Raw genomic sequence first — 67935 nt, 5'->3', positions numbered from 1 at the left:
AGAGGCAGCAACCGGTGGAATCCAAGGATGTTCCCCCGCCCACCGGCCGCCTCTGGCTTTTTCTCCTGAGCCCGCCACCTGCCTGCCTCCGCATCCTTCCGTGTCACCTGTGCGGGGGCCTGGATGATGGCAGGTTGTGCAGCAGGGGTAGCGCCTCCCACACCGCCCTCAGGGAAGAGGAAGACAAGTACCAGGTGATCTCACTCACACGTGGAATCGCGTGAACAAAACACACTGATGCACAAAGTAGATCCAGAGACACGGAAGCATGGAACAGACTGATGAATCTCACAGGGACAGCGGGCGTTTGAAAAGCAGTTAGGCCCGGCCGGCTCAGTGGTTGAGCATCGACCTGTGAACCAGAAGGTCAGGGTTCGATTCCCGTCACGGGCACATGCCCGGGTTGCCGGCTCGATCCCCAGTAAGGAGCATGCAGGAGGCAGCTGATCCATGATTCTCTCTCCTCATGGATGTTTCTCTCTCTCCCTCTCCCTTCCTCTCTGCAATCAATAAAAATATATTTGTTAAAAATTAGAAAAGAAAAAAAAAGGCAGTTAGGATCACAGGCACACGAACTTCCGGTCTCCCCGTAGCTGTAAGGGGAGGCAGAGAGAGCTATGGTCGCCTCAGGCACCTTCCCTCCGCCCCCCCGCCCCCCCCGCGCCCCCGTCCAGGCTGCGGTGGGAGAACTCAGATGAGACTTAAAGCCCAGGGACCCTTAGAAGCAGGGATTTCCATCCTTTCCAACCACTCCCTGCCACTTTATCCGGCCGCTAAGAGGCCCACCGTGTGGGTGCTCCTTCTCACTTCACCTGCATAAATATCTCAGAGCCGGGCCATCGCCAGCAGCCAGCCCTTCCAACCCCCTCCCCGAGGAATGCGGCCAGGGAGGAGGCCGATCACGCAGGAACTTGTGGGAAAACGGGGAAGGGAATGAAGCTGCAGCATCCTCCTTATCTTTCCGAGCACGTGGCCTTCTCATTGCCATGCTCCCTGCTGGTCGGCTGAGTGACTGGCTGGTGAAAAACCAACAAAGCACTACACCTTCTCAAAGATAACAAAGCATCACATGTTGATGCCCTTCGCTTCCATCGGGAACCGAAGGAGATGCCACCATGGTCTCCATGGAAACAGGCTCCACTCCTTTCCGGGGCCCAGAAACAACCCTGTCCCTGTGAGATTGGGGAGTCCAGGTTGGATGGGCGCCCTGGGCACGCTCAGCAGTGAGCCCCATGCAGCCCTGCCCACTGAGCCTTCCTGCCGACGACCATCTCCTCCCTCCTACATGCCTACTCTGGGGCCATTTCTCCTCCTCGTCTGTCTTCTTACCCCACTGACCTGCTCCAGGGAGAATTCTTCATAAACATAAAGTGCAGAGGGAGAGGGGATGGAAGGACATAGATAGGACCCCAGGCCAGAAAAATCTGAGTTCAACCCGCATCCGGCAGATATCTTTTTTATTTTAAGAGCAGCGAAGGGAGAGGGAGAGAGAAACATCCATCGCCTGCCTCCTGCATGCCCCCCACCAGGGATCGCGGCTGCAACCTGCACCTAGACGACGCCCAACCCACTGAGCCACACCAGCCAGGGCCCGGCAGCGACATCTGTCCGTGGCTTGGATGGCTGAGCTCCTCAGGGTCTCCATTTGCTCCTTCCACACCCACTCCTGCCTTCCAAGCCAAGCCACCAGGTTGGTCCTCGCTGTCACCTTGTCCATCCAGATGCCTCCCCGTCTGCCTCCCTCCCAACCTGTCTCACCAGACACATCCCGACGCGAGCACGGACTGCGCCGTCCTGGGCACGTGGAACGCCTGTAGGCTGACCAGGGAGTAGCAGGAGGCGATATTCAGGGATATGGGTGGAGCCTTTAGGTGGGAAGGAAGTTGCAGCTCCACGCGTGACCAGAGCTCGAGTCAGCAAACACAGACGGGTGGCCTGCGTATGGTGATGCGGTCCCTTCCCTACGAGAATCAGATTTCCTTACTCCGCCTCCTCCCCCGCCCCTGCCAGTCTCTCTCCTTAATCGAACCAGCAACCCTTCCATGGGCAGGACCGTGCCCAACCAACTGAGCCATGCGGCCCAGGGCTGCATTCCGTGTTTTAACTGTGCTGTTTAGCCTTATCAATATTTCCAAGTATCAATAGCGCACCTAGAATCATCTCTAATAATGAAGGCGTGATATGCTAATTAGACTGAACAGCCGAACGACCTTCAGGACGTCCTTCCGGACGACCTTCAGATGAAGGCGGGGCTTCAAGGGCCAAGCCTCTTGCATGAATTTCGTGCATCAGGCCTCTAATCCAAGGTATAATGAGCATGGTCTGTGTCCGGGGAACTTATAATTGTGCGTAACTGATATTAATCCCGATGGAATTTAATAACAACAGTTAGATTGTGCTCACACGGATCCGTTCCCTCTCATTTTCACGTCCGGGCCTGAGCGAGCAGCCTCTGTTATCTCCACTTCTCAGATGGAGAACTGGGAGCACAGATACGCCAGGATCTGCCCAAGGTCAGAGTCAGGAGTGGAGGAGGGAAAGACAAGCATAACAATTTGCATTTGTGAATTCCTTTCCCTGCAGAGAAACCCACTACCTCCCCCCACAAACACAAAATCAGATCCATAGCCAGGGCCAAGCCCGCATGACCCAGCCCCAGCCCCCATCGGATCCACAGTGACAGCCCCTGCAAAGCACAGATCTGTCTGGGTGGGGTGTGGCCATGTCCGCACGACCTCCATGTCTGCAGACCGTTAGGGCGTCTCTCTTCTCAGATCTTTTCATGATGTCTTGTGAAATGAATAAAGGAAGTGGTAAAGCAGCATGGCATCATTTCATTGGAGTAAAGAGAGTATATATTTAGCCCGGCCAGTGTGGTTCTATGGTTGAGCGTCCACCTGGTCAGGGCACATACCCAGGTTGTGGGCTTGATCCCCAGTGGGGGGCGTGCAGGAGGCAGCCGATCCATGGTTCTCTCTCTCATCCTTGATGTTTTTCTCTCTCTCTATCCCTCTCCCTTCCTCTCTGAAATCAATTTAAAAAAAGAAAGCCCAGCCCTGACTGGTTTGGCTCAGTGGATAGAGCATCGGCCTGCGGGTTGAAGGGTCCCGGGTTCGATTCTGGTCAAGGGCATGTACCTTGGCTATGGGCACATCCCCAGTGGGGGGTGTGCAGGAGGCGGCTGATCGATGTTTCTAGCTCTCTGTCCCTCTCCCTGCCTCTCTATAAAAAATCAATAAAATATATATTTAAAAAAACAAATCTTTTAAAAGAGTACATAGTTATATTCTACATATGTCTGTGCAGAGAAATGTGTGAAATAGTACAGACAAAACTGGTAAGAGTGGGAGTGGTGATGGGTGGAATGGGAAATGAGTTTTCTTTTTTTAATTTCTTTTTTCTTTTTCATTTCAGAGCGAGGACGTACGTCCAAGGGCAATTCAAGACCCGGCGTTGGCATGGGCAGGGTGTCGGAGGAGGCTGTCTCCTCTTCCCTCACTTGCACAATAAAGACCTTCCCACCGCATATCCCAAGGGTGAGAAATAAATCACACATAATAGGAAACGAAGAGGAATCTCCACGGAGCGGCCCCCATCAATCAGAAAGGCCTCCGGGAGGCCATGATGGCATGGACTCCTACGGGCGGGCCGTTTCTCTAAGCACATTTTCTTTTCATGAGTTTGTATTATTCAGTAGCTTTCGGTTTGATCAGTGCGCCGCCGTCTGTCATGGTTGGGCAGGGTTGTCTCCAGGGGAGCCGGCGGGCTCTCCCCTCGCTGCCGAAACCGGGAGAGGACGTGGACGGCACATGGTAGGGGCCCAAGGAAGCAGGCGCTCTAAGGAGTTGGTACAAAGGCAGTTTCATGAACTTCCCATGAGCCCGGATGACATGTAGCAACTTACAGAACAGAAACGTCATGCCTAGCTATACAAGCACCTTTTTGTTGTTGTTAATCCTCACCCAGGGATGTTTTTCCACTGATTTTTTGAGAGAGTGGGGAGGGAAAGGGTGTGGGGAGAGAGAGAGAGAGAGAGAGAGAGAGAGGGAGAGAGAGAGAGAGAGAGAAGAACATCGATGTGAGAGAGACACATTGATTGGTTGTCTTCTGCGCACGCCCTAAGGGCAGGGATCAAACCCCAACCACCGAGCCACCCCAGCCAGGGCTGCAGTCACTCATCTTATTGATGCTGAAATGGTCTCACTTTGGGTCCATGAAGACCTCTTCAGGTTGGCTCTTCGGTCCTTCCGACGCCTTTCTGGTAGCATTGAATGGCTTCCTTTCTTGCTGGGAGGACCAGCGTTCCAGGCTTACTGGTGCCCCGGGCCTGGGAGCGAACATTTCTTTAACAAGTCCTGGTTCCTTTCAGTGGCGAGTGGCACTTGGAGAATAAAATTTAGGCCGTGGGGTTGCTTCGGCTACTGGACGGGCCATTGTCTTCGAGGCATTTTTGGTGGATGGAGCTAAGACATAGGTTATGTTTTGTGGGGGATACGATACATCATGAGTTAATATTGGTATTTCCCGTTCGAATTCAGGACACCTGGGTTTTTACATGACCTCACCAATTTGACACTTGTATTTCTTCCCAACCATGCCAACCCAACCATCTCCATTCTCAACTCCACCGGCATAACCACTTTTCCTAGGATAACACACACAAAAGTCTCCAAACAACAACATCAGTGCTATCACCGACAATACAATGACCGGTCACAGGCTCATGGCGTGGGGGTTCTCTTGTTCGGACGGATGGTTTGGTTCCGGTTGGTTTGTATCCCCAGGTTACATCCCCCACGAGAAACATACAGTCCAATGATTGTGTTTTAAGTTCCTTTTCAGAACCATGTCCCACCTAGGAACAGGTTCATTGCTTCTCAATGTCCAGGGATAGCTTGTTAAATTCATGTAGCTTTGTTTTAGAATTCTCCGTAACATTCACATTATTCCAAAGTTAAGCATACAAAATGAGGTATGTTCAAAGAGGTCTAAATTGTTTTGTTTTTTTTTAAATTGTTATTGATTTCAGAGAGGAAGAAAGATGGAGAGAGAGATAGAAATATCAATGATGAGAGAGAATCACTGATTGGCTGCCTCCTGCACGCCCCACACTGGGAATCCAGCCCACAGCCCGGGCATGTGCCCTTGACCGGGAATTGAACCCTGACCTCCTGGTTCACAGGTCAATGCTCAACCACTGAGCCATACCGGCCAGGCAACACTGTAATCTCTCACACAGGAGGTGGGTTCCTCCCTGACATTTTCTTTCCTCAATGCCTGTCCCCTCTGCAAAGAGTCACTTTGCGGCACTGTGAGATGTCCCCGATTGCCGAAGATCATAAAATAAGCCAGGAAGACATGTCCCCTCTGTCCTCATCTCCCTTAGCGTCGCTATTTAACATGAAAGTCCAGTGTCCTGGCTCCCAGGTCCCCGTGCACAGCCTGCTCCGTGGGGGCCTTGCATGGGCCTGTCTGTCAGCTGATGTGTCTTTGTCCCCGAGGACACCTCCTATGTGATCCCTTTATCTGCAGCTCAAAGACCTCTCTCGTTGCTCCAAGCACTGCTGGCGGTTGGTGGGTTTGGACAGAAGGTAGGAAGATTCGACTCCTGACATCAAGAGGGAACTTCATAGAGGCTTCTGGGCCTGAATTCTTGAATTCTTGCTGAGATGGGGCTTTGAGGAACCCCGATGAAGAGATCAACCCCGCTCTCTCTGCTCCCACTGAGCTCTTCAATCAGCACTGAGGCACTTTGGCCAATGAGCAACCCGGTACGGATCTCCACAAGGGAAAACCGTGTCCCCAGAGGGCTCCCTGAGAGGGAGAGGAGAGCGTCATGAAAAAGGCCAGGTCAGGCCAGCCGGTGTGGCTCAGTGGTTGAGCATCAACCTATGAACCATGAGGTCACGGTTCGATTCCTGGTTGGGGCACATGCCTGGGTTGTGGGCTCCATCCCCAGCGTGGGGCGTGCATTGATGAGTCCCTCTCATCTTTGATGTTCCTCTCTCTCTCTCTCTCTCTCTCTCTCTCTCTCTCTCTCTCTCCTCCCACTCTGAAATCAGTACAAATATATTTGAAATAAAAAAGGAAAAAGGCCAGATCACGGCAGAGGCAGAGGGTCCATCTCACCAGCATTTGTAGCTGCTGTAGTGCTGGCCACCAAAGCGGGGTTCCCTTCGGCGGTGACCCTAGCTGCCTCCCTTCCGGGCGCCTCTCGCTCCCATGCCTGCACCTGTCCCTGGTAGAGGCCTGCAGCCCCCCGATCCTGGGGCGCACCTTCCCTACGCGGTCGAGGCTGCCTGCCAAGGGGGAGCAACCCTTGTACCCAGGACCTCTCGCCTCCTGCGCACACCCTCCTCGCCCCTCTGGTTTCCTCCCAGGCCTGCAGGCCCGCTGCTCTCTCACTGGCCCTTGTCTCCTCTTCTTAGTCTGTTCGCCAGTCCACGGCACGAGGATATCCCCACTGGGATCCTCTGTGGGTGTTCCTCCGAGAATGGTCCCGAGACACCTGCATCCGAATCACCCCAGGGCACCTGTTAAAAATGCAAACGATGAAGGCTTGGCAGGCATGGCTCAGGGGTTGAGCGTCCACCTATGAACCAGGAGGTCACGGCTCCATTCCGGTCAAGGGCACATGCTGGGGTTGCAGGCTTGATCCCCAGGGGGAGGCATGTAGGAGGCAGCCGATCAATGATTCTCTCTCATCATGGATGTTCCTCTCTCCCTCTCCCTCTCCCTTCCTCTCTGAAATCAATAAAAATATTTCGTAAATAAATAAAAATGACTGTCAGATTACATGAACGTGAGGCACCTGTAGAGCGAGGGAAACAGTTAAAAACCTGGAAACTCTTCGTTCTGTGGCCTCCATGTCCCTTTAAGACTCCTCTCGACTTGAAAGGATTCTAAGCTGGGAATCTGGGGGTAAGGCCATCGCCACAGGTGTGGCTCCTCCAAGAATCATGATTTGGGGTGTCGGTCGGGCACCGTCTTCAAAGCAGTGGTCTCGGCCTTAAATCAGCTTCTTGGTTGAAGGTCAAGTGAACTGTGTCAGGTCTGAGTAGGTCCCTCTGTGTGACTCCCACGCACGTCCGTGGACCTTCACAGTCCTACATGCCTGTCTCACTCCCACTGGGAGGGAAGTGCTCCCGGCACGCGGCACTGGCTAAATGTTAGTCCCTTCTCCCGCCCTCACCGCCACCCCCTCTGCTTTGGAAGTTTCACTTGGTTTCACACCCAAATGCCATCTCTGTTCTGTGACATTCCACCAGCAAACACCCCCTGCTGGGTGCCTTCAGGTCCCCCCCAAACCACTGCCCTTTGTGGAGAACATTTGAGGTCCAGGACATTTGCAGTTTACACATTGCAGAAGCCTCACCCCCCACTGGGCAGACTCCAGGGAGGCCAGGGGGAGGCAGGGTGCGGAGATCGCTCACGCACAGTCCTCCGTTTCTCACGGAAATACCACCCCTCTAGCACCTGGCCCTCACACAGCACTAAGGACCAGGGAGGGTCCTGTGACCATGTGGGTCGAGCTCCCGGCGCCTTTCCGAGCTGGGTCAGTGATGTTCTTTTCCACTCAGAAGCTCAGGCAGTGAGAGGAACACACAGGAGTTAATGGACTTGCTTAAGCCAGCGCCATAGGTTAGTAGAGGAGATGGGTGAGTGAGGCGCCCAGTGGCTGAGGTTGCCGGCTGTCTGCTTGGGCCTGTTTTTATTATTATTATTATTATTATTATTATTATTATCATTGGTTCCCTTCCTGTGTGTTTGCTGACCACAATGATACCTTTCTATACAATGTGTGCATGGCCCAGCCGGTGTGGCTCAGTGGTTGAGTGTCCACCTACGAACCAGGAGGTCACTGTTCGATTCCCAGTCAGGGCACAGGCCCGGGTTGTGGGCTCCATCCCCAGTAGGGAGCGTGCAGGAGGCAGTTGATCCATGATTCTCTCTCATCATGGATGTTTCTCTCCCTTCCTCCCTCTCCCCGCCGCTCTGAAATCAATAAAAATACATTTTTAAAAAAATTAGCCTGCTACCTCTGGGCAAACGTTTCATTAACCCACCAATTCCTCGAAGGCCTTGGCAGGGCCTTACACAACCGGACCCGCTGGCCTGATGTCCCCCACCCTGCTTTCGCGTGACACAGGAACACTTCCTCCCACACCTTTCCACGAGGGATGACTGGTCACTTTCTAGGTCCAGTTGGGGTGTGTGTGTGTGTGTGTGTGTGCGTGTGCGTGCGCTTGTGCGTGTGCATGTGTGTGCGTGCACACTCGAATCCATTCCAGAGGAACTGGACGAACCAGGTGCTGTCCTGTGTGCACCTGGCCCTGGGATTCAGCCAGGTGGGCTCACTGAGGCGCATTCACGGCCATCTTCTCAGATGTGAGTGACAGTGGGGCTGGCGTGGAAAACGGGGAGCCCTACGTGCATTCAGAGAAGCTCCTGCGAGCCGAGAGACCCAGTTTCCCTCCTGGAGCCGTTCATTAACGAGCCCGCCTCTCCCCCGATCCCTCACTCCCATGATTACGTCTCTCGCTTGTCATGCTGTGCGGTTCCCCGACTGACAGCGCACATGCCGATTGGAGAGGGCGCCTGTGCCCCGGGATGCTAACACCTGCTCCTGCGGAGACGCGCCCTTTGCCGGGAAGCGTATCCCAGCCCGGAGCGCGAGGAGCAGCTGTCTGGAGAGGTGCCAGCGAGGGACCCGCCGGCGCTGACATTCCTTGCAGCCGATGGAGATGAGTGTGGTGCGCACTTGGCAGGCCAAGTGGTTGTGAAATGAGAAGGCCCGAAGCATCGTAGGGAAATGGAGAGGCCCCTACCCAGCTCGGCCGACGGCCTGCTCCCCTCCATCCCGCTGATGGATGCTAGAGGCTTGTCACTGTATCAACAGCTCTTTGCAAACAAGGCTCCTGGCTCGAGCGCTGTGGCCAAAAGGGATGCGCTGTTTTCTCATCGCGCCTTTTCTCTTTGCGGCACCACAACCGCTAAGGTAAATGTCTCCTTCCCCCCCCCCCCCCCCCCCCCCCCGTGAAGGAACAAAATAGAGTTGAGCCCTAGCTGGTATGGCTCAGTGGATAGGGCGTCAGCCTGCGGACGGAAGGGTCCCCAGTTGCCGGCTCGATCCCCAATGTGGGGCGTGCAGGAGGCAGCCGATCCATGATTCTCTCTCTTCATGGATGGTCCCATCTCTCTCTCCCTCTCTGAAATCAATTTTAAAAATATTTTTGCCGAAACCGGATTGGCTCAGTGGATAGAGAGTCAGCCTGTGGACTGAAAGGTCCCAGGTTCGATTCCGGTCAAGGGCATGTACCTGGGTGGCAGGCACATCCCCAGTAGATGTGCCGGAGGCAGCTGATCGATGTTTCTCTCTCATCGATGTTTCTAGCTCTCTATCTCTCTCCCTTCCTCTCTGTAAAAAAATCAATAAAATATATTTTAAAAAAATATGTATTTTAAAAAAATAAGAGTTGAAAACTATTCTTTCCTGAGGAAGGTTTGGAGTTCCAGCAGCGATGGCGGTGAGGAAGCCGGGCCGGCCCTGCTCGGGTGCGGGCGGGCACACGGCAGGGAGGACACGGGGTGCGCACCCTCGTTCCTCCTTCCCTTCCTCTCGGGGCGCAGGTAAAGGCATCTGATTTGAGCTCCCCGTTCAAAGCAGCCCTGGGCCCTGAGTGTGGCCCTGCAGTGCCACCATCAGGGCACCTGGGGGACTGCTCCGTGCTTGTCTGTGCCCCAGGGACATTCCAAAAGCTGGGGAGAGGGGTCCCGGCCAGACTCCCGCCTTCCTGAACTCCTGGCAGAGGAAACACTCACAGGATCTCAGGAGGCGTCTGAGAGCAGTGGCCCTCCTGTCTGAGCACGGGACCCGAGAGCTAAACCAAAGAGACGACCTGGATTCCAGCTCTGTCCACACCTGTGTCCTTGAAAAGGTCGCCTGCTGCTCCAATGCACCATCCCCACAGCATAACCAACGGACATAGACAACTGGTGGTGAGGGCACGTGCTGGGGGGTGGGAGCGGCCGGGGAGAGGTCCATGGGGGGGAAAGGAGACTTTATGTAATACTTTGAACAACAGAGAATTTAAATTAAAAAACAGATTAAGAATAAAATGAAGAAAAAAAGCACAAATACATTTTTATTGATTTCAGAGAGGAAGGGAGAGGGAGAGAGATAGAAACATCAATGATGAGAGAGAATCATGGATCGGCTGCCTCCTGCAGGCCCCCTCACTGGGGATCAAGCCCAGAAGCCCATTTTCCTGACCCAGCATCGAACCCTGACCTCAAGGTCGATGCTTGTCCACTGAGCCACGCTGGCCGGTGAGGCAGAGATATTTTTTGTTAAATATATGTTATTGATTTTTTACAGAGAGGAAGGGAGAGGGATAGTTAGAAACATCGATGAGAGAGAAACATCGATCAGCTGCCTCCTGCGCACTCCGTACTGGGGATGTGCCCGCAACCAAGGCACATGCCCTTGACCGGAATCGAACCCGGGACCCTTCAGTCCGCAGGCCGACGCTCTATCCACTGAGCCAAACCAGCTAGGGCAGAGGCAGAGATATTTTAATAGGACTTTAATTACAAGTTCTACACAGTTCTTGGTGGGGAGAAGGGACCGAGCGAGGCAAGAACCACACCTGGAATGGCGACGAGAGGCTGGGCAATTGTTTACTGAGTCCGCCCAGTTCTAAGGCGTGTTTTCAGGACGCTATTGCAGTACTTACTGCATGAAAAGGTATGTGTGAAAAACATGGCTGTCAAATACAATGCACATATTAAATAATCCACGTATTTCCCACTGGACATCGAAGCCTTTCATTCGCCAGGTCTTCCTGCTACCGCCTCTCCCCGCGTGTCCTTAGACGGCGCACCACCCCTCGCCGCGTGTCCTTAGACGGCACACCGCCCCTCGCCGCGTGTCCTTAGACGGCGCACCGCCTCTCGCCGCGTGTTCCTTAGACGGCGCACCGCCTCTCCCCGCGTGTCCTTAGACGGCGCACCGCCTCTCCCCGCGTGTTCCTTAGACGGCGCACCGCCCCTCGCCGCGTGTCCTTAGACGGCGCACCGCCCCTCACCGCGTGTCCTTAGACAGTGCACCGCCTCTCGCCGCGTGTTCCTTAGACGGCGCACCGCCTCTCCCCGCGTGTTCCTTAGACGGCGCACCGCCTCTCCCCGCGTGTCCTTAGACGGTGCACCGCCCCTCGCCGCGTGTCCTTAGACGGTGCACCGCCTCTCCCTGCGTGTCCTTAGACGGCGTACCGCCTCTCGCCCTCGTGCTTCGCCCGGTGGTACTTGACGTAGTCGTTGTGCAGCTCCTTGAAGACATCCCGCACTCCCGGCGGCAGCGAGGCGCGCAGGAACTGCACGTCGGGCTCGATGCAGAGGTCCAGGATGAGGTAGATGCCCTCCTGCAGGTGGCCCTTCACGGCCGGGTACAAGGTGACCTGGGAAAGGACACACCCCGTGAGCGAAGGCAGGCCCGGCGAGGAATTCCCACGTCTGCCTCCAACTTGAGAAAGACGCTCCTTGTAAAACACCGTTTTGCACACAGCTGACATAGCTGCACAAGCCCATCTCGAAAGTTTATCGTTTGGGGAAACAGAAGCCAACTCAAGTGCACAAAAGCCTGGAATGAAGCGTCACAGGGGGCAGCTGCAAGTAAATAAACACACGAGGCCTATGTGTTTACAGGGGCAGTGACATTTGGACTCTGGCCCTAGCTGGTGTGGCCCAGGGGCTAGAGCATCGGCCTGGGGACTGCAGGGTCTCAGGTTCAATTCCAGTCAAGGGCACATGCCCCCGGGTTGTGGGCTCGATCCCCACTAGGGGGCGTGCAGGAGGCAGCCGATCCATGATTCTCTCTCATCGTTCAAGTTCCCCCCCCCCCCGCTCTCTGAAATCAATAAAAGGCGGGGAGCCGGCTTACCTTCTGCACCTCCGTCACGTACTGGGCCACCATGAAGGGGGAGAACACGGTGAAGTCCTCGGCCCGGGCGGCGATGTGGCTGTACATCCTCTCCACCAGGCGGGCGCACGCCAGCACCCCGGCCAGGTCCTCCGCGCCACCTGCATGGCAAAGCGTGTCCGAACCCGTCAGCCCCCCGCGTGTGCGCTCCCCCCTCCTCATCTCACAGCGCCCCTCCCTCCCACTCTCTAATCAGCTCATTCTGCAGACAGGACAGAGGGTTGCGGGGGGGGGGGGGGGGTGACGAGGGGGGCGGGGACGGGGACACGTATGTCCAAACATTTCGCTACGTAACGAAGGGAAGGACCGTTAGAATACCAGGAGCCCGTGGCTGTTTCCTGAGGCTCCGAGAATAATCAGGACTTTCAGGCTGAAGTCGGGGATGGCTGTTGTATTTTAAAAGGAGACGGATCTCTACCAGGAAGGCTTAAAACGGGGACAATGGGAAATTTTTTTAAAGCGCTCCTTGACATGTGATTTTTAAAGATAAGAGGGGCTCAGTCGCGTCACTGCCTCCTTACACAGTTTCAGAAATTGTGCGGGGTTTTGCTCTTACAGACAGATACATGCGACCCCATGATTAGTGTCTTCCCAGCTTTCTTCCTTTTTCTTTTTTAAAGAACGGCCTGTTGATTTTGAGAGAGAGAGAGGAAGCCATGGGGTAGCTGAAGTACCTTTATCCTTCTGCCGGCCTTCATGCATCACCGCAAACACCAGCCGGTGGAAGCAGTTCAGGAAGGAGGGGACGGCTTTCAGCATCACCTGGAATAAACACGGGCCAAAGAAAGACAGGAACGTCATCGCTCATTTCCACTTCTCTCTCATTAAAGGGGCTCATCGTCGCCCTGTGAACCGGGAGGTCACGGTCGATTCCCGGTCGGGGCACAGGCCCGGGTTGCGGGCTCCATCCCCAGTGTGGGGCGTGCAGGAGGCAGCCGATCCGTGATTCTCTCTCATCACTGATGCGTCTATCTCTTTCTCTCTCCCTTCCTCGCTGAAATCAATAAAAACACATTAAAAAAAAAAAAAGAAAAAAGGCAAGGCCGCTGGTCCCGGCCCCTCACCTTGGGGTGGCACTGCAGGATGGTGAAGAGCACGCTGTGCACCCGCGGGAAGACGCGCCCGAACTCCGGCGGCTTCAGGCGGTCCAGGGGCACGGCCAGCAGGATGCTGAAGGCCAGGCTGACGTGGTGCGGGTTGCGGATGGCCTCCTCCCCCCGGCGCAGCAGGGCGGCCAGGACGTCCAGGATGGGCTCGACCACCGCCAAGGCCGCGGGCTGCTCCTGACACGCCTCTCGGTTTTGCAGCTACAGGACGAGAGGGAATAGAGGAGCGGTTCTCAACCTGTGGGTCGCGATCCCTTTCGGGGTTGAACGACCCTTTCATAGGGGTCGCCTAAGACCATCGGAAAACAGATCTATAATTACATATTGTTTTTGTGATTCACCACTATGCGTTAATGATGTTCAATGTGTAACAATGAAAATACATCCTGCATATCAGATATTTACATGACGATTCATAACAGTAGCAACATGACAGTTATGAAGTAGCAACGAAAATAATTTCATGGTTGGGGGTCGCCACAACATGAGGAACTGTATTAAAGGGTCGCGGCATCAGGAAGGTTGAGAACCAGTGGAATAGAGGGAAGAAAAGGAAGGTGATTCTAGAAGCAGCAACAACAAAGCCTGAAGCAGGCAGAGGTAAGAACGGAGGTGGCGTAAGTCAGGGTGTCCCAACTCCCAACGGCGTCGATGGGGTCAGTGGGCAGGTGGAAGTGACGAGGACGCTCCGCCCTTGGTCTGGGCGGGAAGAGGGGTGACGGTGGGGGAGGGGAGGGATGTGGGGGAGCCCACACTCACCGTCAGAGCCGTGATGATCTGGGGGCTTGCCCGCCAGAACAGACGCGCCTGCTCCTCGCTGACCGGGCAGCTCAGCAGCAACTTGATCAACGTAACAGCCGACAAAATGGCCTGCGGAGAAAGAGGAGGAACGTGGCAGAGACCGCCCACTCCGAGAGGCCCACCCTGGGACCAAGCGGCCCCCGGCGCCCAATCCACGGGCCGGGCCTGGGTGGGACCTGGCCGGGAGAAGTCCCGGGGCGATGCGCTTCCTGTCACCAAAGGAGGATTGAATGGATACAGCGAGCGGACCTGGGGCACAGCGGAGGTCATGTCAACAGCGTCTCCCGAAACCGACACGTGTATAAGTGTCAGGATGGGGACCTGCAGGGCCGCACACGGGCACAGCCATCTACACGCAGAGGCCCTCTCAAAGCCAGGGCCTGCCCGGCCGGCGTGGCTCAGCGGTTGAGCGTCGACCTATGAACCAGGAGGTCAGGGTTCGATTCCCCGTCAGGGCACAGGCCCGGGTTGCGGGCTCCATCCCTAGTAGGGGGCGTGCAGGAGGCGGCCGATCCATGGTTCTCCCTCCTCATTGGTGTTTCTCTCTCTCCCCCTTCCTCTTTGAAATCAATAAATATACATATATGTAAAAAAAATAAATAAAACTAGGACCCGAACATGCTGCAGACACACACAGCAAAAATGTCCACAGGTGGGCAGTGCCGGGCGACAGAGAGCAGCCCTGGTCCAGCCCGGGCCTCGGGCTCGGGCTCAGGAGATGGGCGTCCTCGCTCTGCCCCACGCTACCCTCAATGATCCACCCCCTCCCCTCCCACCCAAGTCAGAGCCCCATCCCTGTGCTGGTCGTCATCCGGAGTCAGGCTTAGAACCAGAAACCCCGGCCTGGAATCCAGGGCCCTGAAGCAGAGCTGCCTCCATGAACCCCCTCTCCACCTAGAGTCCCCACTGGTTTGCGTTTGGTGTTAGGGGGGACCCGGCACCTTCAGCTTCCCCGTCTGAGCTCCCCGCCCTCATTCACGCGCCTGCCGGGCGAGGGGGAGGGCCACCCACCGGCTGGTCTGCGCTCCACGCGTTCCTGAGGTCCAGCCCCCGGAGCACCCACTGCAGCATCGCCCGGAAGTCCTGGGTCGTCCCGGCCGCCAGCAGGTGGGCGAGCAGGGCTCCCAGGTGAGGCTCGATGGCCTGAACCGCCGGAGCCGGAACGGTGGGGTCTGCGGGGAAGACAAGATGGACAGAGGGAGGGGAGAGACATCAGCGCGGCCGTGAGCTGACAGACACAGTGTGCCGCCAGGGAAGGCCACGCTTAGGGGCCCGGCATTCCCAGCCAGAGGGCTAACCTCTGGACCACACGGACAGCCGACTGTTACTTTATCATTTTCCTACCATCTTTTGTCTCCCCTAGGCGCCCCGACTGGGGCTGGGGATGGAGCCTGCAACCGAGGTTCGTGCCCTGAACCGGGATCGAACCCGGGACCCTTCAGTCCGCAGGCTGACGCTCTACCCACTGAGCACACCGGCCAGGGCCGTTTTTCCCTATTTCCCTTGAATTCTTTTATAAGACCAGCAGGGTCACGGGGGTGGGCGGGTACTTTCAAGCAGACGGCCACGTGGAAGGGATAAGAGCATCATCCCCCCACCTCCGGGGACTGCCTGGGGGAGTCTCTCACTCAATGCCCCCTGGCCCATGGGCTCCTAACAGAACCCCAGGCGAGGACATCCAGGGCCCCTCACCGTCTGACCCCAGCTTGTCTGCCCGGCCCCGTTTCAGCCGTGGGGCCGCTGCACATGGCCAGGGCACCTTCCCGTGCCCCGGTCTTGACTTGCTGCATCCGGCACTGAGGGCGGAGGGACCGAAGGCTGGGAGGTCTGGTCCCAGTTTCCCACAAGCTGTGAGATCCCAGCCTCGGGGCCTCTCTGACCCTCAATCCCCTCCCCAGGGAAATGCCCTGCGGAGTGTCGACCACACGCCAGGCTGGCCCGCCATCCCACTGGCCCCCGGGCCGCCCCAGGCCGCGGAACTCCTGCTCTGCCTGCCTGCCCGCTGGCCGCAGAGTCAGCCCGAGGGGAGCCCCCTTACCTGCGAGAACCCTTCTCACAGACTGAAACACGGCGGTGAAGACAGACTCCCCCTCGGGGTGGAGCTCTGGGGCCGAGAAGAAGAGCGCCAAGAAGCTCACGGCCGCCTGGAAGGCCGGGGCGTCGGTGGCCAGGGCGGGCAGCTCCGCCAGCAGCTGCGAGTACACGCCCCGGTAGAGGTCCGGGTGCGAGAGCCGCGTTCCGTCCGGCGCTGGGGACGCCCCGGGCCCGGGGTGCTGGCCCAGGTCGGCCTCCAGGAGGGCGCTGACCGCGGCGAGGAGGGCGGCGGGCGGGGGGCCGCGGGCCGCCCAGGGCTGGAGCACCGCGCCCGTCCGCAGCACCGCCTGCCGCAGCAGCCCCGGCAGCGCCTCGGGGGCGTCCGGCTGCGGCCTCCGCTCGCGGACCACGGGCCCCAGGACGCGGCACAGGGCGGCCAGCGACGCCAGCAGGAGCTGTCGGCCCAGAGGGCGGGGCTGTTCCCGCTGTCTGCCCGCGGCTGCCTCCGTGTACGCGCTGCACCCCGAGAGGAAGGCGAGGATCTTCCCGAAGTTGAGCACCAGGCTGTGCTTCACCTGCACCAGCATCTGCAGGAGCTGCTCCAGGAAGGTCTCCGCCGCCCGGAGGAACTCCCGCCAGGGCGCGGCGTCCCCGTCCACGCGCAGCCCGCGGCAGGCCCTGAACAGCGAGGTCAGGGCGATCTCGCAGAGGTCGCTGGCGTACATGACCTTGAGCACGGAGCGGCCGCTCTTCCCTCGCTGCAGGCGGCCGAGGAGCCGGTAGCAGGTGGTCAGAAACGTCAGGGCCAGGGCCGGGGAGCAAGAGCCCCCCGGCACGGCGAGGGCCGCGGACAGCAGCAGGAGGAAGTAGTGCGTGTGGCGGGGGGGCGCCAGGCTGTCCAGCTGCAGGGCGGACACGACCTCCAGCAGCCCCAGGAGGCGCCCCAGCGGCTCCTCCTCCAGCCGGATGGGGAAGCCGCCCTGGACCAAGGAGAGCAAGCTCTGGGCGACCTCCCCTCTGGGTTCTGTTCCTTCGGGTCCCACTTTGGCCAATCTGGTTTCCCAAGGGGTCCCGTCCACAGGGTCCTCCTCAAAGAGCCAGGGCAGCTGCTGGCGGAGAGGCCCCGGGTCGCCCCGGGCGCCCGCGCGCAGGACGCTGGCGCAGCCCTCGGCGAGGCTGGTCAGGAAGGCGGCGTACAGGGACGGAAGCTCTGGAAAGAGGGGGCTGCGGACCACGGCCTCGGAGATCTTCCCCAGCGTGACCCGCGGCTCCTCGTCGGCGGGGCCGTCCTGAGCCCCATTCACGGGCAACGTCCTCAGCAGGACGCCGGCCAGGTACCGCACGTCGCCCGGCCCGAGGTAGGGTACTAAGATGGTGAGGTTGGACACCACCAGGTGCCAGTGTGCGACGGGGTACGTGTCCGCGCTCACCGTGCCCACCTGCCCATCCCAGGCAGCCGCCGTCCCCCGGGCCAAGCCCTCCCGGCCGGAACCCAGGATGTAGGTGGCATCGGCCCTCAGGGCCTGGAGGGCCCCTTCGGACTGCGAACCCGTCTGCACTAAAGTCCTCTTCATCTTCTGCAGGTGGAGCTGCTCCAGGCAGTACCTGCCGACGGAGTCGAACCGGGCCGCGGCCTTTTCGATCTTCCTCCAGCTGCGTGCTTCCACGCCCGGGAGCAACGGAGGGAGGCCTGAGCTCTCCAGGGCCTCGGCCGTGAGGGCCCCCGACGACGACGCGGAGCGATACTGGCTGCAGTGCAGGCCGAACGTGGCGTCCACCTGGGCCCAGGTGTGCGCGAGCAGCAGCGCGGCATCGCCGACCTTCTGCAGCCACAGCTCCGGCCCCGGGCCCGGGGGCGCCAGCAGGAGGCCCAGCAGGGGCTGCACGAGCTCCCGGAGCATCCGCTCCATGGTGGCCCGCGTCCGCCGGACCACGGGCAGGGGCGTGCCGCCGTCCGGGCACCGCGTGTGGGCCATGACGCAGTGCAGCAGCGCGCTCAGGGACAGCGCCTTCAGGGCCATGTCCACGTCGCCCCGCAGGCAGGGCAGGACGGCGGCCCCGAACTTGTCCAGCACCAGGGCCCATGTGTCCAGGATCTGATTCGGGGGCAGGTCCAGGAGGCCCTCGCGGAGGGCCGAGGAGGGGCCCGCGGCCAGCACCGGCGGCCTCAGTGCCTCGGCGGCCGGCCGGCAGATCACCCCCAGCACCTCCTCCAACAGCCGCGGCACCTGCCGGAGCTTGACGTACGTCTGGAAGAGCGTGTGCACCAGGGCCTCCTGGGCCTTTCTGGTCCGGAGCTCGGTCACATCGGCGTCGATCCACGCCGAGGCCAGCAGGTCGTCCAGGTCGGGCTCCAGGATCAGATGGTTCAGCGACAGCAGCGCCCGCAGGCAGCGGAACCAGGCCGGCACGGAGGCCTGCGGGTGGCTGACCAGCAGCTCGGCCAGGCGGCGGTAGAAGCGGAACTGGGCCTCCCCGTGGCGGATCCTGTCGGCCGCGATGTTGTAGATGTTGTTGTTGGCCACGGAGGCCAGCAGCTGCTCCACGACCAGGAGCTCCGTGGTCCAATCGGACGTGGACAGGGCTGGCCCCGGCCCCTCCTGCAGGCGTGCCACCCTCAGGCAGCCGAACAGCCGGGGCAGCGCCTGGAAGCACAGGACCTGGGTCCCCTCCTTGAGGTACGAGTCGAGGAAGAGCTTGTACAGCAGGGCCACCGAGCTGGCCACGACGGCGGCGTGGAGGGGCGGCTCGCAGTAGCCGGCGTCCGCCAGCCGGGCGATCACGGTGGCCGTGGGAGCCAGCAGGTTCTTCATGGCGCCCATCTTGGTGTCCTCCGGCGGCTGGTCCAAGAGCTCCTCTTTGTAGGACGAGAGCAGCTCGGGCTGGAAGGCACCGCCGCGCAGCACGGCCTCCAGCTGGCTCCGGAGGTCCCGGCTCAGGGCCGGCCGCAGCTGGCCCGGGCCGGCCTGCGCCCACGTGCCCCCCGAGAGCAGGTGCCTGAGGACCAGGCAGGGCTGGAGCAGGTGGCCGGTCACCTCCCCGAAGGCCCGCCTGGGGTTGACCTGCTGCTGCTGGACCGAGAGGTAATGGCCCAGGGCCAGGTGAGTGACCTCGAACAGCAGGGCCGGCGCCGCGGAGGCCTCCGGCTGCCGGCAGGCCGCCCGGCACAGCTGGCTCAGCAGGGCCACCAGCAGCTCCTGCCGGGCCGTGTAGATGACCGCGAGGGCCGGCGTGGACAGGACGCCCTGGCAGCAGCTGAGCACGGCACCGACGTGCCTCTGGGATCCCGACAGGGAGAACTCGGCGATTCTCTCGTTGATGACCTGAGCGTTAGGAGAGAAAGGAAGAAAGCTCATGACCGACCCTAAACCCACACACACACGCCCAAAATACAACAGAATCAAGCCACTCACTCCTTACCTCATCTTGATTTAAATAAAACTAAAAAACTAAAAAAAGGAATGCCAGTACTCGGCCTTCCTGGCTTAGTGGTTGAGCATCGACCTAGGAACCAAGAGGCCACGGTTCGATTCCCGGTCAGGGCACAGGCCCGGGTTGCGGGCTCCATCCCCAGTGTGGGGCGTGCAGGAGGCAGCCGATCAGTGATTCTCATCATTGATATTTCTCTCTCTCTCTCACTGTCTCTCCCTTCCTCTCTGAAATCAATACAAGATATTTTTAAAAATAAATAACAGAATAAAAATTTTAAAAAGTGACACACAATTTAGAACATACTTTCAAGAACCACTAGAGCCTATACGGCTTCAGGCAGTTCAACCTGTTAACCCTTCCTCTGGCCGCCTCCCCTGCTCTTCTCCCTCTTCCTGCATGCACGTGGGCGAGGCAGTGTGGGGCGAACAGCACCAGCCTGGCAGTCAGGCAGGCCTGGGCCACTGCCTCGCTGTGTGGCTTTCAGCAAGTCACTTAACCTCTCTGAGCCTGGCACACAGAAAGCGCTCCTTATCAGTGCTTTCTATGGTCACCAGCTATTCCCAGCGTCTTTGCAAATACTCCCGTTTTGACAATGAAGCTCATAATTCTGATCTGAGACTTCAAAATCACTCTGAGTCAGGAATCTGAGGAACTTCCAAACCAGATTTTGGCCTCTGGTCTCCCCTTCAGGCCGACAGGAAGGGGGTGGGGGTGGACGGTGTGTGTGTGTGTGTGTGTGTGTGTGTGTGTGACAAAGTAACATTATTGGCTGGCTATCTCTTCCAGTTAAAAAGATAATCAACAGCCACCTCATGAAATAGTTCTAAACTTTTCCTGATTAAACAACAAAGTACTCAGCCCAGCGTAGAGCATACGATACTTCTTCGATGAACAACAGTCATTATTATAACTCTAACTACAGGCCCAGTGCACAAATTCGTGCACAGTGGGGTCTGGCTGGCTTGCCCCAATCAGACAGATCAGCGGTGGTTGGCAGCCTGTCCCTGCCCCTAATTGGGGGGGGGGGGGGGGGGGCTGATTGGGGCCAGGGCCGGCTGGGGGGAAGGGGCCGCAGGTGGTTGGCCGGCCGGCCCTGCTCCCGCGTCAAACTCCAGGTGGAGTGGACAATTTGCCTATTAGCTTTTTATTATATAGGATTTTCTTTCTTTCTCCCCTACCTTGACATTTCCTGCAAACTGATATAATTGACCCTTACACCAATAAGAAGCCTCCCACGCTGAGAGGAAGTCGAGAGAGGTGCACGTCACACACACAGCACAACACAAGACACTCCTACCTTGACCAGGGAGATCTGGAGGGTGACGGTCTTTCCATTCTTGAGGAGGTGCTGCAGCTTTTTGCTATGCAGAATGTTATCTACGTAGACCCAGAGCCTTTCAACAATGTCCTCCTTCAGTTCAAGTTTCTTCTTATAAAATGAGACTAATGATTGGCTGGCCCAGTCAAGTAATACCTAAACGTGGAAGAAATAGACTCTGAAAAGGAGTGGAGTTATTTGCCAAGAAATAAAAACACTGGGCATTTACGGAGACATCCCAGGGACAACCAAATCCAACTGCCAGGGGGAATCCTCGCCTCTAAGACCCACCTTCGGTAATAGCCTATTACATAGATGCTTTCACATTGTAAAATTATTATTATTACAGAATAAAAACAAGTTGGTCTTCATCTGAGGTCAATAAAAAGTTTCAAGTGAAATTCTAGCAGTTTCTTCTAACTTCTCTATACAGTTATGCTAAATTTCTCAAGTTAGAAGCACAACAATGGCTCACAACGGCCACAAAATGAAGCGAAAATGCGGAGTTAAAAGGCAGGGGTTTGGCCTGGCCGGCATGGCTCAGTGGTCATGGTTCAATTCCCGGTCAGGGCACATGCCCGGGTTGCGGGCTCAATTCCCAATGTGGGTGTGCAGGGGGCAGCTGGTCCATGATTCTCTCTCATCATTGAAGTTTCTATCTCTCTCTCTCCCTCTCCCTTCCTCTTTGAAATCAATTAAAAATATATATATATATTTTAAAAAGTGCAAATTGGTAATTACAGGAAAATCATGGGGATGTATGCTACAGCATAGAAAATAGTCAACAATAATGTAATAACTATGTGTGGTGCCAAGAAGATACTTGAAATATCGAAAGGGGGTGGGGGCATTCTGTAAATTATCTGATTGTCTAACCACTATCATGTGCAGCTGGAACTAATGTAAAATAATAATGAATGTCAACCGTAATCTATATATATATATAAAAGGCTAATAATATGCAAAATGTCCTGTCCGAAGTTTGATCACTCACTATGACGTGCACTGACCACCAGGGGGCGGCTGTCAGCCAGGGAAGGGAGACACCGGCCCCGATCGGCCCTGATCGCAGGCCAGGCCTAGGGACCCTACCCGTGCATGACTTTTGTGCACCGGGCCTCTAGCAGAAAAATAACGTTTTAAAAATGCCTGCCATACCCTCCCCTTTCACCTCGCCCTGTGGAGCCCTTGCCAGGTGACTGTCCCACAACCAAGAATCTCAGGTGCAGCCCTAACTGGTTTAGCTCAGTAGACAGAGCGTCAGCCTGCAGACTGAAGGGTCCCAGGTTCGATTCCGGTCAAGGGCGTGTACCTTGGTTGTGGGCACATCCCCAGTAGGGGGTGTGGAGGAGGCAGCTGATCGATGGTTCTCTCTCATGGATGTTTCTAACTCTCTATCCCTCTCCCTTCCTCTCTGTAGAAAATCAATAAAATATTAAAAAAAAAAAAAAAAGAATCTCAGGTGCAGCTGGTTTTAGAACCTCCTGCATATGCTACTGTTCCACATCCTGTCCCTCCCCATCGTTTGACAGATGGAATCCAGCTTTGGCACTTCTTGCACTGTCTCCTTTAATACTAGCCTAGGGGTGTATGTGAACCCAATTTCATGAGCTCATGCAAATACATTAGGCAACTAAGATTGAGAATGTTAAAAAAGAGCTATGTCTTTCTTGGTTCCCTAATCCATTCCTAGAAGGCCTTAATATAAATACCAAAGCTTTTCTTTTCTCTTTTTTTAAGAAATTTTTTTTTTTTATTGATTTCAGAGAGGAAGGGAAAGGGAGAGAGAGATAGAAACATCAATGATAAGAGAGAATCATGGATCGGCTGCCTCCTGCATGGAGCCTGCAACCCGGGCATGTGCCCCACCCAGGAATCAAACCATGACCTCCTGGTTCATAGGTCGACGCTCAACCCCTGAGTCACAGGGGCCGGGCAATACTAAAGCCCCCCGTGATTTCTCAGGCAACCTTCAGCTCATCAAATTCCAAAGACGTTCAACGAAGCTCCAACAAGCAGTTGCACGTGAAACATGGCTTTGGATTTACGAACAAATGGAGCTACCAACACAGTCAGAACGTAAGTCTGGCGCCTCACTCCCCATTTGTTCGCCGATGCACGTGCTTAATTTGGAATAGGAGAGGTTTCCAAGCCTAAGAGGTGCTGACGGAGGTTTTGCCACAGAAACCGTTTGTTCATGAAACGCCTGACCGATTACTTTTCCTTCAGACATCACTTTAACTTCCAACCATGTTTCCCTCCCCAGCTTCTTCTTGGATCTTCTAACTTTTTTTTCACTAAATGTCACCATGCAGTCTACATAACCGGTGACCGTAGCAGGTTATAAAAACGTAAGTCTCGCGTTAAACTTACTTGCTCTTTTTTTGGAAGAATGCACTGGTGAGAGATCCAAGCAAAGTGCGCTAGCTTTAGTTTATCTTCCCAGGAAGTCCTCTTGCTTTTAAGCTTAAGGGAAATGCCAGAGTAAACAGCAGCCATTGGCGCACTTCACCTACGATAGAACGCGATCGGAAAGGTTAGATTAAGGTCAAACTCTACAGGCACCAGAAAATGAACATGATGAATCTTATTGTCTACATAATACATATGTGTGTGTGTGTGTGAGTATATATATATATATATTTCTTTCTTCAATGAATTAAAACACATCAACAGGCCCTAGCCGGTCTGGCTCAGTGGATAGAGCGTCGGCCTGTGGACTGAAGGGTCCCGGGTTCGATTCCGGTCAAGGGCATGTACCTGGGTTGCGGGCACATCCCCGGTAGGGAGTGTGCAGGAGGCAGCTGATCGATGTTTCTCTCTCATCCATGTTTCTAACTCTCTATCCCTCTCCCTTCCTCTCTGTAAAAAAAAAAAAATCAATAAAATATATTTTTTTAAAAAAACAACACATCAACAGAATTGTTGGGCATAAATCTATACAATAAGTTGCTGGTGCACAAGAATTTTCTGGGGGGGAATACAGAGAAAAGCAGGCAGAAGATAGGTTACACACATAGGTACGACTATTCCTACTGTGATCAAACATCGCATCCTCAAAGGTGGGTACGCCTGAATTCAACTGGGCAAACCCAATGGAAGAAGATCCATTCACACATGGCTTGGGGTTGAAAAAGTTTAAGTTTCTCTACAAATCTCCTAAAACATACTATGTATTATGTATCAGAAAAGCGTTCCATTAAGTCGTTCAAAGAGCTAAACAAGCAGTATTTAAGGAAACAATATCCCTCCAAGGGAAAAAAAAATTTAGTATAAACCCAAAGGGAGTACTGTTATTTCAGCTGCAACAGTAACTCCCCACTATAACTTTGTTAATGTGTAAACTCACAAAGACCTGCTGCTTTCCAAAAAGACTACAAAATACAGCTACACAATTAAGAGTGCAAACACAGAACACAATAACCTCATCAACAAAGAAGGAAGGCAAAACATACCAGCCACCTAGAATTCTATACAATGGAAGGATAGCTTTGAGTTTCCTAAGAGTCATAGTAAAAAATAAAGGGGGGGGGGGGATATCTCTGGTTAAGCCATTTTCATTAGATGAAAACACACGTCATTACTTCAAAAGAGAAAAATGTTCACGATCCTTAATACCGAAATTATGGTAAATAAAAAAACAAAACAGGGCAACGGAAACACCAAAAAAATAAAAAATAAAAATCGCAGTCCATGATTCTAATATAAAACTGTCAAAGCGAAAGAATTCCCGGTTGGATCACTTGCACTTTTTAAATCTATGGGCCCGGGAATGCTCCAGACCTGCCTTCGGAACTCACTCAACACGGAATGAGCGAACGCCCGTGAGGGGCACCGACATGGAGCGCGGGACCCTTCACTCCGCTACACGGGACAGGCCCGGCCCAGCGCTGTCGTTTTCCCGTTTTGCCAAAATGTCCAAAGCCCGACACCTAGTTACTTAACTTCCAAGTTCAGTGCGTTTGTAGCCACCGCCGCGGCTACAAGGTAACTTTCAACGTGTTTGCAGAATCGGCTACAAAGACGCGCAGGGACCCTCCGGGATCTACCCGCGCTCCGCTCGGGGACCCTGCAGCGGACCTGGGAAGGGGTCCCCGAGATTTCTCACGCAAAAGCTGCTCACGCGCGGTTGCCCTCGGCATCCCGCCGGGAGGGGCCGGGCCCGGGGCGGAGGGTCGCCCCCAAGGTAACCAGCTCGCCTGGAGGTCCACTCTGGGTAGGGACCGCGGACGCGGGCGCTCACCCCCGGGCTGGTCCTGGGTAGGGGCCAACCGGTCCACGATCCGCGGTCCCCGGGTGAGGGCTCACCTGGGACCCCGGGCGGCCGGCGAGGATGGAGGACGATCCCCGGGTGAGGGCTCACCTGGGGCCCCGGGAGGCCGGCGAGGATGGAGGATGGTTCCCGGGTGAGGGCTCACCTGGGGCCCCGGGAGGCCGGCGAGGATGGAGGATGGTTCCCGGGTGAGGGCTCACCTGGGACCCCGGGCGGCCGGCGAGGATGGAGGATGGTTCCCGGGTGAGGGCTCACCTGGGGCCCCGCGCGGCCGGCGAGGATGGAGGACGGTCCCCGGGTGAGGGCTCACCTGGGGCCCCGCGCGGCCGGCGAGGATGGAGGACGGTCCCGGGTGAGGGTCCCCTCCAGGCCCGGCCGGGACAGGGACCGCGGGCGGGGGCGGAGCGCGGGGCGGCCGTCGGGGCTCCGGGGCTGCTGCACCACGTGGGCCCGGCCCCGCTCCTTCCGACCGACGGCGGCGCGGGGCGGGGCGGGGCGCGGGGCGGGGCGCGCACGCCAGGCATCGCCAGCGGAGCGCCGAGGCGCCGCGCCCATTGGCGGAGACGGTTGCGCGTCGGCGGCCCGAGCGGCCCAGCCCGCGGCGCGCTCCGCGTCCGTCAGTCATGGGGCGGCCGCCCAGAGCCGCGGCGGGGGCGGCGGGGCGCGGGGCGCGGGGGCCCGGCTGACCGCCCGGCGGAGCGAGACCCTGCAGCAGGGACGACGGAGGCGGCAGCGGCCCGATCCCGGAGGCGGCGGCGGCGGGGGGAGCCGGAGCCGCCTGGGATGCTCAGTGCGTGCGGGGCGCGCGGGCGGGGAGGCCGGGGAGGGGGGGCGCGGGCCGGGCGCGCGCGCGGGCGGCGGGGCCGGGCGGGCGGGGGGGGCGCGCGGGCGGCGGGGCCGGGGGCGCGCGGGAGGCGGCGGTGGGGGCGGGGCGGGCGGGGCCGGCGCTGCGCGGGCGCGGCAGCCGCGCCTCCGCCCTGGGCCTGCGAGTCCCGGGCGGCCGCGGGCGGCGTGGCCTGCAATCGGCGGCGACACCTGGCTGGGCGGTGCGTTTCCCGCGCGGGGTGGGTCCTGCCGGGGCCGGACGATCGGCTGGGAGGACCCGCCAGGCGTTGGGGGGGTGGGGGGGGGGAAGAGGGCACCGGGTCCAGGTCTCCTTCTCGTGGAAGGAAAAAGGAAATGTCTTTGGGGCGAACTCAAGAGTCAACTTCGCACATGGTGATGGTGGGCGGAGGATGTGAAACCGACTTGCGCCGGTGACAGGGGAGATCGGGAGGGAGACCGACCTGCCAGGTGGCCTTTGCGGGGGCTTTTGCGCCTGACAGCCGGGGGAGACGGGGGCGCTTAGGCGGGACTCGCGATCGCCAGGTAAGGCGTGGGGTCCGGAGCGAGTGGATGGTCAGGACAGGGGTGTCCTGTCCGGTTAGACTTGGCGGAAGTGGAGCCCGGGAGGGCTTGCTGCGTTCGCCCGGCACGTGCCAAAGTGTCTGCATCGTGCGCATCTCGCGGCGGGCGCGTGGGCTTCTAGCACCGAAAGGTGGGGCGCGGGCTCGCCTGCCCCTGAGCTCACCTGTGACCTTGCAGGGTGGCACCTGGGGATGGTCGCTCCCGCTCAGGAGCAGCATTTGGGTGCTGTGTTGGGAGGAACCGTAGGAGGTGATACAAGTGTGTCCTATACCTGAGTGGGGGGGGGGCGGGGGTGGAGGAACTGGGGAGGTGAGGACGGCGCCTCCGCGGTCCCCAGCCTGGGTCCGGCTCTGCGTAAAAATCTTGCAAAGGAGAGTAGGAAGGGGAGTGTATGCCACACCTTTACATTCGGAGAAACTTCGCCCGGGGGATGGGGGCTGGGGGACTAACTACACAGGCCTGAGGTTGAAACCTGGAACCGTGTGTGACCTCGGCGCGCCTTCGTTTCCTCTTCTGCAAAATGGAGCCACTGAGGTGGGGCTTGCACGGGGACCGAGGAAGGAATAGGGTAGGCCAGTGGTTCTCAACCTTCCTGATGCCGCGACCCTTTAATACAGCTCCTCATGTTGTGGGGACCCCAAACCATAAAATTATTTTCGTGGCTATTTCATCACTGTCATGTTGCTACTGTTATGAATCGCCATGCAAATATCTGATAGGCAGGATGTATTTTCATGGTTACAAATTGAACATAATGAAAGCATAGTGATGAATCACAAAAACAATATGTAATTATAGATGTTTTTCCGATGGTCTTAGGCCACCCCAAAGGGGTCGCGACCCACAGGTTGAGAACCGCTGGGGTAGGTGAAAGGGCCCCACGGGTGGGCAGCGCGCTGTGAATATTAACTGTTAGCTGTCATCACTCCCTTTCTGTCGAAAGGCCTTCCAGGTGCCCTGTCGGCCCGAGTTCGCTGTGTGAACCGTGAAGCAAACTAACTGGTTTTGTCTTATGAGGTCCCCCATCCTTCCCACCTTGAAAGTCACTGTTAAACCAGAAAAACCAAAGCGTTTTTCTCTGTGATCAGCGACGAGTCCGATGGGCGTCTGTTGGCACGGCTCTGAGGCTCCTGCCTCTGAACGTCAGGTCTGCGTGTGCTCCTGCCTCTGATGGTGGGTGAAGGCCTCACTTCACTGCTCAGGGACTGTGTGTGTATTTGGGCGGAGGCGGTTGTATGTGGTTGGTTTTTTAAAAATATATTTTTATTGATTTCAGAGAGGAAGGGAGAGGGAGAGAGAGAGAATTACTGTTACTCTGTCATAGTAATGATGACAGAGAATCATTGATTGGCTGCCTCCTGCCTGCAACCCCGGGCATGTGCCCTGACTGGGAATCGAACCGGGACCTCCTGGTTCATAGGTCGACGCTCAACCACGGAGCCACGCCAGCTGGGCTCAAGGAAGCTTTTGGAAGGAAAAGATGGCGCAGCTGAGCTGAGCTGGGACGCTTGGGTAGGACGTAGCCTGACCAGGTTGGAGGGCCGGTGTGGGTGGCTCCGGCGAATGGAGGAGCCTGAGGAAAGCTGAAGTGAGAAGGTGGGTGTTACCCCCCCCACACACAGGCGGGTAGGAGTAACCTTGAAATGACACGGTGGAGACGGAGGGCTTTTCACCCTCCACGCGGGCGGAAGCAGTGGGACGTTTTTAAGATGAGCACAGAGGCCGTCAGATTAGCTCTTTGGATTAACAGGGCCTGCGGGCGTGTGGGGTTGGATTGAAGGTAGAGACGGCCCATCCACTTGTCCTGGCAGCGTCCTGTGGGCCTGTGGCTTAACCGAGATAGACGTTTGTTTGTTTCTTTTTAAATATATTTTTATTGACTTTGGAGAGGAAGAGAGGGGAGAGAGAGAGAGACAGAGAGAGAGAGAGAAACATCCATGGTGAGAGAGAATCATGGATGGGCTGCCCCCTGCACACCCCCTACTGGGGTTGGAGCCCACAACCCGGGCATGTGCCCTGACCAGGAACCCAACCGTGACCTCCTGGTTCGCAGGGCGACGCTCAGCCGCTGAGCCACGCCGGCCGGGCCAGACACAGACATTTTAATCCACGTGTGGAAGCTGAAAGAGCGCTTAGAGGAGGCACGAAGGAACCCTGAGGTCTTCCCTCTGCAAAATTAACTTCACGGGTATGCGGTATCTGCCTGATTATAAGGCAGTTCGCCCTCCCAAGAGGGCGGTACCACGTGGTTCAAATCTCTCCTATTACAGGGCACTCCCTCAGTTACCCTATTCCCAACAACCAGACGCTGTTTGGGCTGAAACAAGCTCAGTCGAAGCCAGTTTGGGGTATTTACACCATCAGCGGATGCAGTGCACGAGGAATGAGAAGCGTTATGCCCACCTGGGTGGGTGCTGATGGCCTGGGTAGCGTTTCCACGGAGGGCACCCTCCAAGGGTCCCAGAAATGCTCTGTCATGGCTGGTTGGGTCGATGCAGAGGTGATGTGCCCTGGAAAATGGAACTTGATGGTTCAGAGTGGCTGAGGCGACCCCGGGGACACTGATGCTGACGGTGTAAGTGATTAGTTGGAGTGAAATCGTTTCATGAATTAATATACGTGCTGCCTTGTGTACTCGACCTCTGAATACGTATATGTAAGGTAAAGATTAGAAGCAGACATCTGGGCTTTAGCTACAGTCCCAAATTCTTTTGTCTTTAAGTGAAGCACATTTTCTTTTTAATTTTCTCGTTGGAAGGGGAAGGTTGTCTTAGGTGTGGGCTTACCTTTCTGACACTTTACTGACATTAACTGCTGCTCAGTGGCTCTGCTGAAGCAAAATCCCCTTTCCCGTCTCATTTTTTTAAAAAAATATATTTTATTGATTTTTTACAGAGAGGAAGGGAGAGGGATAGAGAGCTAGAAACATCGATGAGAGAGAAACATCGATCAGCTGCCTCCTGCACACCCCTCACTGGGGACGTGCCCGCAACCAAGGTCCATGCCCTTGACCGGAATCGAACCCGGGACCCTTCAGTCCGCAGGCCGGCGCTCTATGCACTGAGCCAAACCGGTCAGGGCATCATTTTTTTTTAACTTGAAGGAGGTTTGAAAGGAGGGGTACTGGCGGGATTTGGGAAACACCACTGAGAACTTCCACTCAGAAGTCTTTGTTTAGCAGGCTATTAATTAAGTTTCCTTCTGGGAAGATGTATTGAAATGTATCTCTCGCTTGGTAATCGGACAGTGTTTGTCAGTAACAAAAGGTAGCTCTTTTTTTTTTCTTACAAAGTATGAGCGTTTAGCGATTTGGTAATTTAGTCGTCAGAAATGTTTTGCGCCACCGGGTGAGTTCACGTGTGTAAGCTAAGGTGCCGACACGATACATCCTTTCACACAGTAACGCTTCGGCTCCAGAGCTGTGTGGGCCCGTCCAGTACCCATCGCCCCCTGTGGTCAGTTATATTTACTGTAACTGAAATTCAGCCTTCAGTTCCCTGGTTGCAATGCTGCTTCGTGGCTGGTGGCTACAGATTTAAACAGTGTGGGCCAGCGGTTCCCAACCTCCTGGCCCTTTCGATACAGCTCCTCATGTTGTGACCCAACCATGAAATTATTTCCGTGGCTACTTCATCACTGTCATGTGGCTACTGCGATGAATCGTCCTGGAAATATCTGATCTGCAGGATGGTCTTAGGCGACCCCTGGGAAAGGGCCGTTCGACCGCCAAAGGGGTCGCGACCCACGGGTTGAGAACCGCTGGTAGACCTAGAGCAGTTTTGTCAGTGCAGGAAGTCGAATTGGACAGTCCTACTCTATGGAAAATTGAAGGTTCTCTCTCTCTCTCTCTCTCATGTCATTAAGAGACCTCTGAGTCCTCACTTGCTGCCTTTGAATTCTGGGAGAATGCTGAACGTCGGGAGACACATCCTCCCTTATGCTCTGAGCACGACGCCTCCTGCCCTTTCTGCCGACAGCGCTGTCTGCAGGTGGAGCGAACCCGAGCCTCCTCTGTGAAGCGGGGTCATGGCGGACGCGGAGGTCCATTTCACGGGTCGCCTTTGCTCTTACGTTAACGAGGTTCCGTATAGGAACCGTTTTTCTGTGCCCGAAACAGTGGGGATCAAATATTTGACGCTGTTTGGCCCTTAAAAATCTAGAGACGTTGTGAGCTTAGAGTGAATTGTCGGTTCCCAGCAAAGGCCGGACGATATTCCCTTTATTTTCGACGTGAGTTTCAAACGGAAGGACGGCCCCAGCCCAGGGAAACTGAGTGAGGGGGAGGGCAGGAGTGCCAAGTGCATTGTGGGTGGGACTAGCATCCCCGGGGCTGTCTGTTCCTCGGGCTGCATTCTAAAGGGCAGCCTGGCCCCGTGGTTGAGCGTCGACCTAGGAACCGGGAGGTCAGGGTTCGATTCCCGGTCAGGGCACAGGCCCGGGTTGTGGGCTCCATCCCCAGTGTGGGGCATGCAGGAGGCAGCCGGTCCATGATGCTCTCTCATCATGGATGTTTCTCTCCCTCCCTCTCTGAAATCAATAAAACCATATTGTAATAAAAAATAAGTAAAAGGTGGTTTGAGGTAGAGCCAGGGGTGGGCGGAAGTTGGGATAGCCCGGATGAGAAGTGACTTGTGCTGTCACACAGCAGCAGTGACAGTGGAGAACAGCAGTGGCCCCAACAGAGAATCCTGTGAACGGTAGAAGGAGTTGGTGGCCTCTTCGAATTGAGAGGGAGAGAGAGAGAGAAGGATCGTAAGTTGCTGGCCCTTTTTTCGCTTCATGTGCAACATCCAGATAGAAATGCCTCTTGGCTCAGTGGATGGAGCGTCGGTCTGCGGACTGAGGGGTCCCGGGTTCGATTCCTGTCCGGGGCACATGCCTGGGCTCGATCCCCAGTGGCGGGGGGGTGAGAGGTGGCCGGTTGGTGGTCCTCTCTCATCATTGAAGTTTCTGTCTGTCCCTCTCCCTTCCTCTCTGAAATCAATACAAATAATATATATGTTTTTAGAAGAGGAAATATCTTTTAGACTTGAGTGCAGGAATGCGATCTGGCTGGAGACTGTACGTCTTGGGTGACAGTGCAGTGACGTAGGGGGGGTCAGGAGACATGCTTGCAAGGGGAGTGACTGAAGGAGGGCACTTCAGGGACGGAGGCATGTAGGAGTGTGGAAACGTGACTTAGGTTTGGCAGGAGTTGAGGAATCTCAAGTCCTAGTAAACAGCCCCTCCCCCACCCCCCCCAGAGGTAGGAAGCAGGGTGGGCTGGCTGGGGAGGAGGCAGAGCAGGTTGGGAATGGCCAGGGCGCGGAGTTGGAGGGCAGGAAGGCGGTCGGCAAGAAGCCTTCCCTGGGGGGAGATGCCAGAGGTCCCAGCTGACATGGAAGACAATCCGTTTCTAGTGGCATCTGCCTGCCTGGTTGTATGACTTCTGCTTCCCCTACCTCCACCCCACCCCCCAAAAAAACACCTTTGAGGTTCTACATTGCATCCTGAGCCCCCCAACTTGGAGCCTTACCCATTTCATGTGTCATTTGCACCTCGGGACACGTGGATCCGTGTCTGTCTGTGTCTGCGTGGAGACTGGATGTAAAAGGCCCGTGTCATTTTATTTTTTTTAAAATATATTTTATTGATTTTTTTACAGAGAGGAAGAGAGAGAGATAGAGAGTTAGAAACATCGATGAGAGAGAAACATCGATCAGCTGCCTCCTGCACACCCCCCACTGGGGATGTGCCCACAACCAAGGTACATGCCCTTGACCAGAATCGAACCTGGGATCCTTCAGTCCACAGGCCGATGCTCTATCCACTGAGCCAAACCGGTTTCAGCCCTTCTACTCTTTCTAATAATCAATGGAAAAATAGCCTCGGGAATAATCTCTCTCCCAGCACCCTCCACTGACCGTATCTTACGCATTTGAACATGAGCGGGTGGAGTCAGGATGCGGTCCCGTGGTACCATCGTCTAAGTGTGCCTGGTTCCCATGAGTCTTTGCAGCCCCCCCACTTCTGTCTGTGGTTAAATGTTGTGAGTGTGGCGGTGGTTTCTCCCGAACAGTAGTTACTATGAAGCAGGAAAATAATCATGTCCTGGTTTGATATAGCAACTTTGTTGGAGGATTCGTTAAACAGCGGGCACTACTGATAGATGAGAAAGAGACAGGCGTTGTGTGAGAATCCTCGTTTTCAATTCCAGAAATACTGATAAGGTGGCATTCGGAATAAAGGTCTGTGATCGCCTATTTTTACCTGGAAAAGTTTAGATATTTTATGTAAGTTGAAAATTATGGGTAATTCTCTAATTTTAACAAAGATATTATATCCAAACTCCATTTAAATTTTAAAGATTTTTATCATTTAAAAAAGCTAAGCAGGTAAAACTTGAAATTGCAATATGCATCTCATGTCTGAGTCTCTCCAAAGACAGGTCTATTTTAAGGAGGTTTTTTTTTGTGTTTGTTTTTTTTTTAATGTGTCCATTTATGGATATTATTACTATGGAAAACAGTTGGGGGAGGGGAACTGACTCCTCTGCAGATTTTTATTTTTGAGGATTTTTTTAACATATGTTTTTACTGCTTTTTAGAGAGAGGGAGGATTGGAGAGGGAGAGGGAGATGGAAACATCAAGGATGAGAGAGAATCATTCATCGGCTGCCTCCTGCACGCCCCACACTGGGGATGGAGCCCACCACCCGGGCCTGTGCCCTGACCGGGAATCCAACCGTGACCTCCTGGTTCCTAGGTCGACGCTCAACCACTGAGCCACACCAGCCGGGCATGTCTCTGTGCTTTAGTTGAGTGTGGCTGTAAAAGAGAGTTAAAACCCGCATTCCTGCCCTTGGCATCCCTGTTCCCACCCTCGGGGAAGGTGCCATGTTGTAAATGATGGTTTGGGTCCATAGAAGCTGCCGTTTGGGGCAACTAACCAGCAGATTTGTTAACATGCGAATTTACAAACCAGTTCCCAGCGACCCCAAATGCGGCCAGTTTTTCCTGCTGTTCATTTTCACCCCTTGCTGGTGACTCCCCTGCAACTTTCCTATCTTTCTCCCTCCTCCCCCTCCTCCTCCGACCTGCACCCAGATCGTTGCCCCTCGAGGACACGGCGTCACTGCAGGGCCTGTTCTCTTGTCTCCGTTTTCCTGTCTTTCATGCCCTCGCCCGTGGGTTTTTCTGTAGAGATAGCATCCCTTCCTCCCCTCTTGCTGGGAACAAAAAGGGAGACACATTGAGACAAGATACGCTCCCATGGCAACAAGAGATTGGCAGTAAAAAATCTGGAAAAGTTTTAGCCTCAGCTAAAATACGAGGAATCGGGCTGCTTTGGGAGAGTTTGGAGACGAAGAGTTCTTGAAGTTAGATTAAAAGCAGCTTTAGCTGGAGGGTGGCGGGGGTGGTGGGGGGAAGCAAAGGTGGTGGGTTGACAGAACAGCCCTGACTTTGGGCCAAACTGGGGAGGGACCGTACTGTCGCCGTCTCTCTATGCCTTTATTTTATTTTATTTTATTTTATTTTTCTAAATATAACATTGAATCAGGGGCTCAGGGCTGAAAATATTTACATACACACACACACACACGCGCACACACACGAGATGCCTAAATGTAGCCAGGTTAGGGGCCCGGGTTACTGGACCCGTCAAACTGATACAGTAACGCTTACCAGTAACCACAGCTTAACAATGGTCTGTCTTCATTGACGGGCAGGTGAACGCGGGGCAGGGATCCCCACTCTCCAAGTAGCAGAATCCTCCCGTTCGCAATTAAAGAGCCTTTGTTAAAAAATAACCGAAGCCCCGGCCGGCGCGGCCCTCCTACTGCAGGGTTACTCGTTCCATTCCCGGTCGAGGACATGTACCTGGGCTGCAGGTCCCATCCCTGGCCCCACCAGTCGATGTTTCCCTTGAGCATTGATGTCTCTCTCTCTCTCTCCCTAAAAACCAATGAAAACGTATCCTCGGGCGAGGATTAAAAGCAGAATCGTCTAAGTTGTCAACACAGCGGAAGACTTCTGATAACCCGGTGGGGCAAATGCGTCGTGAAAAGATGGGTCACTCGTGGGGCGATGATGAATGTGTTTTGTGGCATCGCTGACTCGCAGCCAGATCAGACCCTCCGTTTAAACAAAGCTTTCTGAGACTCGATCCCCAGTAGAGGAGGTACGGGAGGCAGCCGATAAATGACTCTCTCTCATCATTGACGTTTCTCTCTCTCTCTCTCCCTCTCCCTTCCTCTCTGAAATCAATAAAAAATATATTTATTTTAAGAGAGAGAGAGAGAGCATAGCATCCCCTGTCCCCATGAGTAGCCCCTCCCTTTCCCAGCACCTCTTCAGCCCGATCCTGAATTTCCCAGGCCTTGGCCTGGGTGCCACCACCCACCTGCTTCTCGGCCTGGGGAGCCGGCAGGAGACCTGAAGGGCCCGGGATCCTGCTGGTCTTGTGTGCGGGTTGAATGCGTCTCTAAGGAAAAGCTCGGGGCGGGGGGTGGAAATCTGGGCGTTCAGTGGAGTCGGGGTGATCTGCAGGGTTCCACCACTGATGGTGGCCGTGGTACCATCACCACCGGGGACTACAGAGACGGACGCGAGCACCGGCTGGTCCTCGAGGGATTCGTGTGGCTTCTTAGCTGCTCGCGGGGCCGGTCCTTCCTACCGTTGACTTTCCTTGAGGGAGGCGCCCCGGCTGGATGGGATGCGCCCCCAGATCCCTGACCGTCCCGTGTTCTGGTCTCCCCCTCCCCCAGGTCATGAAACGGGTGCGCACCGAGCAGATTCAGATGGCCGTGTCCTGCTACCTCAAACGCCGGCAGTACGTGGACACCGACGGTCCCCTGAAGCAAGGCCTGCGCCTGTCCCAGACCCCCGAGGAGATGGCAGCCAACCTCACAGGTGGGTGCGGGCCGCTGCGGGCGGGCGAGCTGGAGTGGGGGACGCACGGCAAGGTCCCTTCCGCTCTGAAGCCAATGAACATATATGTTTTTTAAAAATAACCACCATTGCCCGGCCGGCGTGGCTCAGTGGTTTGAGCATCGACCTACGAACCAGGAGGTCACAGTTCGGTTCCCAGTCAGGGCACATGCCCGGGTTGCGGGCTCCACCCCCAGTAGGAGGCAGCCGATCCATGATTCTCTCTCCTCATTGATGTTTCTATCTCTCCCCTCCCCCTCCTCTCTGAAGTCAATAAAAATATATTTTTTTAAAATATCACCATTGACAGCCTTGAAACAAGGAGAGAATGCTGGTTTTAAAAGGAAAGGACATTCTCAGGACACACACGAAAATTATACACTTAAATACGTAGTAAAAATGTGAAGTTGAGGACACCCCCAGGAAACAGAGCAGAAAGACCAGTGGGATATGGGGTGGAAGATGAAAGATCGGTTCAGGAATCTGTCCTGGAAGCAGTAGGAGAGCCAGAGAGAAACCAGGGGAATCAGCAAAATGATTCCAGCCCGGCCGACGTGGCTCAGCGGTTGAGTATTGGCCCAAGAACCAGGAGGTCCCGGGTTCGATTCCCGGTCGGCACAGGCCCGGGCTGCGGGCTCGATGATCCCCCGTCGGAGGTGTGCAGGAGGCAGCCCATCAGTGATTCTCTCTCATCACTGATGTTTCTATTTCTCTCCCTCTCCCTCCCCCCTCTCTGAAATCAATAGAGATGATGTTTGTAAAAGAAGAAGAATAATTCTTTTTCCGTCCCCATCTGTGTGTCTTCTCCGCCTTAGTCCAAACAGAATCTGGCTGTGCCAACATCGTGTCGGCCGCCCCGTGCCAGGCGGAGCCCCAGCAGTATGAGGTGCAGTTCGGGCGGCTGCGGACCTTCCTCACCGGTGAGTACCCGGCACCCGGAGCCTTGTCCGATGAAGAACGCGTCGTGGGGATTTTCCTCGGAGCCTGTTACGTTCCGGGCACGGCGCTGGGTTAGAGAATCAACGGTAGTTTACCGCCCTGACCGGTGTGGCTCAGTGGACAGAGCGTCGGCCTGCGGACTCAAGGGTCCCGGGTTCGATTCCGGTCAGGGGCATGGACCTTGGTTGCGGGCACATCCCCAGTGGGGAGTGTGCAGGAGGCAGCTGATTGATGTTTCTCTCTCATCCATGTTTCTAAATCTCTAAAAAATTAATAAAATATATTTAAATTTTTAAAAAAAGAAATATTAAAAAAAAAAAGGTAGTTTACCACTTGCCTCAAACTTACGGTCTTTGGAATTTCTGAGAGAGTTGAAGGGCAAGGTTAAAGTTTGCAAGGGCGAGGGCTCTGGGTGTATTTTTGTGGTATTGTGTTTATATCTATATATATATATTTTTTTTTATTATTTTTTTATTTTATTTTATTTTTTTATTGATTTCAGAAAGGAAGGGAGAGATAGAAACATCCATGATGAGAGAGAACCATGGATCGGCTGCCTCCTGCACGCCCCACACTGGGGATCGAGCCCGCAACCCGGGCCTGTGCCCTTGACCGGGAATCGAACCCTGACCTCCTGGTTCACAGGTCGACGCTCAACCACTGAGCCACGCTGGCCGGGCTTTTTGGGGCTCATATTTCAGTTACCAGCCTCAGAAAACAGGGTCCTGACACCGTGTGGTGTGGCAGGGCGGGGGGGGGGGCTCCCCGGGAGGGCCCCCCACGCTCTGCGATGATGCTGACTGTCCAGCGCGCCCCTCTTCTTGTCGTAGATTCCGATTCCCAGCACAGCCAGGAAGTGATGCCTCTCCTGTACCCCCTCTTCGTCTACCTCCACCTCCACCTGGTCCAGAACAGCCCCAAGAGCACCGCCGAGAGCTTCTACAGCCGCTTCCACGGCCTGTTCCTGCACAACGCCAGCCAGAGGGACGTGGTCGAGCAGCTGCAGGCCACGCAGACCCTGCAGGACATCCTGTCCAACCTCAAGCTCCGCGCCTTCCTGGACAGCAAGTACGTGGTCCGCCTGCCGGAGGACAGCTACCACTACCTGATCCGCTACCTCCAGAGCGACAACAACGCCGCCCTGTGCCGGGTCCTCACCCTGCACATCCACCTGGACGTGCAGCCCGCCAAGAGGACCGACTACCAGCTCTACGCCGGCGGCGGCGGCGGCGGCAGCGGCTCCTCCTCGCGGGGCGAGGGCGGCGGCCTGGAGCCCCCCGACGTGCCCGGGGGCCCGATCCTGCAGAACGAGGCCGCCCTGGACGTCCTGCAGGAGAGCATCCGGCGGGTCAAGGAGGGCCCGCCCTCCCTCACCACCATCTGCGTCTACGCCTTCTACCACACGGAGCAGCTGCTGAACGCCGCCGAGATCTCCCCCGACGGCAAGCTGCTGGCCGCCGGCTTCGACAACTCCTGCATCAAACTCTGGAGCCTCCGGTCCAAGAAGTTGAAAGCCGAGCCCCACCAGGTGGACGTGTCCCGCATCCGCCTGGCCTGTGACATCCTGGAAGAGGAGGTAGGGGGGTCCTGCTCCCTTCCCTGCAGCTGCCTCGCTCATCTGCTTAGAACAGTGGTCGGCAAACTGCGGCTCGCGAGCCACATGCGGCTCTTTGGCCACTTGAGCGTGGCTCTTCCTAAGCCTTAGGAGTACCCTAATTAAGTTAATAACAATGTACCTACCTATAGTTTCAGTTCAAAAAATTTGGCTCTCAAAAGAAATTTCAATCGTCGTACTGTTGGTATTTGGCTCTGTTGACTAATGAGTTTGCCGACCACTGGCTTAGAATATTCTTTCCAATCGTGACTGATCTTACAGAGCGGGGACTTTTTGACTTATAACCCTCATCCGATAGCAAACTCATGCTGTGTAACCTGCAGCCTTTTGAGTCCTGCCCATGCCTAACCTCGGAAGAGATGAAAATTATTATTTTTTTTAATGTAGATTTTTATTGATTGCAGAGAGGAAGGGAGAGAGAGAGAGAAACATCCATGATGAGAGGGAATCATGCATCGGCTGCCTCCTGCACGCCCCACACTGGGGATCGAGCCCACAACCCGGGCATGCGCCCTGGTCAGGAATTGAACCGTGACCTCCTGGTTCACAGGTCAACGCTCAACCCCTGAGCCACACCGGCCGGGCACTCCCATAGTTAAGTTCTTATATAAACTTCTGGAGTAGAGCAATGAGTCATTCTTGAAATGGTGAAGTGTTGTTGTAACCTCTTTGGAATGGAAAGCACTAATATTCGTGGTCACAGTGGAACCGTAAGCTCCCAAATGCTAACGTGTTTTTGGTCCTCGGTGCCTGCCACAGCCATTTTGAACATGGGTGGGCACGCGTGTGTATTTTCCCTCCACGCTGTACACATTGGAGCCTTTGCTTCATTTCAGTTTAATGGTTTTTTCAAGTAGAAGTTAAAAGGATGCCCTTTTCCTAGGCGAGAACCTAAAGCTCACACATATATTTATTTATACACCCACCACGGCAATGGGTGATAGAATCTTCATCTCGCTGCCCTTCATTCTGGTAGGGTTTCATGAAAACCCACCGTGATTGATGAATTCCGGGGTCGAGGCGGCTGTAGCTTTAAGGAGCCTGCCTGTGAGCGAGTGAAGGTTTTGGACACAGACAGTGTCCTGGTGGGGGAGATGCTGGGGGTAGGGCGGAGCTTCCCCCCAGGGACCAGGAGCGGCTGTCTTCCCTGCTGTCCCCCACACAGGAAGTCTGTCCGAGAATCACAGGGGTCACTGGGCTGTAGAGTCTCCAGGCCTTGCCTTGCTCCTTCAGGGAAATGTTTGCAACCCTCTGGAAAGTCACGGTTCTAAAGCCGCATCTCTCTTCCCTCGTGGACACCAGCAGTGCATGCCTGGTCTCTGGGTGTGCGTGCCATTTACTGGTGATCGCGCCTGTCTGGCTTACCGTTCTGATGGGCCCGGGTTAGTTTTGGCTACATGGCTACGGTGGTTCTGTATTCATCATGCACTGAGCCTGGCCGGCGTGGCTCAGCGGTTGAGCGTCAAGCTGTGAACCAGGAGGTCACGGTTCGATTCCCGGTCAGGGCACAGGTCCGGGTTGCGGGCTCGATCCCCAGTGGGGGGCGTGCAGGAGGCGGCCGGTCCATGATTCTCTCTCATCATGGATGTTTCTGTCTCTCTCTCCCTCTCCCTTCTTCTGTGAAAGCAATAAAATAAATAAATATACATATACTAGAGGCCTGATGCACGAAATTCTTGCAAGGGGCTAGGCCAGTGATGGCGAACCTATGACACGCATGTCAGAGGTGACACGCGAACTCATTTTTTTGGTTGATTTTTCTTTGTTAAATGGCGTTTAAATAGATAAAATAAATATCAAAAATATACGTCTTTGTTTTACTATGGTTGCAAAGATCAAAAAATTTCTCTATGTGACACGGCACCAGAGTGAAGTTAGGGTTTTTCAAAACGCTGACACGCCGAGCTCAAAAGGTTCGCCATCACTGGGCTAGGCCCTTGCAGCCCTGGCTTTGTCCGGAAGGTTGTCCGGAAGGTCGTCCGGATGGTCGTTCCGCTGTTCGGCCATCCGGTTCCAATTAGCATATTACGCTTTTATTATCATAGATGTTTTAAGTCATGAAAACTGAGACCAGGTCTGCGTACCGAGGGCTGAACATACACTCAGAAGTAAACCTTTTCGGACAGCGGCTCTCAGGATCCACAAGGAAAGTCACCATAGGCTGCCCACAGACATCACTCCATAAACAGCCTCACGTTGCTGTAGCTTTTTCTTTTTTTTAATATACTTTATAAGATTTTTTACAGAGAGGAAGGGAGGGGGATAGAGAGTAAGAAACATCAGTTCAGCCGCCTCCTGCACACCTCCTACTGGGGATGTGCCCGCAACCAAGGGACATGCCCTTGACCGGAATCGAACCCGGGACCCTTCAGTCCGCAGGCCGACGCTCTATCCACTGAGCCAAACCGGTTAGGGCTGCTGTAGCTTTTGCTGGGCTAAATCCTTGGCTTCAAAACGCATGGAAGGAAAGAGGGGTGTGAGCTGTCGGGGACTTTTTACTCGGTCACGCGGTTATGGGCCGATCTCCTGGGGTCACCCTTAAGAGCGAGACCCCTGTCATGTCCCGGGTAGGTGCTATTTCCCAAGCAGCGCCCCCCTGCCCCCCCACCTGCTGCCCCGAGATTGTGTTTCCCACACGGACCACTAAACATCTCTTCTTGTGTCCCCTTTGCGGCCCCGCCCGGCGTGCCCAGGAGGAGGAGGAGGAGGCCGAGATGAAGACGCTGCGGGGCCACTGCGGGCCCGTGTACAGCACGCGCTTCCTCGCCGACGGCTCGGGGCTGCTGTCCTGCTCCGAGGACATGTCCATCCGCTACTGGGACCTGGGGACCTTCACCAACACGGTGCTGTACCAGGGCCACGCCTACCCCGTGTGGGACCTGGACATCAGCCCCTACAGCCTGTACTTCGCCAGCGGGTCCCATGACCGCACCGCGCGGCTGTGGTCCTTCGATCGGACGTACCCGGTGCGGATCTACGCGGGCCACCTGGCGGACGTGGACTGCGTCCGCTTCCACCCCAACTCCAACTACCTGGCCACGGGCTCCACCGACAAGACGGTGCGGCTGTGGAGCGCCCAGCAGGGCAACTCGGTGAGGCTGTTCACGGGCCACCGCGGCCCCGTGCTGTCCCTCGCCTTCTCCCCCAACGGGAAGTACCTGGCGTCGGCGGGCGAGGACCAGCGGCTGAAGCTGTGGGACCTGGCCTCCGGGAGCCTCTACAAGGAGCTGCGCGGCCACACGGACAACATCACCAGCCTCGCCTTCAGCCCGGACAGCAGCCTGGTGGCCTCGGCGTCCATGGACAACTCGGTGCGCATCTGGGACATCCGCAACAGCTTCTGCAGCGCGGCCGCCGACGGCTCCTCGGGCGAGCTGGTGGGCGTGTACACGGGGCAGATGAGCAACGTCCTGAGCGTGCAGTTCATGGCCTGCAACCTCCTCCTGGTGACGGGAATCACGCAAGAAAATCAGGAACATTGATTTTTTTTTTTTTTTTTTTACACCCTCGTGGTGACGGACCGGGCGGCCGTGGAGCAAGGGCTCCGGGCTGCATCTGACGATCGAATCACTGACTGACTGTGAAAGACTCCCCACCTCTCCCCGTGTCCCGTGCGGGCATCCTGGGCGCGGACACCCCTTCCTCGGCCGCCCCCCTCCCCCAGTGTCCAGGACGCGGGGGCGCGGAGGGGGTACGGACAGGTCGTGGTGGTGATGAGTGGACGCAAGATCAAGAATTGGGATGCTCTGGAGGTGGGGGGGCACGTTCTTCCAAAGAGGCCCCCGTGTCCTCGTGAGAGCACCTCCTGTCTGTCTCCTTCTCCCCCCTCCCCCCCTTTGTGGAACCACGATGCTGCTGCTGACCGGCCGGGGAACCCACTTTGGTCCCAGGAGGGTCGCAGGTCACAGCCGCTGGCTGGCAGGAATGCAGGGGTGGGGGCGAGGAGCATCCAGGATTTTTATTGTTATTATAATTATAGTAATGATGATGATGATGATGATGATGATGATGATGATGATGGAGAAGGGGGCACCCAGCACTGGCAGAGGCATCTCTCTGCTCTCCACCTTCAGGTCCGGCTCCCGGCACTGGCTCTGATGCTTGGCATTTTGAGGTTCAGGGAATCCGGGGCTCCGGGAGCGCAGTGTCTTGTGGGAAAGGGAGGATTTCTGGGCGACGGGTGGGTCACCCCCTTCCCCCTTTCCCCCGACGTGTTCCTAGAAGTGGGTGCATCCAGTGGAGGAAGCCTGGGGCTCAGGCAGTGATGGTGCGAGACCTCGTGGCTCACTTCTGTGAACAAGCCTCCACCCCCCTTCCCCCCGGGCCCCCGAAATGTCGGAAAGAAATGAAAATAATGTGAGGTGATCAGTCCGGAGGCAGAATGAGAAAGCGTTGGCTTCCCCCGCCAGCGTAAGGTCAGAGGGGTGGCTTTTCCGGCCTTTGGCTCCTTGAGGTCACCGCTCCCGCCTCCTGCATCGCAGCGGCAGCTCGATGCACGCCTTGTGAAACACACTGTAAGCACCATGCACGCATCCGAAAACCCCGAGGACAACGCCAGGTCTGATTTGTGGGCAAAGGATTCAATCTTTCTGGTTTTTTTGGTTTTTTTCCCCTGAGAAGAGTTATTTTGTATTTTGTTTTCTATTAAAATGTATTTAGTTTCCCAAAAACGAAGTGTTGGCATCTCATTTAAGCTGTGAGGAGAGGCGGGTGTGGCCTGGACTCCAGGCCGGACCGGCCCCTCGAAGGTGCACCTCTGCGCGCTGCTCAGCTCCCTTGGAATCACCCTTCCTCGGCGTTCCCGCGGCTCCCCGATCGCATTTCATACCGTTCGGACATCCCAGACTGCCATGCTCACCGGAGACGACGTCTGCCTTGCCACCCAGAGTTATTTGGTGAGATTCTACTTCCAGTTCTCCTCCTCAAAAGACCCCATTACAAAATCGCTAGCGGGTGTTATTTAATGAACTCGAACTATGTATTGAACCATTTCCAGGTAAAGGACTCGTTCAGAGATGTCAATGACGCCAGGATTTCTACAGTGTGCTTCCCAGTGTGCGTCATTTTCTGGCAAGGACACGAGAATTCCCAGGAGGGTGTCTAGGGAGACTCTAGAATTCTGTGCCAAAAAACTTTTTTTTTTTTACTTGAGCCTAAGGTGCTAATCGGACATGTTTCTTATAGATAAAAAATATATATTTGAGACATTGCAAGAAGGATCCTTTGGCAACTTAAGACAGTTATCACCTTCCACGGGGCCTGCAGGGAAAAGCCTAGAATATGCAGGCGTGCGTTCGTCTGTACGGAGTGAACCCCTCCGCTGGGTTGTACGGCGTATTGCTAGAAATAATGAAATTCTCCGATTGGACCGAATCATTCGCAGAAGTGGAAATATCACTGATCTGGAAGCTTTTGTGTTTGTTTGTTTTTTAATGCAGAACTTCTTTGATTAAACGCAGAAATGTATAGGTTGGTCAGTCTTCACCTTGCCGATCATGTATATATACGTTTGTGATTTCAATGGAAGCCCTTAATGATTTGCATGTTTGGCCTATTTTTTTCTTTTTCTTTTGTGTGCTCATTTTAATGTGGGGTCATCAAACCTTCTAGAACGCCCCTCACAACTTTCCCCCAAATCTTGGAACTATTATGAGGTGGGTGGGTGTGTGTGTCTGTGTGTCCACAAGGGTGTACAGAGGACGTGGGCGCCCCCTTTAGGTGGCTCCCTGCTGTCTTATTTCCTCTTCAGAGCAGTCCTATGGTGTGGACAGGACGGGTGATGCTACCATTTTGTATTGAAAATAACCTAAAGCCTAAAAAAAAAGCTATATAATTTATTTTTTTGGAATAAAGAAACTTTAGAATATTCAGTTATTTTGAACCACAATGATGAATCTGTGATGTGTATATGGTGTGGGCGGGGTACAGCTGAAATAATCTTACACTGACAGGCTCAGTAAATCTGATTGTAAATTTTAAGTTTAGCCGTAGACTGGCCGGAAGAAAGAAAGAATTATGATAAAGGAAAGTCCTGAACAGAGAAAACGGGAAACGGTGAAAAGTTTTTCAATTCAAGGTCTAGCTTCTAAGGAGACGATGACTAGCTTTTCATTGGTTTCATGCGTGTATTAAAAAATGTCTTGGTTGTATAAAAAAAAGGGGGGGGTATTTTTTTGAGTACGTAGTCTTCTCATTTTGCTGTCGCCCTGACTGGTATTTAAGTATATGGATTAAAAACTTAGTCTGTACTTCAACCTGGCTTTCAGTTGCTTGTTTGGGAAATGTGTCCATTCACTCTATGGCCGGGCCACAGGCTGGCGAGGCTTTTGTTTGCTCCCGGGGCTGCTGTCCTCACGAGCTCCCTTGTCACCCTTGCAGGGGACAAGAACCCACAGGTGGAACTGTCCTGGAGGTAATCCCAGCTGCTCTCGAGTTCCCATCAAAGGAAGTCCCTTTTGAACTTGACACCTGCTGGCCACTAAACCCATGAAGCGTCTATTCACTGGGGGCCAGATTTTGCTGCGTGGGGCAACCACACCTCCACCAAGGGCCCTCTCTGTCCTTCCCGGGGGCAGGATCTGAGGTTCTGCTTGTTGTCTCAGAATTAACACCCAACCTTCCCTTGCTTTGCTGTCATATTTTATTTATTTATTTTTTACTATTAATCCATTCATATCTCAGTGCTTTTGCTTCTTCCTTCCCCAAACACACCTTAGAGCATTTCTTGCCCTTCTCAGTGGCCAATCAATATTTTTAATATGTTTTTATTGACTTCAGAGAGGAAGGGAGAGGCAGAGAGAGAAACATCCATGGTGAGAGAGAATCATTGATCGGCTGCTTCCTGCACGCCTCACACTGGGGATCGACCCCCAACCCGGGCATGTGCCCCGACCAGGAATGGAACCATGACCTCCAGGTTCACACGTCGACGCTCAACCCACTGGGCCACACCGGCCGGGCCATTTTATCCTAATTTCTAAAAGGGTAGTGAGATGTTATCCTTATTTTCAAGTGGGAATAGTAATTCGCATTACTAGGACCGCTATCCGCAGGCCTCAACCACGACCCTGACATAAGAACCATCTGGCCCCGCGGCCATCCCTCAGCTTACAGATGCCCCCACCACGAGGTCTCCGTGTGTCCTCGGGGCTTTCCAAGACCCTCTCCTCCAGCTTTCCTGGCGCGTGTGTTAAAACGCATGGCGCCCGGCTTGGTCTCCATTCTGAGCGGCCAGAGGGCCTGGACCACGTGTGCGTTTGCATGTTATAAACTATCTCTGCGCCTTCGCCAAGTGCATCCAAAAGCCACTCTCCGCCAACCACCTCCTCCATCCACACCGCCTTTCGGAACCGAGTCGCCCCGCAGTGAGGTTCCCTCCAGCAGTGCTCCTGCGCCTCCGCCCGGTGCTCCGCCCTGGGACGCGGGGTGGCAGGACCCGTCCCCGCTGGGTCCCCCGAGGACCCGCACACGCGCGCACGCTCAGCCCAACTCGCGGTCCTGCAGCCGCCTCCTCGCGCCGGGCGTCCTGCGATCGCGCCTGCGCGCTCCGCCCCGCCCCGCCCAGTCCGCCGGCGTGAGAAAAGGCTCGCGCCGCTCTGGGTTCTGACGGGAGTGGACGGAAAAGCGTGAAAAAGCTCCCTGCGCGCCAGTGCGCAGGCGTGGCGGTGCTCACCACTTCCGGGGCCGGGTCCCTGCCAGACCGCGCGGGCGGCGGGCGGGCGCTCGGCTGCCCGGTGGGGGGCGCTGCAAGGAGGGCGCCCGGGTCGGGGCGGGCTTCCTGGAGGGCGGGGTGCGGCCGAGGGGCGCGGCCCGGGGCGGGCGCCTGGGGCGCCGGCCCGATGCCGCGGGTGACGGCGGGTGACCGCGGGCGGGGCCGAGTGCACGCCCTCCGCTCGGCCGGGCCGGGAGGGTCCTCGGGCGCCGTGCGCGCGGGACCGGGCGGGCGGGCGCAGACACTCGGCTCGGACGCGGCGCCATGCGCGGGCCGCTCGCCTGGCCGCTGCGCCTGCTCGTGAGGCGGGGCCCGCTCGCCTGCGCGTGGACCCCGTCCGCCCGCGCCCCCGTGTCCCGGCCGCTGCCGACCGGCCTGGGGCCACCGCGGCTTTGGGGCGCGGGCCCGGGCGCCCTGCGGGGTGCGGGGGCCGCGCGCTGCTGGGCGAGCGGGTGCCCGGGCGGGGATCCCGGCGGCGGCGCGGGTCTGGCGCGGCTTCTGGGGCTGCGGGCGCGGCCCCCCGGGGACCCCCGCCTCCCGCGCGCCCTGCTCTCCGGCGGCCCAGGTGGCGGCGCCCGCGCGGGGGGCGAGGCCTGGCGGCGCGGACCGGCGGTGCCTGCGGCCGCGGCGGCTCCGAGGGACGACTCGCGGCTGCGCCCCGCGGCGGCCGGGCGCTCCGAGGCCCAGAAGCTGCTGGGGCTGGCGTACCCCGAGCGCCGGAGGCTGGCAGGTAGGGGTCCCCACCACCACCTTCCCGTCCCCGCACCTTGCCCAGCTCGGGGTCCCGGCCGCCGATCGGGACCCCCGGCCGCTTGCAGCGCGGCGAGGAGGGCAGGGTGACCTCCTCCTGGGGGTTTTGAACCCAGAAGCGCTGGACCGGGCGCTCCGCCCACAGTGGCTGTCGGGTTGGCTGGGCACCTGCTGGGCGATTCGCTTTACGTCTGTTTGGTTCGCGGACCTACGTTCTCCGAGGCGCGCGGCGTGGTGGCTCCTAGAAAGTCGGGTCGGCTGCTCCTTGGCGCTGCCAGCATTCGCAGAATCAGCCGGGTTTTTATTCTCTCTCCCCCCCCCCCTCATCTCTTATTTTTAGAAATTAGAACTCGAGCCAAAAGCATGTCTGTATTATGCACTTACGCTGATTTTTTTAAAAAACATGATTTGTTCTATTTAGGCAGGGTTACTAAGCAGTCAGTTTTCCCACGTGAAGCGGAACAATCTAAACCTTTTCCCCATCTGTCCCCCTGCCTTTGCCCCTGGGGTGATGGGTAGGAAGTTGCTTTGCTATTTTCAGAGCAGTCGGCCCCGGCCTGGGTTACTGATGTATAAAGTCTAGGAGTTTTGCCCTGGCCGGTGTGGCTCAGCGGAAGGAGCGTGGGCCTGGGGACGGAAGGGTCCCGGGTTCGATTCTGGTCAATGGCAGGTACCTGGGTTGCAGGCTCGATCCCCAGCTCTGGTTGTGACTTGGGCAAAGGCAGCCAATTGGTGTCTGTCTGTCTGTCTCTCTGTCTCTCTCTCTCTGAAAATTAATAGGACAATATCCTCAGGTGAGGATTAGCAACAAAATCAAAGGTAGATCAATAAACTCCAGAAGTTTTGGGAAACGATAGATCACAACCCAACTAAACCAAAAGTAATTTTTATAAAGAGAATGAATGTTTTTAGAAAACAAAATCCAGATAAACAAGGCGGATTTTGTAGCTCCTCGTTTTTAGCCATTAGAGAAAGCTTTAAATGCTCGTTTTTTAGGTTTCTCTAAATCTTCCTTTCTTTTCTTTCCTTTTTTTTTTTTTTTTTTTTTTTTAAATTGATTTCAGAGAGGAAGGGAGAGAGAGACAGCAACATTAATGATGAGAGAATCATTGACCGGCTGCCTCCTGCACACCCCACACTGGGATTCGAGCCCAGAACCAGACACGGGGAATCGGACCGTGACCTCCTGATTCACAGGCCGATGCTCAACCACTGAGCCACGCTGGTTGGGCAAAATCTTCATTTCTTTCATTGTGGGTCCCCTTGGTGAGCAGAAGGAAATGTGGTTTCTGTTCCTGCTGGGGCTTCCCATGAGTGAAATAAGCACATGATCACGTGACTAGAGATACAAGTGGATCTGTGATGAGGGCTTGGAAACAGGCTGTGAGGCTCTCGGGGAAACACTTGAAACCGGTGAGCACCCCACATTCTCTGCTGCAAAACCATTGCCTTAGCAAGGGTCCTCCGAACAGTGGCTGGGGACTTGGGGGGGTGGAGGTTGGTGCTGGGCAGTCCCGTGGGAGCTGTCAAATCTTAGGGGCATTCTTGGCATCACCCAGGTGCAAAGGGGACTAGTTCATCACGTGGTCGTATGTAGATTTTGATGGAAATAAAGATCCTTGTGCCTGGCCAGTGTGGCTCAGTGGTTGAGCGTTGACCTAGGCACAGGAGGTCACGGTTCGATTCCCGGTCAGGGCACGTGCCCAGGTTGTGGGCTTGATCTCCAGTGAGGGGCGTGCAGGAGGCAGCCGATCCATGACTCTCTCATCACTGATGTTTCTCTCTCTCCCTCTCCCTTCCTCTCTGAAATCAACAAAAATATTTTTAAAAGGGAACATTTTGAAACGAGGAGCTCTCGTGGACTGAGCTGCTTGGGCGAGCAGCCGTCCTCCTCCAGTTGGCAGCGTGGGGCCCAGAGCAGGGCGCAGAGCGTCTTCGGTGAAGGTGTAAGTGGCGGTGGGACCAGGCCCAGGTTGAGGCTGATGTAGAGACCCTGAGCCCTACAGGGAGCGGCCCCCTTTCTCCATGAACTTGGAGCAAGTGTACGGGAACCCAGTGTTATTTTGTTTCTGAGGTATTCAGTGTCAGGAAGGTTTTCTGGTGCCCACACGTGCTCAGCCCACTGGGTAGCCCAGCCCTGCCCCTCTCACGCCCATCGTCCCTGTACCCTCTTACCGTGTCCCCACGTGTCCTGCTGGTATGTTAAGACAGCCCTAGCCACGGCAGGAGCTGTACCTCCTTGTATTTAAAGAAGGGAGCTGTGTGGGTATGCCACATGGAACGACTGTGAACATAGAATTTGAGGGAATAAATTGGGTTGCACGCTAATTTTAAAAAATATTTTTAAACGGGTAATGAATACATATGGTATCTGGTGAGGGAATCTGACGAAGACCCCTCATTAGGACATCTGGCTTCCTCAGAACTCATTCGATAGGGTATATTGAAGCCAGTCTGGGCGTCCGCATTCGTGGGGTTCAGAGGAAGTGAGGGGTCACCATCAGTTTGTAACTTATCTTCATAAGGGCAGTCCCAGAGGTTGCCACATGGCTGTCAAGTGCTGGAGATAAAGAGCGGGTGTGTGTGTGTGTGTGTGTGTGTGTGTGGGTGTGTGTGTGTGTGTGTGGGGGTGTGTGGGGGTGTGTGTGTGTGTGTGTGGGTGTGGGTGGGTGTGGGTGTGTGTGTGTGTGTGTGTGGGTGGGTGTGTGTGTGTGTGGGTGTGTGTGTTGTGTGTGTGTGTGTGTGTGTGTTGCGCGCGTGCCTGCCTGTTTCTCAATCAAGAGACCAGAGAAAGCTGAGTTGAAGAGAAGGAATTCCACTGTTAATGTGTTAATTTTTAGAAAAACGAATATGAAAAAAAAAAACCCCACCTTTTTCAAAAATTCAGCTACCCACTCGAATAACAGTATTTTCAACCTTTTGCAGCAGTTTCGGAAAATGCCCCCTGAACTGCCTGAGCAGAACACTTCGATCTTAAGCCATTTGTACTAGGACCTTAAACAGGACCTGCTGTCTGACATGTTGCAGATGTGCGTGGAGACGTGTTCGCATGACTTCCATGCCCAGCCCCCTGGTCCCCGCCCCGCGTCGCCCTGGGCGTCGGGACATGCAGCTATCTCTCTCCAGCTGCGGCCCGCACAGTGGCTCTCCAGGCTTTTCCCACTGATAACCCTTCATCTTATCACTTGGCCTTCGCTGCAGGGCTCACCAGGAGCCCGTGGGGGCTGACGGGATAGGAGTCATTGGTCAGAGCCCTCGGCTGCACCTGGACGATAGGAGAGCCTGTGGGCCTCTTGCCGTCCCAGTGAGCTGGGCAGTGAACAGGGGCCTTCGATGAGCCATGGGCCCCTTGGGCTCCTGGGAGATTATAACGGGGCTGCCAGCGGGGAGCCCTTGGTGTGATGGGCCGCTGTGTGCAGAGGCGGCTCTTCCCACACTTCCCAGGCCGGCTCCTAGTCTCACTGTGGAAGGTACATCCCCCCACCCGCCACCCCCCACATGTGCATTTGGGGCCTCTGGTGCGGGGGGGGGGGGGGGGGGGGCCTGGGAGGGCGCCTCTCACTTAAATTCTCGATAAGGTCTTGTGTGTGTGAATTTAGATTAGGACCATTCTTGGAACCCGATGCCGCCAGGAGCTCTTGCTGAATCTGTAGTTAGATTTTACGAAGACAGACCAAGAAGTGACCAAAATAAACAGAGGCTAGGCCTGTGGGTGCCGTGAGCGAGGAGAGGGCGGGCAGTGCTCAGAGCGGCCGTTCCCCGGGGCCCAGGCCGGGCAGAGGTGCTGGCCAGGACACTGAGGCTGTACCCCAGCGCGGGGACCACTCCTGGAAGCCAGGCGTGTCTGTCCACCGGGGAAATGCCGTATTTCAAAGAGAACATGAACATTCGGTGCATAGCTTTAAGGGTAGAATACACACCAGATTTGGAAAGAACTTAGTATGAAAAAAAGTAAAATCTCGTTATTTTTATCTTTATTCCATGTTGATTCCTATTTTCGGATAGTTTGGGCCAAATAAAATGTATTGCTAACATTAATTTTACCTGTTCCTTTTACTCTTTTTTTTTTAATCTTTATTTTTTAAAGTATTCCGTCTGCCCCCTTTCCCCCCATTGGCCCCGCCATAAAGGGAGCATACTCTTTTCAATGTGAGGGGAACATTTTAAATGACACGGGCGGGCCCCCCGGACATGCCTGCAGGCCAGTGAGCGCTGGGGTCCAAGACAGGCCTCCCTGCTGTCACTATGGCGCAGGCGCCCGCTCCCTGGCACACGCTCACGGTCGGGCCTTGCATCAGACCTGCCAGGGCTCAGTCTTTGTTCTGCCGAGTCCTCTCTGAACCTGACCAGTTTCCTACACTCCCTGCTTCCTGCTCGTCTCCCAGCCCGCGTGTCTTCACTTCCTCCCCCGCCCGGCCGCATGCTTTATCACCAAAAGCTGTGATATTGAGAGAGGACATGCCCCATGTGCGGTGAATGCCTGCTACTGCCTTCCCACGCGGAGGGCGGGTGTTGTTGACATTCTAGACATCATCCAGGGCTTTACCTGCACAATTTGGTCTAGAAACAAAGATACGGTTAGATACCAGGGAGGAGTGATGAGTAGTGAATGTAGGAGAAAATACCATCTGAGACGAACGCCCAGATCAAGAGACAGGAAGGAGGGGCCGGGGGTGGGGGGGACGTGGTCAGGTCAGGGTGATGCGGACAGTTTTTATCGGGTGCAGGGCATGGTCAGTCCCTCCCTGCGGTCGCCCTACTTGTTCTGCCCTGGGACCCATCGGTTCTTCCTGTAGTCGGGTCAGGGAGCGGAAGGGACGACGTCCCAGCGCCGGCCCCTCGCCCAAGGCCCCCGCGAGCTGAGAGCGGCCCCTGTCTTCCAGCCGCCGTCGGGTTCCTGGCCGTGTCCAGTGTCATCACCATGTCGGCGCCCTTCTTCCTGGGGAGGATCATCGACATCATTTACACCAGCCCCACCGGGGACTACAGCGGCAGCCTGACCCGCCTCTGCCTGACGCTCAGCGGCATGTTCCTGTGCGGAGCTGCGGCCAACGCCATCCGCGTCTACCTCATGCAAACCTCAGGTCAGCGCCCTCCTCCCGGGAGCACGGGGGGGAACCCCGGGGGTGTCGTGTGCTGCGGGCCCCAGGCTTTTCCTCTCCTCTGCATCACATTCAGCAGGGGGCCCGGCCAGCGTGGCTCAGTGGTTGAGCGTCAACCTGTGAACCAGGAGGTCCCAGTTCGATTCCCGGTCAGGGCACATGCCTGGGTTGTGGCCTTGATCCCCAGTGGGGGGCCTGCAGGAGGCAGCCGATCAGTGATTCTCTCTCATCATTGATGTTTTGTTCTCTCTTTCTCCCCCTCCCTCTCTGAAATCAATACAAATATATTTTTTAATATGTTTTATTGATTTTTTACAGAGAGGAAGGGAGAGGGAGAGAGAGTTAGAAACACCGATGAGAGAGGAACATCGATCAGCTGCCTCCTGCACACCCCCTACTGGGGATGTGCCTGCAACCAAGGTACATGCCCTTGACCGGAATCGAACCCAGGACCTTTCAGTCTGCAGGCCTACGCTCTATCCACTGAGCCAACCCAGTCAGGGCAATACAAATATATTTTTTAAAAAAACAAACATTCAGTAGGGACACTGCCCGACGCTGGAGCTGTGGATTGTGGTAGCTCAGTGCCCTCTCCTCAGCCCTCTTACGTGACTTGGATTGAGCTGGGAGGGAGCAGCCGTCTGTTTTCCGGGAGGTTTGAGAGCACGGCTGTCACGCGGGAGGCTGGAGCGGGGCCTCCCTCCAGGGGGAGCCGGGTGATGCCTGGACAGTGTGTCTGTCAGGCCAGGTGGCTCAAGGCCCGTGCCCGCCACAGCCATGACAGGCCCCGGACGCCCGGCTCCACGTCGGTTGCTGGCCATTGAGTTAATAAAATAAATACTCGGTAGATAATTAACCAATTGTTGCCATTTGGAAGTTCAATACAGAAAAGGTTGCCGAGGAAGGACACCATTAGCTCTCGAACAGTCACTGTAGTAAAACGTCTCTGTAAATAAGTCGTAAGCATCTCAGTCACGTTATGTTTGCAGATCCCTGTAGCCTCTCCTCCGCCTCCAGGCTGCAGGGGCTAAGGGAGAGTGATGCTCGTTTCTGGCAGCTTCCTGCCCAGCTGCCAGGGCCCCGGGGCGTGTCCCAGGCACCCACAGGGCAGCAGCCGCGCCTCCGAGGCCGCAGGCGAGAGGGATCACCTCGGCCCTCGCTGACCCGGCCCCGTTGGCTTTCGCAGGGCAGCGCATCGTGAACCGGCTGCGAGCTTCCTTGTTCTCCTCCGTCCTGAGGCAGGAGGTGGCTTTCTTCGACAAGACCCGCACGGGCGAGCTCATCAACCGCCTCTCCTCGGACACGGCGCTCCTGGGCCGCTCGCTGACCGAAAACCTCTCGGACGGGCTCCGGGCCGGGGCCCAGGCCTCTGTCGGGATCGGCATGATGGTACATCCCCCGCTCGCGTCGGCACCTTCTGGGCAGGGCTGGGCTGGGCCAGGCCTCTCGTGTCCGGGAGGAGCTCGGGTGAGCTGCTCCCTTCCCTCTGTAGCCACTGGCCAGAGGGCCGCCCCGCAGGCTGTGGGGACAGACGCTGCTGCTTCCCGCATGGCCTCTGGCACCACATGTCCCAGGACGCAGTCCTATTGAGGCAGGCCCGCTGCTTTAGGAAAGGTGGCTTTGTGGCCTGGGCCTTCTGAGGATGCTCGAAGGCAGCAGGGGGAAGGAACCTTCCGGTGCTGAGCAGTGGGTCCGAGAGAAGACAGGAAGTCACACCCGCCACCACAGGCAGTGCCACCCCTGCCCGAGGGACCCCTTCCTCTCCTCCTCGCCTGGGAGGGAAGATCAGTCCCCCTCCTTCCAGGGGCCCCTCACCACTCCCACGCCTTCGTGTTGTCCTAAGTCCGTGGTCGGCAAACTGCGGCTCGCGAGCCACATGCGGCTCTTTGGCCCCTTGAGTGTGGCTCTTCCACAAAATACCACGTGTGGGCGCACGGACAGTGCAATTGACACTTCGTGGCCCGTGCGCAGAAGTCGGTTTTCGGCCTGGGCGAGTCTATTTTGAAGAAGTGCTGTTGATATTTGGCTCTGTTGACTAATGAGTTTGCCGACCACAGTCCTAAGTGAATGAGTGAATGAATGAATGAACAAATGATTGGTTCTGTCCATTACTTTACACTGCAGTCTGCTCCTTTTTTTCTCAGCATTTTAGAAGAGCCTTGTTCTGATTATGCTATTTTCTGAGCAAATGAGATTTGGCAGATCTTAATAATTTGTTGAAGGGGTGCTAGTACCGTTTAAGATACGGTCACCAAATTGCAGGGTTGACAGGAAACCCCACCAGGCCACTTCTGGAAGTCGGCTGTTTCTTCTTTGAGCAGGTCCAGCTGTCAGGAATCGCTCCTCATGCTGAGTTCAGATCCACGTGCTTCCGTCCACTGAGCCAGGGAAACGCTGTAACTCTTCCTGCCCTTGTCGGTTATGTCTCCCGCCAAGTCCCTTCCGTCTGCCCGTCGCAGGACGCGGGTGTGTTCGGTCTCTTTGCCGTCTTGGTCATTTCAGTGGGACCCGTGGCTCAGGTTGTTCAGTGGCCTCGAGGCGGTCCAGACCTGGGCCCAGAATTCCTGCTGTGGTCCCGCAGCGTGAGCAGGCGGGCCTCTCCCTCACCCCCGCCCTGCTCCCCTTCTCTGTCGATGAACCCCATGGTCCAGAGCGGCGGGGGTCAAAGGCTCCCGCCTGTCTGCAGCAGCTCTTGGTCACGTGATTCCTGTGTGGCATGCTCAGTATTCGTGGGTTTTATGAAAAGTTCCACCAGTACAGCCTGTCTCTTCATTGAAACACACACACACATACACACACACACACCTACAATAGGTCGTGAGAATTTGCTGCTACTCCGTGTAACAAATACCTTCTGGCTTTGTTTCTGACAGTTTTTTGTCTCGCCTCATCTGGCCACTTTCGTTTTGAGTGTGGTGCCTCCAATATCCATCCTTGCGGTGATTTATGGACGATACCTACGGAAACTGACCAAACTCACTCAGGACTCCCTGGCACAAGCCACGCAGGTAGGTACAGGCCTTCCTTGGCACGGTCCCCCTGAGTGAGCTCAGAGCCACCCGTGGGTGGACCCTAGGAAATGTGCTCAGACTTGGCAAAAACTGCTTACTTTTCCTTAACATTAGAACTAAAATACTCTGCCTTCTAGACTAGATCACTACCCGCATGTCAGAATAGATCCAGCTTAACTGAACATTACCTGGACTTCTTCCTTCTTCCCATCACTGTTTCTTGTAGGACAAAAAAGCTAACCATATTTTCCAAACACTTTCTGGGTGCCACTCTGTTCTCCGTTAATTAATAAAGGTAGCTTTGCAATGCTGTCCAGTGTTGTCTTCTTAAAAAATTAAAAATAATTCTTACATTTTCATATTACAGAAACCATCCACATTTCTATTTAAAATATAAAGGGAAAAAATAATATGCATCAGCCTGCCTCTCAATTAACAGTATTAATATCTTGGAGCCTGTCCTTTTTGTAAGTCTTTTTCTCTGCATGAAGCCATATTTCCGTATCTGGCTGTATACCCTCCGGTTTATCTTTCCATCTACCTCTATATAAGCTGTGCATCTGCATAGATCGATGTTTCCAAAAATAAGATTGTTCGGGACTCTCTCCTTTGCAGCCTGTTTTTGACTTAGTCACGTATCCCTGCAACTTCCATTGCTCGTGTCTTAAAAATGAGAGCCGGTTTTCAGTTGTGCCTCCAGAACTCTTGGCGTGTGACCTTGCCCCCCACCCCCAAAATGTCTTTGTTCTCCCAGCTAGCCGAGGAACGCATCGGAAACATCAGAACTGTTCGAGCTTTCGGGAAAGAAATGACTGAAATCGAGAAATACACCAGCAAAGTGGACTTCGTGATGCAGTTAGCAAGGAAAGAGGCGATCGCCCGGGCAGGCTTCTTCGGAGCAGTAAGTGCATCGCTGCGGAAAGGGAAGAAGGCGGATGTTGTCATTGGGAGAGAGTGCTATTCTGTGACTCTGGCCATAGATAGAAAGTGAGTCTATTCTACCTCAGGACTAAGAATTGTCTTCCTTAGAATGTTTTTGTGAGAGAGGAGGAAACCAATAAATGTAAGGAAGGAAAAGACAGTGGGCAGGGGAGACCAGACACCGTGGGATCAGGCACTGGTTCTCAGCGTCACGTGGGCGCTGCTGAGGCAGGCAGACTGTCCGCCCCTTCCAGACCTGTTGAACAGGAAACGCCGCGGTGGGGCCAGCAGTCTGTTTGAACAGGTTCCCCGCGTCTTTTGATGTTTCCAAAAGCATAACCTCAGTGCACTTCGAGAAGGAAGGGCCCCAGACTGATCATAATGAACTAGACAGGACCCTGACCTAGCAGCTCACCATGAAGGCAGATTCGTAACATGTCCAGTCTGGACAGAACTTCACAGGTGAGGGGTAATGGCCGGGACTCAGCAGGTAAGGAACAGGCCCCCAGGAGGCAGCACCCACCCGAGACCCCACATCCGACCGGTCAAGGTGGATCAGAGATCCCGGACTCCAGTCTCCTGGCCCGTCCGTGCCCAGGCGGTCACGTTAGCCTGTGTAAACACACGTGTCAGTTATGTGCTCACTGCCTCCAGTTAGGGAAGGAATCCTTCATGTTATTTTTTTTCTTTTGCAAACCGAGCAGATAGAGTAGAATAGGAACCTGAGGGGTGACTCAGCTGCTAGGTTTCCGTGTTGATGAGATTATTTCTTTGGATATCGCAGTGTTTTTAGAGTACGTCTTCATTTGAAAGTCAGAGGAAAACACAATCGTTTGGAGAAGCCTTGCTGTGACAGTTAAATGAGGAAGGGGTTACAGGCCGTGGTCTTGCTGTCTGCTGTGTGGGTCTCTGCCTCCCACCTGACGTCTGCGTTCCTTCACTCGACAGACCGGGCTCTCTGGGAACCTGATCGTGCTCTCCGTGCTGTACAAGGGCGGGCTGCTGATGGGCAGCGCCCACATGACCGTGGGCGAGCTCTCTTCCTTCCTCATGTACGCTTTCTGGGTTGGATTGAGCATCGGAGGTATATGATCTAACCAGGTGTGGGGAGTTACGCGTGGAAAATCGGGTTCTGGTTTCTGAAAGTAAAACTTCACTCTCCCATTGGTCCATCTCTCAGCAAGTAGCTGCACCTGAAAAAGCTTTGTCCTAGAATCTTATTCCCACTCGACCATGTTTCATCTTCTGAGGACCCCCATACTGCTTTCCACTTCACAGCCCACCTCTTCACATCCTATCCAGTACTTACTACTGGTTGACTTTGGACAATAGCCATCCTGACAGATGTGACGGGATATCACTGTGGTTTTGACTTGCATTTCCCTGATAACGAGTGATCCTGAGCATCTTCTCATGTCTGTTGGCCATCTGTGCGCCTTCTCTGGAGAAATGTTTATTCAAGTCAGAAAGCCCAGAACTAAACCCACAGTCAGATGGTCAGCTAATCTACAGTAAGAGAGACAGGATTATACAAGAGGGAAATGAGTCTCACCAGGAAATGGTGTTGGGAAAGCTGGATAGATATATGCAGGAAAAAATAGGAAACTGGATCACTCTCTTACATAATATAGAAAAATAAGCTCAAAATATATGAAAGACTTAAATACTGGTACACAGAAGACCTAAACCAGAAAACTCCTAGAAGAAGACAGGCAGTAAACTCCCTTTGACATCAGTCTTAGCAATATTTCTTTGGATATGTCTTTCTAGCAAAGGAAACAAAAGGAAAAAGAAACAAATGGGACTACCTCAAATTAAAAACTTTCTGCACAGCGAGGGGAACCACCAATAAGACGAAAAACAACCTACTGGGTGGGACAGAGGTCACTTTAAGAAGAGATTGTTGGGGTATTTAACATTGCCAGGTTCCTGTTCAGTCTGTAGCCTAGTAAAAGTTGAATTTTGAGCGCCTCAAAGGGAGGTTTGGTTTTTATAGATATGAATATTGGGGTACGTTATTTCCCTTCAAGTATAGGCTAAGCATTATATTTTATTTACATTGCTATGTTTCTGGCTCGGCAGAATTCCCTCTGTAGCACTGTGCTTTGAACTCAGTGGTTGATCAGTGCGGCCGTCTGTATTTGTAAATCCCCTGACCAACCACTAAGTCCTTATTAGAAGTCAGGGAAGTCGGAGGAAGAGATGCTGGAGGAGACGAGGGCACGAGACGGAGGGGATTCTGCCCATGGGTTCCCAGGCAGCTGCCTCGGGCCCTTCTTTGAAAGCAGCAGGTTTTGCGTTAAAAGCACCTGTCACTTTGCCCAGCGGGATGGGAGCAGCTGACGGCTGTGGCCGGCACCAGTGACGGATGTAGTGTCTCCCCTCAGGTCTGAGCTCATTCTACTCGGAGCTGATGAAAGGACTGGGCGCCGGGGGCCGCCTCTGGGAGCTGCTGGAGAGGAAGCCGGGGCTGCCTTTCGACGGTGGGTCTGCAGCGCCTTTGCCCTTTCTTGTGGGGGTCACAGGTGTGCTCCCTGCCCTGCCTGCAGGAGGGGCATGAGGGGGGAGGTCAGCAGCGGGGCGGGCGGCCCGGGACATCCCTGGAAGCACAGGGCTGACCACAGGCTGTGCCGCCCACCGCCCACCTCCCCACAGGGGCCCTGTTGCCACAGACAGCAGGTGGCAGCCTCGCGTGCCAGGGGCCAGGGCCCTGCCCGTCCCCCGATCTGTTCTCCTTGGTGGTTGTGATGCGTGTAGGGGGGCAGGAGGAAAGGAGGAGGCGTCATACGTGTAAAAGCCCCACGTGTGTTGGTTTAGGGGACGGCGTGGGGAGTGCTGGTCCTGAGGGTCTTGGCCAGCTGCTTCCCTGGAGGGCAGTCCGCAGGGCTCAGGAAAAGTGACCGTGAGCTGTGCCCGTCCCCAAGCCCTCCGGGGCCTTGCTGGCGCACGCCCAGTATTACCAGTACCCTCCAGGACCGGGGCGGGGGAAGTAGCCCAGGGGGCACCAGGCACCGTGGACGCTGCCCCTCTGCTCCGTGGCTGGGGTGTGTCGTCATTCTCTCAGAACACGGATCGAGAGCAGATCAGACGGACCCGGGAGCAAGGGAGCGACAGAGGCTGGCTCGGGGCAGCGGAGCCCCTCCAGGCCGTGGTCGCTCGGGCAGGTGGTTGGCTGTGAGCGCAGTGACCTGCAGGGGAGCTGGGACGGTACCTTCCACCTCTCGGGGCACGGGGCCTGGGCACTGCCTTGGCTGGGGGGCGTGCGGAGCAGCTAAGGGTAGGCAGAGGCCTCTTCCTGACTTGCCCGGGAGCACCCCCAGGGCTGCTGGGGGCAGCGTGCTAGTCAGACAGGTGGGGCCTGCGTTCACCTGGGACTCCCTCCGCACTGAGTGATGACGCTCCGTCTTCCGTTTCAGAGGGGCTGACCTTGAACGAGAAGAGCTTCCAGGGTGCGCTGGAGTTCAAGAACGTGCACTTCACCTACCCAGCTCGCCCCGAGGTGCCCATCTTCCAGGACTTCAGCCTCTCCATCCCCTCGGGGTCCGTCACGGCGCTGGTGGGCCCCAGTGGGTCCGGCAAATCCACGGTGGTTTCCCTCCTGCTGAGGCTGTACGACCCCCTTTCAGGTGAGCGGGTGGGTCCTCACCTTGGAGGGCAGGGCTGTTCTCACACTTCTCACGCCTGTGCCCGTCTCACGCCTGTGCCCTCTCACGCCTGTGCCCGTCTCACGCCTGTGCCCTGCACGAGGGCTCCATGTGCAAAGAGCTGGGGGGAGAATTTATTTCGACTCAGAATGCTCAGGAGACTTTAAAAAGGCCCAACGGCATCCGGTTTAATTTAAGATCGTCCCGAGGTGGCGTCCGTCGGTCTCTCCTTTTGTGAGACTTTCAACCTTTCAAAAACGGCGCCTGGAGCCTCCCCGCCCGACCTTGTTTACGCGCCTGGGTGGCCCTGACCAGTGGCTTTCCTCCCTCCGCAGGGACCATCAGTCTGGACGGTCGTGACATCCGCCAGCTGAACCCCGTCTGGCTGAGATCCAAGATCGGGACAGTGAGTCAGGTAGGAGGAAGGGGGTATTTTTATTGTGTGTTTCTTTTAAAGCTGCATTTGTCGCTTGCTTTTTGCTTGGTCTTGAGTCTCCGTGAGGAGGATGGCGGTTTTCCAGATGCGCTGGACTGGTCTCACGTGGCAGGTTGCGTCAGCTTGTAAATAGTGCTGCTTCTCAGGGCCTCACGCACTTTAACCCACTGAAGCACTGACCTTTTAAATTTATTTTTTATTTATTTTTAAAATATATTTTCATTGATTTCAGAGAGGAAGGGAAAGGGAGAGAGAGATAGAAACATCCATGATGAGAGGGAACCATTGATCAGCCGCCTCCTGCACGCCTCACACTGGGAATTGAGCCTGCAACCCGGCACGTGCCCTCGACTGGAATCAAACCCGGAACCCTTCAGACCGCAGGATGATGCTCTATCCACTGAGCTGAACCAGCTAGAGCTGGTTTGTGTATATTTCAAAAAGCAATGTCCTCGGTGGAAGGCAGGCCGCCGGAAAATGCAGATGGGCTTGTGGTCTCCCAGGGCCTCACGACTCCCAAGAGGGAGCTTGCATTTATGAAGTGCCTACTGTGTGCCGAGCACCGTGCAGGCGTCTGCCATGGATCTCGCTCCCTGCAGTGGGTGGGAGCTACAGATGATGAGATCAGCCCTGCTGGGCGATTCAGGAGGAATGAGGAGGTGGGGCCAGGAAAGCAGCAGGTGCTCTTTGGGGGCAGTTTAATAGTCTCTCAGATGTAAGTGCTGCACTGAGTGAGCCCCATGGTGTTCACTAGGCGTGTGAAGTCTGTTTTGAACTTTGAGGTCAACATGTTTTATTTCCAATTTGCAGGAACCAGTTTTGTTCTCTTGCTCAATTGCTGAGAACATTGCTTACGGGGCAGAGGACCCTTCTGCGGTGACTCCTGAGCAGGTGGAGAGGGTGGCGGAAGTCGCCAACGCAACTGCTTTCATCCGCAGCTTCCCGCAGGGGTTCAGCACTATGGTCGGAGAAAAGGGGGTTCTTCTCTCAGGTGCCTGTTCTGTTTTTAAATGTATTTCTATTGATGTCTGAGAGGAAGGGGGAGGGACAGAGAGAGAGAAACATCAATGAGGAGAGAGAGTCACTGATCACTGCCTCCTGCACACCCCACCCTGGGGATCGAGCCCGCAACCTGGGCGTGTGCCCTTGACCAGAATCGAACCTGGGACCCTTCAGTCCACAGGCCGACGCTCTATCCACTGAGCCAAACCAGCCAGGGCTAAAAATGGGGGATTCGAGTGGTTTATTCTGTTACCTCCAGTTTCATATGTGCACACAAACCACACATTTTAAGAGAGTGGAAGGGAGAGGGAGAGAAAGAGAAACACTGATGTGAGAGAGACACATCGATCAGTTGCCTCCCACATGCCCCCAAACAGGGCCAGAAGCCTGCAACCGAGGGACGTGCCCTTGACCGGAATCAAACCCGGGACCCTTCCGTCTGCAGGCCGACGCTCTGTCCACTGAGCCACACCGGCTAGGGCTGTGCCAGGCATTTTCTAAACGCATTACACGTATTATCTCATTTAATCTTAAAAACCCTGTGAAGCAGATCCTATCACTGTTCCCTTTTCACTGGGGCACAAGCGAAGCTGTCCAAGCTGGGAAGTGGCAGAGCGGAGTCTGCACCTGCAGGGCAAGGGCCACAGGGAAACCAGGAGCCCAGGGAGCCCCAGGTTCCCGAGCAGAACATGCAGAGGGCGGGAGCGGAGAGCATCTACCTCAGAGAGTCACCCCTGCCCCTTCCTTCCTCACGTTATGCTCCTCTTTCCCCGGCCCAGAGAGGAAACGGGGGGAAATCAATGGAAAAAGTACCCTCGGGTGAGGATTGAAAAAGAAAAGAAAAGAAAAAATGCCGGTGCATTGGGACACCTCCGTGAATGTAGCTAGCACCATATTTGTTACTGTGAATCCTGAGGTTAATGAGGAGCATATTTTAAAACAGGGTCTGTTCTGCCATCTGTCTTAGCGAGGGCTGCCTGGGGGAAGCTACCTTCCAGTTGCCACATGGCTTCTTAAAAAAGTGTGTTTCCAGGAGTTGGTGTTCAGGCTTTGCATTAAAACACCCTTGTCGTTGCCAGGTGGGCAGAAGCAGCGGATCGCCATCGCCCGGGCCCTGCTGAAGGTGAGCCTGCGGCCCCGGTTGTTTGGTTTTTCGTTAGAGACCTTGTAACTTGTAATTTACTGTTTTCCTTCTCCCTGTTCTTCCCTTTTTCCTTGGAGGGGAGGGGAGATACATGACTGACAGTTCTGGTGAGAGATGAGTGAGGCATTCCCTGAGTGCCCGCTGTCCAGACTTAACAAGTATTTGGGGGCTGTGAGGAGGCCAGTCCTGTGCTGGGATTGACAGGGAGAAGCATACAGTGTAACGAATGAAACAGTGATCCCATCAGAATCTAAAACAGGACCAGTCTGCTTGCTCTTATAATCCGTAATCAGCTGCCAAGCTGAGCAATACAGACTTGAAATACTTGTCCAAGACTTCTGAGAGGAAAGGGAACGCATTTTAGCTGGAAGTCAGACATGGGATGTTTTAGGAAGGGATAGTCTTTCCTCTGTTATTTAACGACTCTCCTCCGATGGATAAGTGACTTAAAAAACTGCTTTATTGAAGCATAACTTACACACCAGGAACTTGCATTTTCAATGTACTTCCAGTGACTTACAGTAAATTTACAGTTACTCAGCCATCACACAATCAAAACAAAACAAACATTTCCTTTTTATGTTAGAGCATTTCTGTCCCCCTCAGATAAACCCTTGTACCATGTGTCGCCTTTCCCCATTCCCAGCCTCCGCCTCAGGCGCAGCTCATCTGCCCGCTGTCTAGACTGGCCTCTCTGGTCATCTCAGCTCGATGGAATCGGACAAGAGATGGTCGTTAGCCTCTCTCACTAGCTCACGTCTTCGCGTTTCCTCATGTTGTCGCCTCTGTCAGAACCCTCTTCCTCTCTGTGGCTGAGTGGCACCCTCCGTGGGGCTGGCCCACGGGCTGTGTATCCGTTCACCACTGAGACCTCGGGGCTGTTTGCGGTTTGGGGCCCTTGTGGACAGCGCTGCTGAGAGCGATGGGGCAGAGGTTTGCGTGGACACGGTTTCCTTTCTTGTGATCAACCCCAGGCCACGCTGGATGGAGTGTGTTAGTGCATCAGCTCCCCTTACGTTTTCGTCTTACGTGCTGTTCCCAGCGGAACAGCAGGCAGGGCCTGGAGGGCCTGGCCTCCATGGGACTCACTTCAGAGCCGCCTCGCGCTGCAGTTGATTGGCAGCAGGAAAAGGTGCCCTGAGAGCAGCACCCAGTCCCGGGGCCACTGTGATACGGTCTCAAGTCGCCTCCAACCCCCCTTCTGTGCTTATCACAGTCACCTGCGAGCTGTGGTTCTCTTTGCAGCAGTTTTGTTGTGATATAATCACACACTATACAACTCACCCATGAGAAGTGATAATTCCGTGGGTTTTAGTGTATTTAGTGTTGTGTATCCATCCCAGAAGCAATGTTAGGACCTTGTCATCACCCCTGAAAGAGATGCCGTCCGCTGTCGCAGTCACCCACACCCCCGGCCTTGTGGCCCCAGGGACCCCAGCCCCCAGGGACCACGGACCTGCTCTGTCGCTAGGGATGGGCCTACTCTGGACACTCCCTGTAGAGTCACACATGTAGCGTTTCGCGTCTGACTTACTCACTGAGCAGAAGGTTTTCAATGTCCGTCATGTTGTATCATGTACGGCACTTCATTTATTTGCATTCCTGGGAGTTGGTGTCTTTCTAATAACAGTGTTTTCTTTTTCATGTTTTTCCTTCTTTAGAATCCCAGAATTCTCCTCCTGGATGAAGCCACCAGGTGAGGATCTCTCAGTCCTACATGTGGTTATATAAAGCGAAGGCTTCCTTTTCCAAAGACTCACCTTCCTGTCCTTCACAGCGTTGCCACTGCCAGGGCCCTTTCCCTACTTTAAAGTGACCGAGTCTGTCTGAGTGAGTGACAGGAGGGAGGCAGGGGCAGGCTGAGCCTGGAGGGAGGGTGGTAGCTCCAGGTGAGACACGTGTGTGATGAGTCCCCGATCACTCCCATCAGCTTCTACTTATGTGACAAGTTTTGCAGAAATGTAGAGGGCCCGCTTCCTGGTTAATAGTACCGTTATCCTATCAAACATGTAAAGTAGACCCAAGAAGTTACCATCTAGAATTCAGTGGTTCTCAACCTTCCTAATGCCGCGACCCTTTCATACAGTTCCTCATGTTTGGTGACCCCCAATTTCATTGTGACAAATTGAACATCATTAAAGCATAGTGATTAATCACAAAAACAATGTGTAATTATAGATGTGTTTTCCGATGGTCTTAGGCGACCCCTGTGAAAGGGTCATTCGATCCCCAAAGGGGTCGCGACCCACAGGTTGAGAACCGCTGGTCTAGATCCTCGTGAACATTCACTGCTAGCACAGGGCCGCTGTGTGTGCACAGCGAATGCATGGGCCGCAGTCTGCCTGGCACTGACTCTTTGCTTTCTCGCTGGTTTCCCGCTCAAGTGCGTTGGATGCTGAAAATGAGTATCTGGTGCAGGAAGCTCTGGACCGACTAATGGAAGGAAGGACGGTGCTGATCATTGCCCATCGTCTGTCCACCATCAAGAATGCTAATATGGTGGCTGTTCTCGACCGAGGAAAAATTATCGAATGTGGAAACCATGATGAGCTGCTTGCCAAACCAGACGGGATATACAGAAAATTAATGAACAAACAAAGCTTTGTGTCAGCATAAAGAAGCAATTGCTGGCAAAGTGAATCCGAGAGACTTTAAAACAAAACAGCACTGCAGGGGGGAAATTCCTTTAGAGAGGGTATGGCATCTGTAAATGATACTTCGAGTTATTTGAAATAGGCCTATTTTTCCCAAAGTATATAAACTGTTGTTTTGAGATGAACCTGTTCTCAAAACCTTTACAGTCAGAGTTTTAATAATTATAACTTTCTAAATGTCTATAGCACTGAAGTTATTTTCAGGTTTTATACTTTATTTTATCTTGGAATATTTTCATACAGCATGGCACCTCATTTTTTTTACCTGCTGTTCGAGATGGAAGTTATTGTCAAATGACAACTTTAAAAGGGAATTATAAATTAAAAGGCCTGATTATTTTAGGCCAGTTTGCCAATCACTGTGTAATTCTCTTGATAGTATTCTGCCCTCTTTGGATCGAATGGTACCGGGTTGTGTCACAGAACAGTGGTCGGCAAACTGCGGCTCGCGAGCCACGTGCGGCGCTTTGGCCCCTTGAGTGTGGCCACGAAGTTTCAATCGTACTGTACGAGCGCGCCCACACGTGGTATTTTGTGGAAGAGCCACACTCAAGGGGCCGCAGTTTGCCGACCACTGTCCTAGAAGATGAAAACCTAGCCGTTTATTTTATCCTCATGCTCATGAAGTGAGCCTGCGTGTCATACATACAGAGCTAGTGACTGTCTCCTGGCGAGAAGGGAACGTTCACATTCTCCATCCCCTGCGTCTTCAGAGGCGTGAGAGCTCAGGGGGCTGTGTCCCTCTGGGACGAGGCTGTGTGTGGGTGTGTGTGGTCTTTAACATTTTGGGCACATGAGAGCCTGATGAGTTTGAAAAGGGGAAGAGGCAGCCCCATCTTTGCCCAGGAAAACTTCTATTTCCGCTACTCACATATTTCTCTCTGTGAGCCCCCTGGAAAGTGACGCGTGGGCTGCCAGGCATTATCAAGAAAGATGTCAAAATGAATTTTACATGATGTTGTCTAAGGCATGTTCTGAAAATTGTATTTTAAACATGTATAAGCCCTAACCCAAATTTGACAGCCTTTTCTCAGTTACTTAAATACATTTGAAGTGTCATTTAATGAGGCTAAAATCTGAATAATGTAACTGTAATTTTCAACCTTAAAACATTTGAAGAAAGCTTAGATGTTCTTGCTATTCTACAGAATATCAAGAAACCTTAAGAACTTGTCAGTCTTCTGAAAAGAGGACATTAATAACTCCCTTTCTTGTACTTGTAACTATAGTTTCATCCACCTGAACACCTCAGAATTCCTAAAGCAGTGCTGACAACCACTAGATTTGCCAAATTTCATGTCAGTGCTGATCACTTGCTCTTGCCTCCAGAAAAAGTGCTTTTTTTCTGCATTGGTGACGCCAGACCCAAGAAGTAACTATGTTGAGATAAGTAAAATGGAAGTTTCCTCCTGTACTAAGTAATTGTTAGTTCCCTGGTTAGACTGGAAGAAGAATCCACTATTTCATGATAAGCAGGGAGACAATATAATTCATTCTACATCAGGGAATTCATTCATGAATAAGTGGACTGTGTGTTTTGGATTGGTAAACAGTACACCTGTGACCATCAGTTGAACAGACTTCACTTGTCGTCTCTGCACAGTGTGCCGTGACGGACGGTGTGGTTCAGCAGCTACAGAGCTGGGCGCGAGGGAAGTCTGTGCCACAGAAGGACTTACAAAACCGAACTTGATCATTATGTGTCATTTTCTAATACAAGATGTTCAGTGTGTCTTTAGGTTACATTTATATCGTGGATTAAAATTTATAGTGAACTTTATCTGTGTCTGTCCCTTCTTTTCTGTTTTTGCCATTTTTATTCGATTTATTGGGCTGACTGATAAACAGCATTATATACCAGGTAAGTTTCAAGTGTGGAAGTCTACAATACCCTGAAACCAAGTATGTGCCCTTGATCGGTGATTGAACCTGCAACCCCTCTGGTGTGTGGCCCAGCACTCTAACCACTGAGCACACTGGCCAGAGCTTGATGTTATTATTTTCAAAGAACCAGCTCTTGGTTGCATTCATTTTTCAATTGTATTTTTTTTTCTCTATTTTGTTTAATTCTGCTCTGATTTTTATTATTTCCTTCCTTCTACCCGACTTTGTTCTTTTTCTAGTTACTCAGGGTGAAATGTTAGTTTGTTTAGTTGAGATTTCTCTTGTTCTTGAGGTAAGTCTGTAATGCTGTAAACTTCCTTCTTAGTACCGCTTTTGCTGCCTCTCTCAGATCTTGATGTCATGTTTTCGTTCTCATTTGCTCCTGTTACCTTTCGATCTTCTAGTTCTTCTTCCACCCAGTCTTTGTTTAGCACCATGTTGTTTAATCTCCACATATTTGTGGTTCTTTTCCGCTTTCTTTTTGTAGTTGGTTTTTCCATTTCAAAGCATTGTGGTTGGAAAATATCCTTGGTATGATCTCAGTCTTCTTAGGTATGCGAACCTACTTTTGTGTGTGTTGAGAATGTTCCATGTGCACTAGAGAAGAATTTATATCTTCCCTACTGTTCTGGGATGAAACAGTTGGTAAATATCGATGATGTCCATTTGGTCTAATGCATCACGTAAGGCTAATATTTCCTTATTGATTTTCTATTTGGATGATCTGTACATCACTGTCAGTGGGGTATTCAGGTTCCCTACTATAAATTTATTTTTGTCAGTTTCTCCCTTTAGTTCTGTTAGTGATTGCTTTATGTATTTTGGTGCTCTCTGGTGGGGTGCATATATATTAATAAGTGTTGTGTCTTCATGATGTATTGTCCCCTTTATCACTATGAAATATCCATCTTTGTCTCTTGTTATCGTTTATATCTTGAAATCTATTTGTCTGATATAAATACAGTTATACCTGTTTTTCTCTGAATGCCATTTCCCACCCCTTTGAGTCTGTCTTTGCAGCTAAGATGTGTCTTCTGAAGGCAGTGTATCGTTGTTTTGTTTGCTGAGCCATTCCATTACTCCTCTGTGCCTTTTAATTGATGAGTTCAATCCATTTATATATATATATTTTTTTTTAATTGATTTTAGAGAGGGAGGAAGGAGAGAGAGAAACATCAATGATGAGAATCATGGATCGGCTGCCTCCTGCACGCCCCCTACTGGGGATCAAGCCTGCAACCCAGGCACGTGCCCTTGACTGGAATGGAACCCGGGACCCTTCAGTCCGCAGGCTCTATCCATTGAGCCACACCAGCCAGGGCAGCCCATGTATATTTAGAGTGAATATTGATATATGAAGATTTCCTATAGCCTATAGATTTACCTTTTTTATTTTATCGTTGTCACCCTTACAGATGTTCCCATTTCCCCACCCCCACCCCTTGGCCTACCTCTGCCAAGCCCCCCCCTTCCCTGTGACCTTTGTGTGTGTCTATAGGTCATGCATACCTGCCCTTTGGCTAATCCTTTCACCTTCCGTCCAGTTCCCCTCCCCTCTGCGCTCAATGTCATCATCTCGCGCACTGCCCCCAGCGCCCGGGGCGGGCGGCGCGGCGCTTTGACGTCATCATCCAGCGCCCTCCTCCCCAGCCCCGACCGCCGGCGGGACGCGGCGCTTTGACGTCATCATCCCGCGCCCTCCCCGCCCCGCAGTTCAAGCTCCGCGCGCGCAGCGCAGCCGCCCCACGGCCGGCACCCACGCGCGCTCTGTAGCTTTTCCTTTCCGTCATGTTCTCGGCCGTCTCGTCTCCGCGGACCCCGGGGCCGGGCGCCCGGAGGGGCCCGCCGGGCGGAGTCGGGGCGGG

At 54.6% G+C, this 67935-nt stretch overlaps 4 protein-coding genes across 23 annotated transcripts in view; 3 read left to right on the top strand and 1 right to left on the bottom strand.

The window, feature by feature from the left end:
- Positions 1–10559: 10559 nt before the first annotated feature.
- On the bottom strand, positions 10560–25427 carry URB2 (URB2 ribosome biogenesis homolog). Of its 7 annotated transcripts, XM_036354979.1 has the most exons (11): positions 25197–25427; positions 23042–23180; positions 20648–20824; positions 15923–19241; positions 14896–15056; positions 13843–13953; positions 13042–13284; positions 12652–12739; positions 11939–12078; positions 11258–11456; positions 10560–11225 (listed from the first exon to the last, which is right to left on the bottom strand). In XM_036354979.1, exons 2-10 carry the CDS (start codon positions 23165–23167, stop codon positions 11259–11261), a joined length of 4563 nt encoding a protein of 1520 aa, XP_036210872.1. In that variant the 5' UTR covers positions 23168–23180; positions 25197–25427; the 3' UTR covers positions 10560–11225; position 11258. The 7 variants fall into 7 exon arrangements, with proteins under 7 accessions (XP_036210872.1, XP_036210868.1, XP_036210867.1 ...); XM_036354975.1 differs by having other exon boundaries at positions 10560–11456; positions 25142–25427; XM_036354974.1 differs by having other exon boundaries at positions 10560–11456.
- Positions 25428–25579: 152 nt separating this feature from the next.
- On the top strand, positions 25580–44065 carry TAF5L (TATA-box binding protein associated factor 5 like). Of its 9 annotated transcripts, none has more exons than XR_004975030.1 (6): positions 25580–25731; positions 35095–35239; positions 36073–36177; positions 37027–37772; positions 40505–42706; positions 42996–44065. XR_004975030.1 is itself a non-coding variant. In XM_036354861.1 (5 exons), exons 2-5 carry the CDS (start codon positions 35098–35100, stop codon positions 41291–41293), a joined length of 1782 nt encoding a protein of 593 aa, XP_036210754.1. In that variant the 5' UTR covers positions 25580–25731; positions 35095–35097; the 3' UTR covers positions 41294–44065. The 9 variants fall into 9 exon arrangements, 7 of the variants coding, with proteins under 7 accessions (XP_036210754.1, XP_036210760.1, XP_036210758.1 ...); XR_004975029.1 differs by having other exon boundaries at positions 42808–44065; XM_036354861.1 differs by having other exon boundaries at positions 40505–44065.
- Positions 44066–45585: 1520 nt separating this feature from the next.
- ABCB10 (ATP binding cassette subfamily B member 10) lies at positions 45586–65966 on the top strand. 5 transcript variants are annotated; one of them, XM_036354787.1, is made up of 14 exons: positions 45589–46252; positions 51156–51356; positions 52561–52763; positions 53696–53840; positions 54248–54382; positions 55144–55286; positions 56255–56390; positions 57694–57789; positions 58723–58932; positions 59286–59365; positions 60197–60377; positions 61468–61511; positions 63194–63228; positions 63917–65966. In XM_036354787.1, exons 1-14 carry the CDS (start codon positions 45787–45789, stop codon positions 64146–64148), a joined length of 2307 nt encoding a protein of 768 aa, XP_036210680.1. In that variant the 5' UTR covers positions 45589–45786; the 3' UTR covers positions 64149–65966. The 5 variants fall into 5 exon arrangements, with proteins under 5 accessions (XP_036210684.1, XP_036210681.1, XP_036210680.1 ...); XM_036354791.1 differs by lacking the exon at positions 60197–60377 and having other exon boundaries at positions 45586–46252; positions 63917–64024; XM_036354788.1 differs by lacking the exon at positions 56255–56390 and having other exon boundaries at positions 45587–46252; positions 57681–57789.
- A 1795-nt stretch (positions 65967–67761) lies between these two features.
- The window catches only part of NUP133 (nucleoporin 133), a 25362-nt gene continuing 25188 nt past the window's right edge, over positions 67762–67935 (top strand). The window contains exon 1 of one of the 2 annotated variants that reach the window (XR_004975054.1): positions 67762–67935. This exon is cut by the window's right edge and continues 105 nt beyond it. Coding sequence is in view for 1 of the 2 variants with exons in the window: in XM_036354949.1 (XP_036210842.1) it covers positions 67859–67935 (77 nt within the window). In the remaining variant the exon portion in view is untranslated. The other variant, XM_036354949.1, reaches the window with a different exon arrangement.

This window comes from Myotis myotis, unplaced genomic scaffold (assembly GCF_014108235.1).
Source record: "Myotis myotis isolate mMyoMyo1 unplaced genomic scaffold, mMyoMyo1.p scaffold_m19_p_21, whole genome shotgun sequence".
NCBI classification, from domain to species: domain Eukaryota; kingdom Metazoa; phylum Chordata; class Mammalia; order Chiroptera; family Vespertilionidae; genus Myotis; species Myotis myotis.
Note: the sequence above shows the minus strand (reverse complement) of the source record. Positions and strands in the feature narration are given on the sequence as shown.

What these genes read in the sequence shown, in the direction of transcription:
- URB2 (XM_036354975.1), bottom strand. Translation starts at nt 23,167, where the DNA reads ATGGCTGCTGTTTACTCTGGCATTTCCCTTAAGCTTAAAAGCAAGAGG. An exon ending in TCCAGATCTCCCTGGTCAAG is followed by an intron (nt 19,242 to 20,647) that starts GTAGGAGTGTCT and finishes CCTAACGCTCAG; the next exon opens with GTCATCAACGAGAGAATCGC. An exon ending in AGATCATCACGGCTCTGACG is followed by an intron (nt 13,285 to 13,842) that starts GTGAGTGTGGGC and finishes CTCGTCCTGTAG; the next exon opens with CTGCAAAACCGAGAGGCGTG.
- TAF5L (XM_036354861.1), top strand. Translation starts at nt 35,098, where the DNA reads ATGAAACGGGTGCGCACCGAGCAGATTCAGATGGCCGTGTCCTGCTAC. An exon ending in GATGGCAGCCAACCTCACAG is followed by an intron (nt 35,240 to 36,072) that starts GTGGGTGCGGGC and finishes TCTCCGCCTTAG; the next exon opens with TCCAAACAGAATCTGGCTGT. An exon ending in GTGACATCCTGGAAGAGGAG is followed by an intron (nt 37,773 to 40,504) that starts GTAGGGGGGTCC and finishes CGGCGTGCCCAG; the next exon opens with GAGGAGGAGGAGGAGGCCGA.
- ABCB10 (XM_036354787.1), top strand. Translation starts at nt 45,787, where the DNA reads ATGCGCGGGCCGCTCGCCTGGCCGCTGCGCCTGCTCGTGAGGCGGGGC. An exon ending in CTGCCCGTCGCAGGACGCGG is followed by an intron (nt 53,841 to 54,247) that starts GTGTGTTCGGTC and finishes TGTTTCTGACAG; the next exon opens with TTTTTTGTCTCGCCTCATCT. An exon ending in GCTGTACGACCCCCTTTCAG is followed by an intron (nt 58,933 to 59,285) that starts GTGAGCGGGTGG and finishes CTCCCTCCGCAG; the next exon opens with GGACCATCAGTCTGGACGGT.